Below are 72089 nucleotides of genomic sequence, written 5' to 3'. Positions count from 1 at the left end.
GGAAACCCCATCCCCAGTTACTTTACGAAGACGGAAAGTGACACCTTCTCACAGTGCTATGGCTGCCTGCACCTGGGTCTTTCCTACTGTCATGCTCAATGTCTCCCTCAACCCCACAGGGCGACGGTAGAGCTAACCAGTTATAAGTCTGGAATCTTGACCATGAACCCCACAGCGAACCCACAGCTCAGTGCCCCCAGCATGCAGTTCAACAGAGCTGGCTACAAGTTGTTCACCCCTCAGTGCTGACAGAACTCTGTCACACTGTTGATGTGTGCTGTACGAGATCACAGGCCAGGCCCTGCTCTGACTGGCAGTCTGGACATGAGCCATGGACAAGGCAGCCTGTCTGGGTCACAGCCCACATAGTCAATCATCCAGCCACCAGGTGGTAGGCCATGACCACACCACCTCTGCCTCTGTGTAGCAAGATAACAGACAGGGTTAGTTCTGGTCCAGCTATTGAGGCTGGGATTCATGGGGAAAGGTCACGGTACGAGGGGTCCTGCAGTTCTCTATTAAAAAGTCCCTACTGCCAGACATCCAGGATGCTGTGCAACATCCCAGCATCTGACATCCAGGATGCTAAACAGTTCGCAAAGTATCTTGGGCGAGTGGAATGCTATGTGGTACCCCAGCATCAATCCCAACTCCTCATGTTAGTTTTAGTGTTGAGTAAAACTCCAGCATTTGAGGTGTCTACAGTGATAAGTGGTACCCCAGCATCTCAGATGTCTCTAGTGCTGAGTGACACCCCCATACCTGAAGCATCCATAATTCTAAGTGGTACCCCAACATCACAGGTATCTACAGCATTCGGTGGCAGCCCAGCCTCTCATGTGTCTCTAATTCTGAGTGGTACCCTAGCACCTCAGGTTTCTGTGATGATGTGTGGTACCTAAGCATCCAGTGCATGTGCATCAGTACTTTCTAATCCCAGATTTGTGTCACTGAACTGTAAGCTCACTGATAAGAGAAACCATAAAGGTTCACCTTTGTCATTAGTGCCCAGGGTCTGCCTGTGCATAGGAGATGCTCAGGGAAGGTGCACAAGGGAAGGGCAATGCTTGACCAGTTCTCACCGGTGAGATAATTTGTATAACATGCACCATCAATCTCAACATTTATGTCAAGCTGTTCCCATTGCTGCTTGAAAGCTTGGGGGGTTGGAGACAGAGTTCCAAGTACTGATTCCATATTTGAACTAAATTGAAAGTTTTAAAAAAGAAAACAATTTTCCAGGGCTGGAGAGATGGCTCAGAGGTTAAAAGCACTGGCTGCTCTCCCAGAGGTCCTGAGTTCAATTCCCAGCAACCACATGGTGGCTCACAACCATCTGTAATGAGATCTGGTGCCCTCTTCTGGCCTGCAGGCAGACAAGCAGCCAGAACACTATATACAAAAATAGATGCATCTTTAAAAAAAAAAAGTAATATTGCTGTTAGGTATAGACCCAAAGGATGCTCAGTCGTACCACGAGGACACGTGTTCAACTATGTTCATAGCAGCTCATTATTATTCATAATAGCCAGAACCTAGAAACAACCTAGATGTCCCTCAACTGAAGAATGGATAAAGAAGATGTGGTATATTTACAAAATAGAGTACCACACAGAGATAAAAAATAATGACATCTTGAAATTTGCCAGCAAATGGATGGATCTAGAAAAAAACCATATTAAGTGAAGTAGCCAAGACCCAGGAAGATAAACATAACATGTACTCACTCATAAGTGGCTTTTAGACAGAAAGCAAAGAAAAATCAGCCTAGAATTCACAACCCTAGGGAACCTAGACAACAAAAAGGACAACAAAAAGAGACATGCATAAGTGTACATAGGAAAAAAACAAGATCTTCTGAGTAAGCTGGGAGCATGGGGGTCACAGGAGAGGGTAGAAGAGAAGAGGAGAGGGAAACAATTTTCCTTGAAAGGTCCCAGAATGTCTCATTCTCCATCTGGGAATGTTGACTTCAACTGACCTGCAACACTTAGACACTCCAAGGCCTGCCTTTGCTCTCCCTCTTAGCAGGCCAACACTTGTGAAAGTCGGTCATGTTTCTTCGCAGAGGTAGATTATAAGTAGGCCTGCAAAGCAGGACAATAATCTTCCTTTGATAGAGACTTGACCATTGGTATTGGAACACACAGTAGCTGAGGGTCAGGAGTTTGGAGTCAAGATACCCTGAGTTCAAAGCTACCCTCTGCCATCTACCCTTGTGTGGGAGAGTTTTATGTCATTTCAAAACAAGCTGGGGTCATCTGAAAGGATGGAACCTAAATTGAGAAAATGCTTCCGTAGGATCTGGCTGTAAGTATTTTCTTAACTAGTGGTTGATGAGTGAGGACCCCGCCCATTGTAGGTGCCCCCCACAAGCTGGTGGTCCTGAGTTCTGTAAGAAAGCAAGCTGAGCAAGCCATTTGGAGCAAGACAGTAAGCAGCACTCCTCTATGGCCTCTACATCAGCGCCTGCCTCCAGGTTCCTGCCCTTTGAGTTGCTGCCCTGACTTGGGTCAGTGATGCACTACAATGCAGAAGTGTGAGCCAAATAAACCCTTCCCTAACCAATTTTCAGGGTGTTTCCTCATAGCAATAGAAGCCCTAAGGACATTAGGAAGGTTATGTGCTCTCTCCTCACCTGATCGCTTTCTCTATGAGACACAGCTGGCACTTGAGTCAGTGCCACGGGCTGCTGAGTGAGATGTGGCAGTGCCAATGTATACTTACCACAGTTCCTGAGTCCATTCCAGTTATCTGAGATCCACACACCTGGAGGAACACACGTACTGTGTGCAAGGTGTGCTTGTGCATGCTTGGGCCCATGAGTGTATCTGTACTACAGTCATGACCCCAGGAGCCGTCACAGACTCAGGGAGCTGCCTCTGACTCACAGCCACCCCAAGAGGAAGACAGTCCATTTTCTCTCAACTGAGCCAGCATGGTCTGGGCCCCACCGGTGCTGTCTGGGTGGCGGCCTTGCTTTTGCTCTTTCTGTTTGACCCAAGGTCCTCCTTTTCCTCCTCTGTCTCCTGCAGTTGGTTTTCCTAGTATTCTCATCCTCAGTGGGAAAGAGCAGAGCTTGCACTCTCCCCCCACCCCCCTTGTTCGGCCAGTCTGACCTCCAACACCACCATCTACTCTCCATTCCTTCCCAGCCTCCAGCACAGCCACCCCTTAATGATCTCACCTCCACAGACTGAGATTGAACTGTGCAGGAAGCGACCATGGGGAACGTCAGAACGCCAAGGCTGGATGAGCACTCCCAAGGCTCAGTGAGCTGTCTCAGGCAGCTTTGAAGCTTGATTCATTTATGGTGACCTGGGCATCAGCTGTGGTCATGTGTGAGCCCTAGCCACAGGCCCTCTGATGTTGGCCATTCCCACAGGCTTACACAATCCTGCACAGTAAGTATGCACAAATTGCATTAGAAAGATTGTTGACGGGCTATGCAATGAGCCAGGATGTTCAAGAGACAACTTTTACTGTCCTTTGAACACAAAATGTCCCCTACTGGCTCATCTTTCAAATGTTTGGTCACCAGTTGTTTGTGTTATTTTGGGAGGTTTTAGAAACTTTAGGGGGTAAGAGATAGCTGTTTCCAGGAAGTGAGTCACTGATGGGTCTTGGGAGTATCGCATCCGTGGCTCCTTCCTCTCCTTTTCTTTGCCGCTAAGCTATAAGCTCCTCTACTCTCCCACACCGTATTTCAGATGGACTGAGGCCACTAAAACCATGAGCAAGGTTAGTCTTTCTTCCCTTAAGCTGCCCCCTTAGGTATTGTGATCACAGAGACGAGGAAACTGATGGATACAGCCTTGCTTCCGATAGCTGGGTGTGAGGAGCCTGGCCCTGAGTCTCCTCAAAGCTCCAGCCAGAGCACAACACCCGGTACCACCCTGATCCCCAAGATCCAGTGTTCTTCCTTCCTACTTCTAAACCAGTCACGAATCCTTTCATCTCCACCCCAGGGAAGAGCCTGGGCCAAGGAACGGCAACTTCACCAGGAGCCTGCACCTCCTTCCACCCCATTCTGATGATAACCTGACCTCCGTAGTCAGCGTCCAGACCTATTCAGAAGCTGACCCAGCACCTGGGAAATGGTTCATATGGGTGTTGTAGATTTGCTTTCTGTAGGGACATCAGAAGCCAGAGCACCCTCCGCAAGTCTCCTGTGCCTATCCATCATCTGTCCCAAACTTGTTTCATACCCATAATGCTCATAAGCAGATACTTTTGATTCTCTATTTTATCACTGAGGCTCAGAGGTCAAATAAAATCAAACCATGGCTCCAGAGCTCAACTTGGTCTGGACCCAGTGGTCTCAGGGTTCCACTGACAATGGCCCAATAGTCACAAAGACCAGGTCCCTCTCCTTTCCATCCTTCCTTTAGTCCTCCAGAGTAGAGCTCAAGGGACTGGTCGAACCCTTCCATTCCCCTTGAGGACACTGTGGCTCAGATGTCTGAAGTAGTATATGAAGATCTTGACTCTGTACCCAACCTAACCTCTTAATGACATCCCTGGATCTATGGTCCTGCGCCTGGTGATGGCATCTTCATTGGCCAATAGCTTTCCCTGATTGCTTTTCGTGCTCAGGTGTGGTCTCTGCCTTCCCAGACTACATGGGGATCCAGGTTCAGATGAGGTCAACTGAGGATCTTGGCATGAGGGTAAGAGATTCCGAACTGTATGAGACTAACATGAAAGAGAGGGAGGAGGCAGCATTCTTGTGTGTCAATCAGGACCAGGACCCAGGGCAGTTAGAGAGAAAGCCCCTAACACACAGTAGTCTGGATACAAAGACTCATGGGCACTGGCATCTTTGTGGAAGGCAGATGTAATACTTCTGAGAGTTCATCAACTGCACCACAAGAATGCTATGGATGACCAGCTAGATGCACCGCTGCCTATATTTATGCCTTGACCCCTTCTCCCCCACTGCCTGTGGCTTCCATTCCCTTTTCCAGCTAACTCAAGAAGGAGCAAGGGGCCTCCCAGTCTCTGTGCCCTCTGCCCCCTGATCTCTCAGCCTGTGTTGCGGCCATCCATCCTGGCCAGAGTTCCAGCTGCGTCTGTACCACATGCTCTATGTACCACCTTCCACACACGGCTGCTGTCTCTTCTGCTGCCACCTGGCCTCTGTGGTGAGGACTCCCCGGGAGCTGCCTAGCTCCCTCTGTTCCCTTCCTTTGTACCAATGACTATTGCATGGCGATGATGCGGCAGAAAAGGGGCCCTCGCATGGCTTCCTCTTGCTCACACTCCACCCTCATGCGCACAACCTGTGTGTGCCCTTTGAAGGAACAACATGCGTACCCAAGATGGTGCTGCCGGTCACGTGTCTGCCAATATGTCACATTCTCCAAGTTTAGCTTCTGAATCTAAAAGGGATACCCCTTTGGAGTCTTAGTTCTGGAGAACTGTTTAAACTAAAACCCATGAGAGAAGTCTTTGTCCAAACCAGAAAAAAAGTGAAGCAGACAGACCCTGCTGTTTTTCTTGTGCATTTGAAAACCCACTGTCATGTCTAGCTCTCCCTGCAGGTGATGCTGCCCAGGGTCATATCTTCCTGTGGCTTTCTCACCCCATGGGCCTCTGCACCATCTCTCTGGGGAAGAACAAAGTGGGGGAAACCTGCAGCCAGCCTGCAAAGCCCTGCACAGAAAGAGACAGACATTCCTCTTCTGGGTGAGAGAGAAGGAACTAGCTCCACAGCTTCAGGAAGGAGAAAGACCTGGGTGTAGGCCGAGACTTCTCATTCGTTTCCCAGCTTCACAGACCCAAAATAATCACACAGAAACTTTAGTTACAATACTGTTTGGCCAATTGCTTAGGCATATTTCTAGCCAACTCTTACATCTTAAATTAACCCATTTCTATTAATCTGTATATCACTACGCGACTGTGGCCTGCCGGCAAGGTTCTGGTGGTGGTTGGTATTCTCCTTTGGCAGTCACATGGCATCTCCTTGACTCTGCCTACTTTTCTCCTCTATCTCTGCTTGGAATTCCCACCTGGCTTTACTCTGTTAAGCCATTGGCCAAAGGCAGCCTCTTTATTAGACAATATCAATAAAGGATTCACAGTATACAAAGGGAAATCCCACATCGCCTGGGGCCCATGTCTTCAGACAAGGCAACATGCCTTGGGGACCAATTTAACTAGGATCAAGGGAGATGGCACAGGTTCTCGGAGGTCACCTCCATGGAGAACTACCCACGATTCTTGCTTATGATCCTAAGACTGTGACCAGGATTTCCTGGTGCCTCTGGCTCTCCTGTGGTCAGGAGCCCCATACAGCCCACTGCCTAGGGAACTGTCTGGACCAGATCCCCCGCCTGAAGGAGAGATCCCCAGTCTGTGTTGAGAGTCTGTCTGCCATCTTCGGTTTCCTGGCCCTGGGCTAGTCCACGGCCAAGGCCAGCATGCTGGACCTGCACACTTCTGGTCTGTAACCTCAAGCACCAGACAGAGCCTCCAAGTCCCAGTCCTTGATTGCCAAGCAGTAGGAAGTTCACGACATGATAGAGGCCCAGCAACTGCCCGATGACCCAGACTGGCTTCTCCACCCGTATGTCCCCATCCCTTTGTCAGTTTCTGTCCTGTTTGCTTTCTATGGCTGAGATAAATAGCACAGCCAGAGGCAACTCGGGGAAGAAAGGTTTTAGTTCACCTTACAGCGCAGAGTCCATCATGAAGGGAGTCAGGAATGGAAGTCGAAGCAGAAACCTGGGACGAGAACTGAAACGGAGGCCATAGAAGAATTCTACTCATCAGATGGCTCTCAGGTTCACTCAGCTTGCTTTTTTATGCAATCTAGAATCATTTGTACAAGGCTGGCATGGCCCGCCGAGGGCTGGACTGTCGCTTATCAATTGTTGATCAAGAAAATGCACCAACGGCTTGCATACAGATCAGTCTGGAGGAAGCACTTTCATAACAGAGGTCCTTTTCTTCCCAGATGATCCAGGCTTGCATCAAGTTGACAGAAGAACTAGACAGCTGGACTCTCTGGTCACTCTAGTCTCTCTGTCTGGCATTTAAAATGTTTTAAGAGCTTAAGACTTATCATGACAATGAGGCACATCTGCTCCTGACAGCACCAATTACTTCAAGAGGAAGATGGGCGTCGAAGAGGCTCCTTATGGAGTTTGCTAGTCATTTGGACAAGAAACTGCTCTTCTTACCTGGGCTGCATGATGTTATGCTGTATGAACTGGACATGCAGGACCCACAGAGAAATGACTGCTGAACTAGCCTAAAGGTGAGACAGTCCTTTGGAGTTCCTGCTTCATGAAAGAGTCTCTCAGACATTCTGAAGGACACAGAAAAAAGTGACTGACAAACTGCCAATGTAGGTTGAACTGTCTTTGAAATTTCTTGTTTCGTGGAAAAGTTTGCTGGATACTATGGGCCTGTGGGCTGAACATTGGATGCCCCAACTTTGGGTTGGGTGACTGTCCAGGCAGTAAGATGTCTCTGTCAAATATAGTGTTTTGGAAGTTGCTTACAAAACACTTCCTGTTTACTTAGGTAATATTATATCCTTCTGGAGTCTTTGATGGAGTTGAAGAATAGATATAGTTTTCCTTAGTCATGATAAAAGATAAAATATATTTAAATACTGTAACTATAATTCTTGATACCTGTTTTGTTATATGTAATTTTACTATGCTAAAGTTAAAGCCTTCCTTTTTATTTAAACAGAAAAGGTAAAATTATATAGGAAGTCCTTCTGTATATGTGTTGCTTCTATTGGGTAATGAATAAAGAAGGTGTTTTGGACCTGTGATAGGGTAGAGTAGAGCTAAGCAGGGAAAACTAAACTGAATGCTGGGAGAAAGGAGGCAGAGTCAAGGAGAAGCCAAGGAGTCTCAGGAGAGAGACACGCTGGAACCTTGCCGGCAGGCCATGAGCCTCGTAGTAAAATATAAAATAATGGAAATGGGTTAAATTAAGATATAAAAGCTAGCCAATATGAAGTTAGAGCTAATAGGCCAGTCAAGTAGTGATTTAATTAATACAGCTTTTGTGTGGTTATTTCAGGAGTCTGGGCTGCCGGGAAATGAACAAGCCTCCTCCTACAACATCTTTGTCTGTCTGTCTGTCTTTCTGTCTGTCTCTCTTTCTCTCTGTTTGTGTAAGGGGGAGTGTGCACACATGCAGAAGGCAGAAGAGGGTGTCCTCTTTCACTGCCTATTCCTCTGAGGCAGTGTCTCTCCCTGAATCTGGGGCTCACATTGTCTTGACGATGCTGGAGGAGCCCCGCTGGTCCTCCTGTCTTGGCCTCAGTCAGAGCTGGGGTTACAGCATGTGCTGAATGCCCAGGGTGTTATATGGATGCCATTATCCAAGCTCCTCGTGACTGCAGCAAATTCTCTTAACCAGCTGCCTCTCTATACCCGCCTCTCCAGCCTTCCCTGTATATCTCCTCAAATGTCAAGCATCATAAAGAAACACAGAAGAGGCACCCCTACCAGCATCACCCCTGTTTCTGTTGTTTCCTCAGCAGAGGGAGCTTAGTGTGTTCACAGTCCCGGTTATGGTTTTTCTTGCCCACAAATCCTTACAGCAGAAACTGCTGGCTGGATTCGGAGTGAGGAACCCATGACTAACATGGGATTATTGGCTGAAGACTTGGCACACAAGCCCTACTTTGATTTAACAAGTTATTTTTCAATGATTTAAACAATATGTACCTATCAAATGTATTCTTAAAATGCAGATAAGAAAAATGAGAAATGGAAAACCAATATTCACCACAGCCCCATCTGGAACATTGTTATCATATTAATATCAACACTTTCTACTGCACTTTTATCTCTTACTCCATGTAACCCTTTTAGACACCACAAAAATCAAAATCATAATATTAGGATTCATGGCACACTTCCCATAATCCTTTGCTGGGGTGATGTGGCATGCTGTCTTTACAAATATGTCATAATGTCCCATGCAGGGACTAGAACAGTTAGACCCAGATTTGGTCAGGAAAACGGAAGCCATTCCAGGTGCTTTGAGAAGCAAGTTCGGGTCCAGGGGGGTTGGGGGTAAGATAGCTGTTGGAAGAACTGGGGGGGGCAAAGCTCAGCATGATCAATGCCCCCCTGGACTGTGAGAGACTCACACAATAAACTCTAGTCCACCTTCAATGGTTGTTATTGAGGGTAGGGCCTTCTGCTCCTTGTGTGGCCATAACGTGGAGATGGGACTGTGTACACACAACCCAATGGCCTCTGAAGACAACAGAAGCCACCACAGCCAGAGTGAGACAGGAGGCAGATGCTGCGCAGGCGTCCGAAGGAACCGACTCTGCCAGTGTTCAATCTTTCTGGCCTCCAGAGCTGTAAGCAATGAACTATCAGTCTGGCCACCCTGTTCATGTGCTTTGGTAGATAACCCCCCAAATTAGCAGCATACTGTTGTCCTCTAAGGTAAGGACCATGTCAGTGTCAACCTCCAGCAGAGACGGTGGCCTCTGTCCACTCAGCCAAGATCAGGACTGGACCCCCTCTCCAATCTGAGGCCCCATGATCCATTTCCCAGCCTGATGACCAGGCAGACTCACTGAGGAAGCAGCTGCAGCCCCTTCGTCGGCTCCCACACCCCACAGCTGAGCCCTCTGTGCAGTTCTCCAGCCATACAGAGAGTGGGGTGTCTGGAGGAAAGCAAGTTCAGTTACGGGGCTCAGGGAAGAACTCCGCAACAGAGGGCAGAGCGCAGAAGTCATGCTAGGGCCTCAGCACAGCCCATCCATCTGCCCTGTGTCTGGCATGGAGGGAGGCAGGCTGCTTCCCAGACGTCTGGCATGGAGGGAGGCAGGCTGCTTCCCAGACCTGAGACGGAAGCTGCCGACTCCTGTAAGCCTGCCCACTACCCACGCAAACTGCTCAGCCAGCTCTTTATAGCAATTAGCCCTGACATGTGCGGAAACTGGCGGCCTCTCCAGGGCAGCTTTCATCCCTGTTGTCAGGAATTGCCCGGCTTGAGTGGAGCTTTGCTATGGGCCACAAACCACAACACTGCACATGTCATGGGCACCTCTAAAATGGTCTGGTGGTTCAAGAAGCAGGTGAGGAGAAATGAGGGGGGTAGTAATGGATGTGTTTGAAGAAGGCTCTCTCCAGCTGGGGGCAGAGACCGACAGCGGCCATAAGTCCTCTGCAGAGGCCGGCTTAGGTTAGGTCAGGACGAAGGATGAAATGACACCCATGAGAGCAGAGATCCCGATTGTTAATCCTCCTGCTTTTATAGACAACCAGATGCCTATTGAGTGCAGGGAGGTGAGGAGACAGGAATGCATTTAATGTGGAAACCCTAAAGTCACACCAAGCATGTAACAAGCACTTGTAAACACGGCCCTGTACAACACCGAGCCTTACCCTCCAGCTTGAGCGCATCCCACATGAGCCCCTCCCTTATACCTGCCAGCTGCACCCACCCACTGCTGTGCTCCTTGCTCTCATTCTGTCTGACCTGTGACCCTCTTCCAATCCACCAATGAGGCCATAGGCAACAGATGATGTCAAGGTGGTAATAGCTATGCTCAAACCATCAACACCACGGCTCTGGGCTCTAATAAGCATCAGGGATGGGTAGGACCGGCACACTTCCTGGTCTCTCAAAGCTGGCAATCTGCCAGCAGAAATCACGATGTGATGCTATGAATATGTTTTATTACCATTGGTTAATAAAGAAGCTGTTTCGACCAATGGCTTAGCAGAGTAAAGCCAGGCAGGAAATCAGAACAGAGATAGAGAGAAAGAATAGGTGGAGTCAGAGAGACGCTATGTAGCTGCTGAAGGAGACAGACGCCCCAGAACCTTACCAGCAGGCCACAGCCTCATGGTGATCCACAGATTAACAGCAACAGGTTAATTTAAGATGTGTTAGTAAATAAGAAGCCTTAGCTAATAGGCCAAAGCAGTGTTGAAATTAATATAGTTTGTGTGATTATTAGGGTCTGAGCAGCTGGTAAATGAACAAGCTGTCTCTGCCTACAATGGTGCACACACTTGGCTTAGTGGAGCACCTGCTGTGTGCTGGGCCTCACGTTTATAGGCGCCTTGTGTGTATGGCTCTGCTTCATCCTCAAATTCATCATGTAAGTGAGGATGTTCACAGACTGAAATGTATAGGAGTTGGGTCAGCTGGGAGGGTTAGGCGGGGACCTTAACTAATTCAGTTCCCATGCCTCCCATCTGGTACCATCTATACTCTTTAGAGCCTGTACTGGTATGAGAGTTAGCTGTCTGTCACTGCCACAGTCTGAGGCAAACCAGCTCGCAGGTCTATTCTAGCTCGTGGTTGTATTGCTTGGGCTGTGGTCCTTTGGGCCTGGGGCAGCTTGGTGCATCTTTGGGGGAGAACATGGTAGAGGAGCCAAGTTTGTGTCATGGAAGCAAAAACATCCCAGGAAGCAAAAGCAAAGAGAAGAGCCAGGGGTTCCAATATCCCTTTAAAGGGCACGTCTCCTCCCAAAGACCCGACTTCCCCGCACTAGGCTTTACTTCCTAAAGGTTCCACAAGCTCCCCAGAGTGCCGTGGTCTGAGCACAACCTACCACCTTCATCTTTGGGGTGCTCCAGATTGAGGCCTCCAAAGAGATGCGCAGGGCATTCTCCAGCAGTGAGCGAGTGGCCGCCTCTCGCTTGCTCCAATGGCAGGGTCAGTGCCCAGAGTGGATGGCAGCTGGGTCTTCACTTCCCAGGGTCAGGACGAAGGCTCAGGCTGGCTGGGACACAAAGGAAGCCTGTGTCTAGTGAAACCTGAGATTTGCGCTCCATAAGCGTTTTCCTTGTCCCCTCCGAGAGCTTGTGCAGACATTTTGGTTGATAAACCTGAGAAATCTCTAGAAAGCATTTAATTAATGCGTTCTTCCTTGGTAGAGTGTCTCAGTAATTGCTGTTCAAGCAGCAGAGCGGTTGAGAAAGCTTTTCTTGCAAAGGCTGCAGGGACAGATAGCGATCCACATGGCTGCTTCTCTCGGGCACTGGCTCTCTCTCCTGCAACCTATTGACACCCATTAACATTCTCCCAGCCATAAAAAAGCATGCATCTTATTCTGGCATTCTCCATAGGCAGGGGCCCGGCACTGAATCCCCACGCCTGCGTAACTGCCCAAAGTCACTGCGTTGGAAAACAGCAGAAACTGCCATGAGCCACGGGGTGCTGGACGGGCAAGTGTTTAGTGATGATAATTCCGCAAGGGTAATTGCATTATTGGAAAGTGGGAGACGACGTGGGGCCAGCGAATACTGTGCATGTGTGTGTAAATATCTGCAGACACGCGCCTGGTGTTTAAAGACAGTCGTGTGCAAATGGCTCTTGTACGTGTGCACCTTCATAACCAATTGCCCAGGCCCTGGATGGTAAAGCGCCATTCAAAAGTGACTTGTGATAACCAGGGAGAAATCCTTTAGTGAAAGGAAACAGGAACAAGGGCGTTTCAAGCCTGGCTGTAAAGAGCTCTGTTTGATTTGGGGGCACAAAGGATTGAAAAGACATCAAAGCATCTCCAGGCTGAATAGCTCTCTCCAAAAGAAGACCTTCCACTCTGGATTTCAGCACACAAAACAAACCAGCAGGAACCCTCACATGACTGGAGGCCAGGAGGTGATGGAGGGGTACATTAGGGCTGCAGGAGAGTCCCCAGGGCTCCAGCTTCCCCTTGGTCAACTCCTGGGGCTGTGGGACCCAAATGGGCTTCTGCTCTGTGAAAAGGGCCACACTGAAGCCTCCGTGCTAGAACTGTGAGGAGATGTGGTATGCAACGAGCCCTTGCCTACCTGGTCAGTCGGGCATTTTTCCTTCTCTGCAGTGGGTTTCTCCATCCCCAGGCTCAACCTTCTCCCAAACAGAGCACAGACAATGGCCATGCCCTTTGCAGCTAAGAATTCCAGGATTAGACTCTGTCCAGTTTTCTTCTACACCGCTCTAAAGCAGTCTGTGCTTGCCTGGCAGCTGGGCCCAGAGCCAGCCCCTCTTACAGGCTCTTTCCCTGTTTAGTTGCACGGATTCTTTCCATTTGGTCTTTACACTGAGGCTTCAAGTTAACATGGAACCATCTTTAAATGTACAATTGAGCAGCATTTAGCGGTTTCACGGAGCTTTGGACACATCGCTCTGTAATATTCTGGTGTAGCTGCATTATCTCAGGAGGGAGCATGCCCGTTCAGCCATCAAGCGTGCAGGCAGCTCTTGGTCTTATGGCTTTTCCTTTTCCGGCTCAGCACAGATGGGAAATCAGTATGTGGTTTTCTGTCTGACTTCGTTCGCTCAGCACAATGTGGTCAAGCGTCATCCACATTGGAGTGCAGATCGGCCCGCGTTCTTTTTATGGTTGGGTAATATTCAATCGTATGGGTTGACTACGGTTTTAGTATGCATTCATGCATTTACGGGCCCTGGATTGCTTCCACCTTTTGGCTGCTGTGAATAGCACTACTTAGAATACATGCGTTTGTGAACGCTAGTCTCGCTTTTCGGTTCTTTGAGATAAATGTCCGGAAGTGGGTTGACAGTCACATGCAAGGCTAACTTCTGGAGAGTTCTACGCAGGTTTGGGGTTCTTGCTCTACCCGGACATTTGCTGACACCTTCTCTGTCCTCTTCTCCCGTCTTGGTTCTAGCGCGTACTCTGAATGCTTTTCTCATAGCAGGAGAGTAGGGCATGGAGAAAGAGGCACCAAGGTTCGCGTAGAAAAGAAAACATTGGTAGAAAGATCGGGAACCCCTCTGGCTGTGAACTCCACGTGAAAACGGTAGCCAAGCATCTCTGCCTCGGAAGCCCATCCTCCCACAGCCTCTGCAGGCCCGAGGGTCCCATCTCTGTATTTCCTCTGAGGACCACATCCACCTGACTCCTGGGTAGAGCAGGCCTCAGCCTCTTTGTTTAGAAGTTTTTTCAACTCTAACAGGAAATAGACAGGTGAAGGTGGTTGCCCTGTCTGCAGGAGGGAGGGAGGAGAGCCCTCCACCTACCCAACCCAACACCCTGAATAAGGATGCTTGTGCTGTGTGAGCCCAGCAGCTGCCTGTGCCTGTGGGTGTGTGACCGTCAGCCCTGCTCATCTCTCCCTCTCCCACAGCTAAGGTTCTGCCTCTGCCTACCGGATGTCTGGCTCTGCCTAGTGACAAGCAGAAAAACAACGTTTTCCAGGAGGAAAAAAATGAGATATTAAAAAAAACATATTAACAATTTGCAAATTATCATGAGAAAAAATATCCTATTAAGAAAAATATGACAAGCATACACTCGTGGAAGAAAAAAAAAACAACACCCAGGAGAAGAATGAACTGTATCTTGTTGAAATTACAGTATTGTCCTGTCCACACTAATAGGCTCTGGTGTCCCCAACCATCTGCTGGAGGTATCATTTATTAAGTCCATTATCCCGCAGACTACAGCTAGTCACTTCTCAAACACTGCCACATTTATGAAAGACAGTTAGAGTCATTTGTAAGATAATGGCCATTCTAATCTCAAGGCTGCATGAGGAACCTGTTTCTCAGTGCGTCACAATGGAGCTCTGCACAGGGGCAGCGCCAGGCAGGCTGCAGGTGTCCGCTGAGAGGGGTGGGCAGTATATGGTGGACACTATTACCTCCTGCCTTTCCTCCCTCAGCCCTGGAGAACTGGGGTCCATCTGAGTGCCCGATTCTCAATGCAAGAGTGGGGGTGAGCAAGAGAAGAAAGGAGAGCGTGAGGGGGAGGAATGGAAAAGAGGGAGATAGAGAGGGATAAAGGCGGGGTGAGGGAGAAGGGAAAAAGGGAAGGTCTTACGGTTTTATTCCGTTGCTGCGTTCAACACCATGAATAAAACAACTGGGGAGGAAAGTCACGTCCCATCCCTGAGGGAAGTCAGGGCAGGAACTCAGGCAGAAACTTGAAACAGAAACCTAGAAGGACTGCATCCAGCTTACGCGCTCCCTAGGCTGGGGCTCACTAGTCTTCTTAAACACCCCCTCCTCCTTGCCACTTGCAGTGGGAGGGCTCTCTCACATCAGGCATCACAGACATGGCCACAGGTCAATCTAACCATGGCGGTCCCTCAGTTCAGACTCGTTCAGATGAGTGTAGGCTGCATGAAATCAACAGCTGAAGCTAACCAGGGCAGAAGGACAGAAGAAGCTTGGAGGAAGCACAGGAGGAGAGGGGAGGGGGGAGGGGAGGGAAGGGGAGGGGGAGGGGGGAGGGGAGGGGGAGGAGAGGGGAGGGGGAGGAGAGGGAAGAACAGAAGAGAAACTTAAGCCCTCACTGAGAGGAAGGCACAGGAGACAAGGAAAGGAAGCTGAACCATGGTGCTCTACTGGGCAGGCAGCTCCCCCGACACCCCCCTGCAAAGCGATAAGACCCTGAGAGAGACCGACCCAGCCATGTTGCCAAGGCTTGCTCTGCTATGGCATGTCTGTAGCCCCAAACATCCAGACAGGAGCCACCAGGGCACAGGGTGAGGGAGGAAAAGCAGATCTTGGGCCTAGGAGGAGCAAAGGTGTGACGGGGCAAGACAATGCAAAGGTTCCTCCATCTTGTTCTCTTGCCAGGGCCAGGCTTAACTAGAATTTGGTCTTCTTGTAAGGAAGCCCTGTGGAAAACTACCAAACTCGCTTCTAGGAGCCCAAGGTCAAGATGCCCCAGCTAACTTAGCTTCTGCTAAACTGCCTGTGTGTGCAAGCCTCCCCTCCAGTTAACCGCTTATCTTAGTCTCTTGCTTGTGTTAACTTCCCCCTGCAGCTGCAGAGCAAGACCAGGATGTAGCTCTTGCTTTAAAATCGCCTTGTTCTAAATATTCAGAACACCCTCGAGGGGATATGTGGCAAACTGCTCACTTCATGGCCAGGAAGGGAAAGAGGAGAAGACAGGTCCACGATTCTCTTTGAGGCTTTTAGTCTTCACCATGGGCTCCACTGTGAGAATTAGCATCAGGTTTTAGGTTTTAATTACTATGCCCATCCAGGAAACAAAAATGCCTCTGCTCCGCAAGCCCCTTGCCCAAGGACAGAGCATTCCTGAAATGCTGGAGGCTGTGTTTATGGGAGATAACAAGCTTTTCCTTCTCGTAAACAACTGTGTTTGACCCGTCCACACCAGATGTGCTTGATCACATGTGGGTGGGAGGTGCAGGAAGCCAGTGGGTCAGGTTGTATGCTTGCCCCTGATTGGATGCAGGCCAGAGGTGCACAGGCAAGAAGTACGCCAGGGCGTATGATAGCCCCTGTTTGGAGCTGGTGGGAAATACGTAGCCTGATGGGTTTGCCTTTCTAAGCCTCTGCGAAATGGGACTTGTTGCCATTTTCTAGGAACCCCGGAATGGGCTCGGCCAGAGTCCACCATTCTGGCCAGTATTAAATTAAAGCTTGCTTCAAATTTGGCTCAGAAATTGTGGTAGCAGTCTTGTTCTCAAATGATGGGATTAACACCACCTCTTTAAAGGTCTGCCGTCTTTAATGGTACCACCCTAGGTACCATGCCTTTAGCACACGAGCCTTTCGGGCCTGTGGTACAACCAAACTCCAGCACCGTAGTTCAGGGGCTAGGATTCTGTGAGAGCAACAGAAGGTGAGGTTCCCAGGTACCACTGACGGATGATTTCAAAGATGCTGGGTGATTCCTGTCCCTTCTGCTGAACACACACACACACACACACACACACACACACACACACACACACACGCCGGTCAAGTGCCCAGAAAGCAGCTTTCAGACACTGTTTACAACTCAAGGTCGTGTATTGTGCTCTCCTTTGAGCCACAATTACCCAACACAAAGAGAGCCGCACAAAGACAATGCCTGTGGCGTGCACCCTTTTACAGAGCTGCCAAGGGAGACAAAAGCCACCCTGGCCTCCAAGAACCCATCCCCTCTCCTCTGTAAACAGCCCCCATATTCATCCTCACACTAACTGCTGCTCCCCTCTCTGCCACAACCTCGTCACAGGCTGCCTACTTAATACAAGCCCCAAAGGGAATCAGTGTAACAAGACAATGCATTTCCCATCAGACAGTAACGGAGCAATTTTTTTTATTCAGATCTTTACAATTCAAAACAAAAATCAGAGGCTGTTTTCCAGTCTGAAAATCCTAAAACTGGTCCTCTGCGTCAGTAATGGAACTCCCAGAGCCACTGACCGAGGGGGGACTCACCGAGCATGCATCCCGACATTCAAATAGAAACATAAATAAATGCTGAGCTGTATGACCCCTGGATCCACACTGATCACCTCCCAGAATGGAGGCCCTTCTGCTGAGGTTGCCTACAATTGACAATGACCTTTCCCATATCCTCAGAGATCATTGATAAGGAGCCAGAACCAGATGTGTTGGGGAAACAGCAAGAAGCGGCTCTGGGGAAAGGCAGGCTTTCCTGGGGGCAGCCCACACCTGACCGCACAGGCATGTGTAAACATGCATGCATGTGAACTCCCAGGCCCTTCCCACTCTGCCCTTTGCCCTCATCTGTGACAGGGTCCCCATCTGCCTAAGGCTCTGGCACACCAGACACCAAAGCAAGCCATACTGTGCCGCCTGGCTAAGCAAGGATGTAGTAGGTCCGGGCTCCGTCATGCATTTAAAAACTTGTGTGGGGTGTGTGCTTCGTTTTGTTCTTTTTTAATTTCTCTGTGTGGAGGGGACACATGCAGACTAAAGTATATATGTGGAGATCAGAAGATGATTTGTGGGAGTCAGTTCTCTCCTTCTGCCGCGGTGGTCCTCGGGACTGACCTCAGGTCGTCAGACTTGTCAGTGATATTTTGGCTGGATCTTGCACAGAGAGACTGGTCTCCCATGCTGCCATACAGAGCCCTTCAGCAACACTCCCGTAATAACTCCATCAACTCACTGGTTCACTGAGCAAGATTGGACGCTACCTGTCCCTTTGGCCCATCATTTATCCCTTATCCAGAGTGAATATGTCTGCTCATGTTTCCCCAGGAAAGGCCGCGCAATCAGAATGCTGTGTGAAAACACCTAGAACAATGTCCCTCCCAGACGGCAATGCTCTGAAGATAGCACACTGGCTGTTGACACCCAGACCCCTGGCTTCTTGACTCAATTCTGTCAGGGGGAAGGGAAGAAAGAGGCCCCAGTTCCCACTGCTGAGCTGCAAATACTCCCAGGCCCCATCCCCACACATTCCTGTCCCCATAAACTCTATTTATTGCTCGTCTGCTCACTTTTATATGGAGTTTATTGAGTACCTCCATGTTGGAAAAACGGAGCTGTTTAATAGCTGCAGTGATAAAAAGAAGAAAAAGATGACTTCCGATTGCCCAGCTGTTGGGAGGAAATTAGGATAGTTACGTTTCTCCCCCACTAAACCCTCAGCCTCTGGCACCTGCAGGCCTGCTCCTCCAGTACAGAGCTGTTCAGCCTCCAATCCATCCCAGGGTTGCTGATTGACTAGGACAGAGGTGGCTTTAAAGGTGGAAGAGGTGACTCTGCAGTTAAAAGCACTGGCTGTTCTTTCAGGGAACCCAAATTTGATTCCCAGTATCCAAGTTCCCAGCATGGAAGCTTGCAGCCATCTCTACCCCAGTTCTAAGGGATTGAACACCATCTACTGGTTTCTAAGTGTTCTCTCTTCTCTCTCTCTCTCTCTCTCTCTCTCTCTCTCTCTCTCTCTCTCTCTCTCTCCACACACACACACACACACACACACACAGAGAGAGAGAGAGAGAGAGATTCTTATCTGTGAGATAAGAATCTCACCACTTTGTGAGAACATTTGACCAGAAACAAGGGGAAGAAGCTCCATGCAAAAATTAAGAGTCATCGCCAGAGAGCAAATTCCTGGAAGACTCAGTGTCCCTTCTCCTAGCTCACCTCAGGCTGAGCACAATCCTGCATCTTTGGCTGGACCTTCAAGTATGCTGGAGGAGGATGGAGATGCCGGGCAGTGACCTCTGGGCAAGGGTGGCAGACAGTCATATAACCACTCATCAATTTCAAAGTTGATTAGGACTTGGTTTCTCTCTACTGCTGCCTCAAAGCCCCCTTCCCCTTTCCAGAAAGTTCTAACAGTTCCCCAGTCCCTCCTAGCAACCACTCACCATCTCCTGCTCTCTGGAAGCAAGAAGCCTCTTAAATCTACAGATGCTCAAGCATCAATCACCAAGGCAGGAAGTGAGAATGCTCTCAAATGCTCCCAGAACCTGCCTGATTTTCCTCCGTACTCCGAAGCTCCACCCGCACCCAGCTGCATCACAGTGCCCTTCACTAAACAGCTACTGCCCCTACATGAGCTTCTAGAGGGCACAGGCCTCTAGTGCCAAAACCCACTGTTTGCCTCAACGGGGTCTCCCCCACGTCTACACGGTCACGCCTCCCCCAAGGAGTTATACAATCACGACGAAACTTGGGTGACCAGATTCTCAGAATCTGAATCCATTCTAAACATGTCCTTTCCTTTGTCCTACCTGAGCTCTGAGTGCCCACTGCCCGCTGGACTCTGCCCTCGCGGAGGCTGTCGGGAGTGGTGCTTGCTGGCTGGGAACCGCGCAGGCTTTACAGAGGCATTGAAGCTAAATTTGAGCACAGAGCAGGTGACAGGGCAACCCGGGTAGAGGGCATTTTGACCCCTAAAGACATAATGGCACTGAAGAAAAGAGTCTCCTGTGGAGATCCCAAATCAGGCTTATTACATAACGGGGGAGGAAAGCTGTGTGTTCCGTGCTCGGCAGGGTGGGCATTGTGCTGAGCCTTGAAGGAGCTCCGGTGTGAAGGAACACAGAGATCATAAGCCGGTGCCGCTCACGGAGCCGGGGCTGCGCACGGAGCTGGTGCTGCGCACGGAGGAGAACCGAAGCCCTGAGAGCAGCTGCAGCTAGCCCCTGTCTCGTATCTGCCGGTAGCAGGGAAGACCCAGACCCAAGCCAGACCCTGCCCCAGGTTCTTCTTTCTTCCTAATTGCTGGACTCAGGTTTCCCTGAGAGAGCTGCCAGTCACGGGAGACGCTGGTAAACAGCTCTGGTGTGTGCCAGCCCTAGAGAGATTCACTGACTTGTAAACAAAATGCACACTGGAGAGTGTTTTGTGGTAGACAGTGGCCAGCCAAGGAGGAAAGGGAGAAAAGGGAGGAAGAGAAGAAGAACACCTAGAGAGGAAAAAGAGGAAGAAGGAAAGGAGGAAGAAAGAGGGGGAAGATGAAGAAAGAAAGTAAAGTGGAAGCAAGGGCGGATGTGAGCCTCACACACAGGGATGCAGCTTCTAAATACCAGAAGCTTAGACTCGATTTCTTGGTCTTGGCTTTGAGAAAAATAACCCAGCAAAATCCTTCTGATGAGGGGACTGGAAACATATGTCCATCCGACTGAGGACAAAATTCTTGCCAGCGAGAGGTCTGGATTAGGCAGTCACTCTCTTTCCAAAGCAGAGGAGGCTCTGAGCAGAAATTGCTGGAAGGCTTAGCCTCCAGCTGCAAAGAAAATGGTTCTCTTCCTCCCGCCGTACCTTGCTCAAAATCAACATTAAATCCTGAAAATGAAATACAAAATGGAACCAAGACCTACACGGGCACATCCAGTTGGAAGCCAGCCGGCTCTCCAAGCCATGGCACATCCTGTTAAAAACCTCACTCCATCCCAGAGCCCACCAAGAGGCGGCCTGCTTCCTAAACCCCTCAGGCGGCAGCGGAGATACCAGACACGTTTGTCAGCTACTCAGGAAGAAGAAACAGCCGGAGCAGGCTGGACACAGGCGCAGTTTGCAGAGACGGTGAGTTCCTACATAATTCACCAGCTCACCATCCTGCTAGTGAGACCCTGGGTCCCTGCACTCCGGCTGTGCCCACTGCAGTCAGATCAGCTCCATCTGTTAGCCCCGGCTGTCCCCCAGCCAACTATCTGCCCTCCCACCTCCAAGTACCCCACGCAGTAAGGTAATCAATCCCAGGGCTATCAATCCAGGGTCAACAACTGCAGAGCCTTTGAGCCACTGACGGGTGCTGAGTGTATACTGAGCACACTCTCTGAGTGTTCCAGCCTCGGTGTGCCCTCTGACTAAACTCTCTGAGTGTTGCTCAGCAGCTATTGGCTCAGGGTGAAGAGCACCACCAACAGGAAGAGCAAGGTCATGACCTTCAGGAAGTAGAAGATTGTAGCCTTCCAGAGGAAGAAAGGCATGACCTTCAGGACTGGTACGTGTCCAGAAGTCATCTGCCTGCGAAAGACAAAGCTGCAGGCAGCCCCAGCCGCAACCGGAAGAGTCCCACACACTCCGAGGTACACTGAACGCCAGCTCCTCTTTAACCAAGTCACGGACCTTGATGGTCCTCCGGATTATCCAGGTGGACCCCACGACCCAGGCCCAGCATCCTTATACAAGGACCACTTGAGACACCCAGGCGAAGGCGAGAGAACAGGCCAGGTAAAGACAGATGGAATGACGGAGCAAGGAGCCGAAGATTGCCTGCAGCCACCAGGACCTGGCAGGAGTAGGAAGAGCCTCCCCCAGAGCCCACAGAAGGAGCAGTCCCGCTGTGTTTTAGCTGCCTCTGGAGTGTTAGAACAGTGGCTTCCCACAGTTGTCGGCCTTGCCTGCAGCCTCAGGCTGCAACTGCAGGGACCCTGCTCCACAGCATTCCAGGGAAGGAGTCTTCTGTGGTCTCTGCTCTTACTCCTCAGCCTGCTCCAGTGGCTTGGGCCAGGTGGCCAGGTGACCAGGTGGCCAGGCTTGGTCCCAATACCTAATACTTCCCTCTCCAGGTGGTTACACCTGAACCTGCACTTGGTTCATGGAATCGCATGAGCTGGCTACAGTCACACCAAGCAAGAGTCATTGGGGGCAGCAGGACAGGGGAGGTAGGAGCAGGAAGGCCACTCTGTGGACCCCAAATCTCCCAACATGGACTCAGCTATGAGGAGCAAGAATGGAGTCACCAATCCCTACATAGGGCGCCTGTCACTGCTAACTGGATGGCCTGTGACCAGGTGTGGACCCAACTCTCAGCCCTTGGTGAGATGGCACCAAGCTCCTGGCACATATGCCTGGAGTGTGATAGGAAAACACCCTTCTTCTCCCTTGCTTTGCTTAAATATAGTGCTACGAAAGTCGCATGTCATATGGTCCCTGCCTGTGATCCAGCTCTTGGAAGTAGAAGCACAAGCCCAGCAGAGTTAAGCCCTGTCCGGCTAGAGAGAAACCTGACTTGGCTAAACAGTGTAGCTGGGTGGTGGAATCCTTACTCACCATGCAAAGGGCCCTAGGCTTGTTCCCTAAGCACTGCATAAGGGGGGGGGGGGTGCACACGATGTGTACATCCTGAGGATTCTACAGACAGGTGTGCACTCCGTGACATGGGCCACCTGTCGTCAGAGACATTTCCAGACAGTGCTTGGGTGCTGAAGAACCTTAGGGTGGAAGGCTGCAAAGAAAACTAGGTGGATTAAGGCACTTTACGGGGGTGAGCAGTGAAACAGGAATCCTGGGCCAGAGGCCCTCACTCTTTACCACAGCAAACTAGATCGGGCTTTGTTTCCCTGTGCAAGACTCCCTACACAAGAGCTGTGGGTCCCTCTCAGCAAGGAAGGAGAGCGAGGAGGTTTGGTCATCTGTGAGATGGCAGCCAGGACTCAGAGACTCCAATCTGCATAACAGAAACTGGGTTCTTCCAGGTGGCTCATGTCTCAGAGGCCTGCAGTGTAGTCAGAAATTTCTGTTTGGGACTGAATGGCTGTGGCACCGGGTGGGACAGAAACCTCCGTCTTTGCTGCAGAGGCTCTGGATGCGTTCTCTGAACACATGAAGGAGAACCCTCCATCAAGAGGGCTGCTCGACGGGGCTAGAGACCTCTAACAGCAGAGGTCTCTTTCAGGGAGCCTCCAATATCAGATTATCCTAACACAAGACTATGTCTGCAGATGCATGCCCCTTCCCCAATAATATGCTGATGTCTTCCATCTTTGCAGAGGATATGGAAGCTCATGGGGACCTCATGAGCACATTAGAGGGGCCTTGTGGAGGCCTCATGGAGACTCATGGCAGGTGTCCTGCAGACCATCCAGGGGACGTTTCCGTTATTGTTATCACAGCTTTCCTGAGCATGCCACCTCTCCAGCCGAGCCACAAATGGCCATCCAGGAGCCCTGGATGACCCTGACACAATAAGAATCCAGGATGCCGCCGGGCAGTGGTGGCACGTGCTTTTAATTCCAGCACTGGGAAGGCAGAGGTAGGCGGATCTCTGTGTGTTCAAGGCCAGCCTGGTCTACAGAGCAAGTTCCAGGGCAGGCTCCAAAGCTACACAAAGAAACCCTGTCTCGAAAAATGAATAAATAAATAAAAATATTTTTATTTTATAGCTGGCCACACCACACCCTTTCTGAGTTCTGTATCCTTCCTCCCCTAGGCCTGAGATGTGCCCCAGATCGTCACAGCACCCTGGACCCCCTTCTTTTCAGTTCTTCCCCCTGAAGCTCCCTGTGTGGTTTTCTTTCTTGACCTCACTTTAGCTAGTCTGGCACAGTCCCTTGACAGCCGCCCAGGGCCCAGGCATCTCTGCATCTTCTGACACCAACCCAGCACACCCTGGCTTACCCAGGCTGCCTGAGTCCTCCTCATGGTCCTCATCAAACACGTGATGCCCCATTCTGGGCCGAGCTTGGTTCTCCTGCTCAAGGCTGCACCATATCTTTCTCTATACAATAATATTTAGATTTCATAATTATAAATAATTTGTGAGGACGGCTCCAATTTTCTATCAACATTCTGATTGAAGTCAAGCTCTGCCCCCGACTACAGGGTTCTGATGATTTCCTGCCTGTGAGAGCGGGGTTCCGATTCTGAGTGGGTACCGACTAACCTTGCTCGGCCCTATAGCATACCTGTGATGAGCCCACCCTTTGGAACCATGCTTGCTGGTTTTCATGCGGCTAAGGCAAGGGTGACTCTAATGGCTCCACATTCCTGCTTTAGAATCAGGAAGATGTTGAAAATGGTCCATGGGCCAGGAAGCCCTCCCTAGGCTCAGGGCTCTGTGAAAATGTTCAGAGCTCAGAAAAATAGGGTGTTATGAAAATCAATGCCTCCCACAGTGTGCACTGCCTTTGCTTTTGGCACCCAATTGTCCACTGCTAATGGCCTGACAGGACCAGAAAGCCAAAAGGCCTGGCAGCTAGAGCGGATCTCGGCTTCCTCTCTGTCTCCAAGACAAAGGACTAGTTATGAGCCTCCAAAGGTGGGCATAGGGGGTAGGGCAAAATAGCGCACGCTTGACTCTTTCTCCCCGTCTCCTCATCACCATCTACCAGCTGAGGGTCTCAGCACAATCCCAGGCAGTTCGGAACTGGGAACAGTGAGTTACATAACGCAATATTAAGGCTGTAAATCTTCCTGGTAGCAGAACCCATAAACCCTGGCTTTTATTATCCACTTACCGCACAGACCCTGGCTGTTCCTTCATCGCAGCACAATTATCCCACAATTACTGTTAGATTGTTAAGTAAATAGTGTGCCAGAAGCGGCAATTCCCGGGCTCATAAATATATAAACAAACACCAGAGCGAGGCCCCGGAGCAATGGGAAGGAGGCAGGATAGGGTGCTGCAATGTCTGACATTCGCCTTCTGCAGATGGGTCCTTGGCAGTTACCCTCACAACCCCGCAGGGCCCCGGAAACTATGGGCACAGGGCAGGACAGAGAATCCAATACAGGCCAGCTGCATAGTCACAGCACGTGGGCGCTCCCCTAGGGCAAGGTAGCTGGAGAGGCAGGCACAGCGTCCCTGGGCCTCATCACACCTCCCTTTAGTGTCTGGGGCCCCTGTATGAACACGTAGCACAGGTGTAGCATGAGGAGAAAGAAACATACTCTCCTGCTTTGTTTTGTTTTGTCTTTTAATGAAAATGTTCTCATTGTCTTTCCCCCTAACAAATTCTAAACCAGGAGTTTCAAGTCCCTTCTCAGGAGAGGGGTGAAGGCACCACAACCCAGCCACACTGTGGGAACCGTTCTTGGCTGCACCTGAAGATGCAGAAACGGGAAGCAGGGACCAGGGTGGGCGTGTAGGCCAGATGATTCTGGGTCTGACGGGAGATGGGAACAGATAGAAGCACTTTCGTACTCTACTAGAAAAGCACATCTGTCTTGTAGAGAGGAACCCGAGCGTATGCGTCATTAATAGCAGCTCAGCAGTGCACACTGCTTACACCTTTGCTTGTTCTGAGTTAGCGCTTCAACCCAGGTAGCAGCTGGGGACCACAGTGCTAGTCTCCACATTCCAAGACCTGCCTGAGCCCAGACACCTGGAGGATAAAGGGAGAGGAAGAGGGATGCTCATATGGGTGGCAGCAGCATCACAGGAACTGCGGTTGACTAGTTCAGACCACCTGACCAGAGAGGCGGGGCCCAGCTCCCCAGTGACTGACTGCCTTTGTTCCCCTCCCTGGAGCAGGCTGGATAGAGGTATGCAGAGGAAGGCCGTTTTTCTGCTGCCTTCTCAGGCCTGTGTCCCTCTGTGTAAAGTGTAGCTTAAAGATTCCGTGGCTCTCTCTGCACTGACGTCTGTGGTTACAAACAGGGTGATCCTCTGATGTTTTAGTTGATGTTCTGTGGAATTCTAGGACACGTGAAACAAAACTCTGAGTTAAATGTTTGGGCAACCTTGTCCCCGGGATCAGAAAAGAGAGAGAATCTGGGGTTGCTGTCCACAACCACATTTCGTATCTTTCCTTTTTCTCTTTCTAATGTTTTTATTTTTGAGAATTCCACACAGCAGTGATTCATCTTCATTGCTTTCACCTCCTCCCCCAACACCTCTTGCCCCCCACTCCCTCTCAAGTTCAAGACTTCAGTTTCTTTAACTAGTATTATTATACACACACACACAAACGCACATGCACATATGTTGCTACATATTGTTACATACATATATAGATATATGTGTGAAACAATAATAGTTATTGTTACATATTGTTACAAATGTTATTATATATGCATATAACATATATAAAACCTTCTGAATCCATTAAGTGTTGCTCATGTGTACCTGTGCTTAGAGCTGACAACTGGGATCGGACAATCCATCTGGAGTTTGTCCCTGAAGAAAACTGATTAGGCACAGGACGTGAAGGGTGTTGCACAGACCTGGAGGGTGCTCCAGAAAAATGCCATTTGGAATCCAGGCTTCAAAGAGATGTACTGGAATGATCCCAGGTGCGATGCAGGTGGTCATGGCTCACTGGATGTTTACGCTTTCTGAGCAAATATTGAGGGTGCAAACATGACAAGAGTCTCATTCTTGCTGAAAGGTCCTCACCAGCAGCTCTAAAGGGCCAAGCCACACAGGCTGGGGTTGGGCAGCAAATAAGTAGCCTGTTCAAAGGAAAACCTCAGGGTCCTAGTGACCACTGGGACAAAGCTGCAGTATCCCGTGGTCCTTAGCTCCTTCTCTCCCCATTCTCTTAAAAAATAAAAAGGTTGATACAGAAGAAAGCAACCAATATAAAACACACATTACATGTTCTGAGGATAGCAATCCCAAATTGTCCACTTCCTGATCCCCAGAACAAATTAGTTGCCACAACAAAAGGGACTCGGGTTACAGATCACTTGGCTGACCTTGAAGCTAGAGAAGTTGTGAGATGCCCAAGGAAAGCAGATGAGTTAGAACTGGACACGGATGTGGGGTTCTCAATATGGAAGAGGATGCCCTGGGCAGGGTGGTGGCCAGAGAGGCAAGGAAATGATCCTCCCAGGGGTCCCTCCAGAAGAAGCAAGTCCCAACCACAGCCCACTTTAGCCCCAAGGAGGCCCATATGGACTTGTGAGCCTCAGAACCAAGGTAACCAAACTACCTTGTCTGAAGTTTTGGCACTAGCCACAGTGCTTGTGAAAGCTAAACACAATTCTGAACCATTGTGGGGAGTGTGCTCCCTGCACTCATCATAAAACAGTGATCATAGTTGGACTTTTCCAGGAGACATACCAGCCCCTAGTGTCCTTGACTCAAATCCAGAGCCCCACCCACTGTCTGACAGCAGGCAGAGGGCTTCAGTGGCATCCTGGGCTCTCTTGGCATGGCTCCCTCTGACCCTGTGTTCAGAAGAGGTGGGACTGAGCTCCCATTCCAGCCTGTTTACAATGAGCCCAACAACCAGGAGGGCACCTAGAGCAGGGGAGGGAGGGCACTTATTGCAACAGCATCTTCCAGCCACCGCTTCGCCTGTTTGTGCCAGTGTTTAAATTGAATGTGCGCTTCTTAAAAATTCTATTTGCATTATCTTATCGAGCGATCATTCCCTGGAACATCATAAAACAAACATTAATTAGGTCTCCAATTGTTGCAGCCTCCTCCAAGCTCTCAGCCACACAACAGACCCTTCCATCCTTGGGCTCTGGTCTGAAGACAGCTGGGCCAGAATCAAGCAGTTCTGGCATAAGCAAGGTCTGTATCCCCCATGAAGGGCACCTCTATGCAGCAGGGAAGGAGATGGTCCTGGATGGTGGGGACAGCTCCTGGTACAGATACACCTGTCAACTAGCAAGATCCAAACCCATCATGACCAGAGTGTAGGTCACAGCGAGTGACCACTCTACTTCCATGTCCATCACAGTCTTACACCCAGATGCTGCCCAGCTCCAAATCCCCACCTGCTCTGCCAAGCCACAGGATAGCTAGTACTCAGTACCAAAATCAAAATTCACTACAAGAAACTAAAGCACAATCAACAGAATCTCAGGGATAGAAATTGGGTTTCAACCCGAAGGTCAGAAAAGCAAAACAGTCAGCCACTGGCTCTTACCTCCACCTCAGTCCAAAGTGGTGATCCTGCCTCCAAGAATCTCAGATTGAGACTGTGACTGAGAGCTGTCTCCTCCTGCTTTATAATCCTCTCTAGGGCTGGGATTAAAGTGTGTACCACTGGGTTAAAAGCATGCACTGCCAGGTTTCTATGGCAACTTGTGTGGCTACTGGGATTAAAGGTGTGAGTCACCACTGCCTGGTCAGTAAGGCTGACCAGCAGGGCTGTTTTACTCTGATCTTCAGGCAAACTTTATTTATTAAAATACAAATGAAATACCACTACAGAAAACGGACGGAGGACTGAGAAGGCTGGGGGTTTGTTTGCCTGCCCATCTGCTTCCCTGCTTCCTCATCTTTTTGTTTGGTTTTTCGGGACAGGTTTTCTCTATGTAGTTTTGCAGCCTGTCCTGGAACTTGCTCGTAGATCAGGCTGGTCTTGAACTCACAGAGATCCGCCTGCCTCTGCCTCCTGAGTGCTGGAATTAAAGGCGTGTGCCACCACTGCCTGGCCTGCTTCCTTATCTTTAAAAGCACAACTCTAAACAAACAGCTCAGCCTAATTTTTCCAGTAGTTCAAAGTCACCTGTCGGGTTCTCCCTGACAGGTCCTAACCCCACTAGTGAGAGCCCCAATCTGGGGACTGGAGCCAGATCCCCAACATCCCCAGAGCCCTTGAGTCATCACACTTTGAGTGAATAATCCAAGTGACCAACTTAGGTCACATCTGTGTGGGCCCCAGGCCCATCCTACAAGGTGCTCACACACTCACAGTGCTGAGAGGTGACGGCATGTACAGGGCATTCAGGAAGGGAAGGAGAACCCGACCCTAGCCAGCGCTGAGGTCACATGGTACCGGCCTGGAGGCAACACCCACACCCCATCCCGAAGAAAGGATGCAGGGTCCCAGGAGGTACCAAGGTCAGCCACAAGGGCTGGCTTCCAGGCTCTGCAGCTCCTACCCCTCACGTGTGTGCAGCTGGTGTGGCACCAACTAGCACCTCTGGATGAGTTTCTGAGGCTCCACACAAGACACTGAACCACAGTCACCATGCACACTTGCCTAGGTCTCTATCCTGGAATCATCTCCAATGCCGGGATAAAATACCACGAAAGGAAGCAGCTTAGGGGAGAAACAAATTCATTCTGGATTATGGCCCATCGTTGTGTGGAAATCATGGCAGAAGCTAGAAGCAGCTAATCCCAGAGAAGAACAGAGAGAAAGGACTCCAGGCAGGCCACTTGCTTGCACTTAGGTCCATTTCTCCGCTCTTTACAGTTTAGGACTCCCTGCCTAGGGAATGGTGTCACTAGCAGAGGGCTGGGACTTCCCACATCAGTTACCTTAATTAAAACAACCCCCTGTAGAGGGGCCCATATACCAGCTTACTGTAGATGGTAGAGACTCTCTTCCCAGGGGACTCCAGGCTGTGTCAAGCTGATACTTCAAACTAACTGGCACCTTCTCTTTACTTTGAACTGCAAAGCTTGAGTTCTTTAATAATTCTATTTACAAGTTGTTTGGGTGGTTTGTGGGGTGTAAGGGGGATCAGAAAGGAGGCTGCTACTATGCCATCTCTGTCTTAACATCAGAGTCTCCTCTCTTGTGTGATGACAGCAGTGACCTACTCTCCCAAGTCACCTGGTATTGAAGATTCTCGTGGGATGAGGGTGTCTTTGTCCTGGAACCCAGATAACTCCTAGCAAACAGGGCAGTGGGTCTCAGGAAGAGCTGGCACCGGGTTTAGGGACCAACTTCAAATAGGCTTTCATAAAATACATCCAAGGGACAGTTTCCCATCTAGTACAAAATAGGAGGGTTCAGAACACTGGTTCTCTGGTTATTTCTAGAAATAGAATGGCTCTACTAATATTTATTTTAGTTGCGAGCAAGAAGGGGGTGGGTCTCCTCAAACATGGGAGTGGAGGGAGGGTGTGTCCCTATGACCTCAGAAGCCCAGGATGGGAGAGGCTGTTCAGAAAGCTGTTTCCTGACCTCCAGCAAGTCACACCAATCTGGAGACTGGGGGAAAGTTCCTGGTGGGTTCTTGGGCAGGAAATAAGCATTCTCCTCAGCTCCTGTGGTTTTAGGGATTTCTCCCTGGCCTGAAAAACAACAGACATAAAAATTCCCTCCTTTCAGCAAACCACCCTCTCCCCTCTCTTACACCATCCCCGCGCAACTCCTGCAGCCAACACCTGCTGGCCACCACAGTCACCCCGTATCTCAGCCCCAGCGGCTGAGTTATTTTCATTTCTTTATATATATTTTTAAGAGAGAGAAGCTGTCGCCGGCAGGGTAATTGTCCTTTCATGCAATCCCATCTCAGACGGAGCCCGGCAGCCCTCACTTCATTAACAGCAAAGACTCTCCCTGAGAAATCAATTGCAACCTAAATTATAAAGACAAAAATCAATCCCATGACACATCCTTTCTTTCTGCACGGGAACATCCAGGAATACCAGGGCAGGCTCCAGAGGCTCCTGCCTGTGCCCAGGAGCTAGGAGTATGGGCAAACCCAGGGGCCAGAGAGACGCAGGGCTTTTGAATATCTATTTAATCAGGCAAGCCAGCCATGCAAGAGGATAGCCATCCACGCATTTCAAAGCAATGGCCGTTCTCTTGAACATTTTTCAAGCAACTACTGTATGCCAAACCCTAAAATTTGAATTTAATTAAAAATTAAAATAAATGTTAAGTTAGTCAAAACAAGCAATCTGGTCTCTTCCCTACTGTCACGGCCACCCTCCACCCGCAAGGATGAGGCGACCACCGGAGCTCTTCTCACTGCAGTTTATTCCAGGACCTTTATTCACTCTCTCTCTTCCTCTCTTCCCCTCTCTCTCCGTTGACCTCTCTCCTTTTTTCCTCTCTCTTTCCGTTTTTCTTGACCTCTCTCTCTTTTTTCCTCTCTCCCCGGCAAACCTCTCCCAGCCCTTAAGTAGGCACGGGCTGCCTGCCAATCCCGGATTGCCAGGTGGGCACTGCCCATAGGCCCACGCATATGCAAGCCGCTGATAAACATTGCGTGATCATAGCATAGGTCAGCCTTTAGCCATAGGAGTTGATTATACATCTCCATCAGTTGTGATTCCACGCAGCTCGCTACACCCTATGTCTGTAGAGGCTCTTGGAAGGGGGAGGAATACACATGTATGAGCAATGAACTTGGACTGCATGCGGGTATGAGGCGGAGGGTGCATCACACATGGGGATAGTAGAGGGGGGTAACTTGAGTTGGGTCTCAAGGTTAAATAAGGAGGTTGCAAGGAAATGGTCCTTCTTGATCTTACTGGAAGAGGGTGGCACAGAGGAATGACTGAGTTGCTCTTTCAGTGACAATTGTCGTGGTTTTTGTAGGACAGATTCTGGCCGAATGGGAAAAGATCAATTATTTGCAGACAATTTCCTGAGCTCTGCTTTGGGGAAATAAGTGTGTAAAACCAGAAGGAACCACAGAGGTCCCATAGCACACCTCTAAAGTTGAGACTGAGTCGAAGGGAGACTCCTCAGTGGTGTTCCTGCTGAGCTCCAAGGCTTCTGCAGGAACCCTCCCACAACAGGTGCAGGGAGTGAACCCCACTCCAGGACTGCAGGCAGCTCTGTGTGGCCACAGATGGGACTCATGGAGAATAGCAAGGTCAGACTGCGTCCCCTAACATGATAGCACCAAAACCCCACATCTGACAAACCAGGAGTGGCAGCCATCGACAGGAAAAAAACTAGGCCCGGGAAACCAAGTGACTTTTTCAGACCTGGTCACCACAGAGGCAGATGGACATCTTAATAACCAAGAGAGCAGTGGAAGCCACTGGGAGAGGTGGGGCAAGAAAGAGGATAGTCACCCATTGCTGAGCCTCTATGGCCTCGAGGGACAACTTCCCCATCCCGTTCTCAAGCAAGGAACTCCCCCCATCCTCACACAAGGCCAGGAAGAACCGCCCCATGTTCATCCTGCGTTCAGCTGCTCCCCACCCTATTCTTGAGGTGGGCACCTGCCAAGGCTGGCTGTGCTCCAGGCCCACAGTCACGGCGAAAAAGCACAGGCGGCTGCGATAGCCCCTCTCTGCTCACCCCGCTGTGAGGGACTTCAGCCCAGCACGTCGCCAAGCAGCTCAGCTAAGCCGTTCCGCTGTCTAGATGCACCATGCAGCATCCTGCTGTCCCCAAAGACACTTACACAGAGGACTTTTACTTTTCAAGCCCCATGTTAAAAAAAAATATGGTGACAGGAGGGGAGCTGGCACCTATCAGTGCTTTGCTGCCAAGCCTGATGTCCTGAGTTCAATTCCCAGGACCCATGAGGTGGAGGAAGAGACCCCCAACTCCCAAAAGTCACCCTCTGACCTTCCCATACAAACATTTATGTTTGCTCCTATTCTGCTTCTTCCCGGGGGGGGGGGGGTCACTGCTCTGTGGCTTCAGGGACCATACTTTGTTTCCTGCTGTATCCCCAAGCCCACTTGGGGACTCATCAAATGTTTGTCACGTCACAAATGGACAAAATGGCAGTGCCACATCCTCTCCTGCATGAGCCTCACCTAAAGAACCTGGTCTCAGGCAGGGCGGCCTGAAGCTGATCACTGCAGGGAGGCAGGGCGGCCCGCAGCTGGTCACTGCAGGGAGGCAGGGCGGCCTGCAGCAGCTGGTCACTGCAGGGAATCAGGGCGGCCTGCAGCTGGTCACTGCAGGGAGGCAGGGCGGCCTGCAGCAGCTGGTCACTGCAGGGAATCAGGGCGGCCCGCAGCTGGTCACTGCAGGGAGGCAGGGCGGCCCGCAGCTGGTCACTGCAGGGAATCAGGGCGGCCCGCAGCTGGTCACTGCAGGGAGGCAGGGCGGCCCGCAGCTGGTCACTGCAGGGAGTCAGGGCGGCCCGCAGCTGGTCACTGCAGGGAATCAGGGCGGCCTGCAGCTGGTCACTGCAGGGAGGCAGGGCGGCCCGCAGCTGGTCACTGCAGAGAGTCAGGGCGGCCCGCAGCTGGTCACTGCAGGGAGGCAGGGCGGCCCGCAGCTGGTCACTGCAGGGAGGCAGGGCAGCCCGCAGCTGGTCACTGCAGGGAGGCAGGGCGGCCTGCAGCAGCTGGTCACTGCAGGGAATCAGGGCGGCCTGCAGCTGGTCACTGCAGGGAGGCAGGGCGGCCTGCAGCAGCTGGTCACTGCAGGGAATCAGGGCGGCCCGCAGCTGGTCACTGCAGGGAGGCAGGGCGGCCCGCAGCTGGTCACTGCAGGGAATCAGGGCGGCCCGCAGCTGGTCACTGCAGGGAGGCAGGGCGGCCCGCAGCTGGTCACTGCAGGGAGTCAGGGCGGCCCGCAGCTGGTCACTGCAGGGAATCAGGGCGGCCCGCAGCTGGTCACTGCAGGGAGGCAGGGCGGCCCGCAGCTGGTCACTGCAGAGAGTCAGGGCGGCCCGCAGCTGGTCACTGCAGGGAGGCAGGGCGGCCCGCAGCTGGTCACTGCAGGGAGGCAGGGCGGCCCGCAGCTGGTCACTGCAGGGAGGCAGGGCGGCCCGCAGCTGGTCACTGCAGGGAGGCAGGGCGGCCCGCAGCTGGTCACTGCAGGGAGGCAGGGCGGCCCGCAGCTGGTCACTGCAGGGAGGCAGGGCGGCCCGCAGCTGGTCACTGCAGGGAGGCAGGGCGGCCCGCAGCTGGTCACTGCAGGGAGGCAGGGCGGCCCGCAGCTGGTCACTGCAGGGAGTCAGGGCGGCCCGCAGCTGGTCACTGCAGGGAGGCAGGGCGGCCCGCAGCTGGTCACTGCAGGGAGTCAGGGCGGCCCGCAGCTGGTCACTGCAGGGAGTCAGGGCGGCCCGCAGCTGGTCACTGCAGGGAGGCAGGGCGGCCCGCAGCTGGTCACTGCAGGGAGGCAGGGCGGCCCGCAGCTGGTCACTGCAGGGAGGCAGGGCGGCCCGCAGCTGGTCACTGCAGGGAGGCAGGGCGGCCCGCAGCTGGTCACTGCAGGGAGGCAGGGCGGCCCGCAGCTGGTCACTGCAGGGAGGCAGGGCGGCCCGCAGCTGGTCACTGCAGGGAGGCAGGGTGGACTGCAGGGTCAGGAGTGACAAGGCTGTGGGATTCACTCTCTGGCTGTATCTCTCTGCCAACTGGAAAGCCAGGCTCTCTGCTCGCTTGGCAGGAAAAGTCCTTATGGTGAGAATTGACTCACGCCGCCACAAGGCAGAAATAGGTTAGGATGAGTAATGAGCGGTCAATAGCTGGCCGCAGTGTGCAGAGAACATTGTCACGTCCACGTGACCTTGTCTCAAGGACAGGCCTGTCTCTATCTGCAAGCTCCACTCCCAGGAGCCCAGTCCAGGGACCTCATAGCACCCTCGGAGTAGAGGCGCAATCACAAAGAAGAGCAGGGTGGATTCTCGGTGGAGACAATGTTCCAGCTTGCTTGCCTAGTGTGTGTCCTTAGACTGGCAGTCACACACTCTGGGCCTCAACTTCCCTCCCAGTGCCTCCCCCTTCCTCCACCACTCGCCAGCCTCCATGAGGACCTGAATCTTTGTGGCTTCTCCCCCAACTATACATATCTCCCTCCAGCCCAGAGGGGAGGAGTGGCTTAGCCTAATGGCAGATGTCACCCTTAACTTCTCTCTGTTGCCTCAATCAGTGACAGTGATAGATGGGGATCCTTAAAACAGAGTCCTTCTTCTTCATTTCTGGAAGGACCTAGCACAAAAGAAGGTCGGCAGAACTGGAGTCCAGGGCTGGAGTCTCAAGATAACAAAGGAGCGCTGTGTCTTCTGCTGTTTCTAGAGGCCTCTGCATCCCTTGGTCCATCTACTGCTCCAACCTCAGCTTCTGTCCTCACAGACACTTGTGGGTGCTTGGGCCCCAGCTGGGCTGCTCAGGTGGTCACCCATCAGAGTGTGAAGATTTGGGACAAGAAGCTGAATCATGAGGGTTACTCCCATGAGGGGCTGGCGAGATGGTTCGGGGCAAGCTGCTTGTTGCCAAGCTCAGTGACTTGAGCCAGATCCCTGAGACCCACAGGGTGGGAGGAGAGAAAGCACACATACATGATGGTTTACAGTCACCCATAACTCTCGTTCCAGGGAATCTGATGCCCTCTTCTGGGCTCCATGGACAGCAGGCACACACAGGGTGCACAGATACACGTGCAGGCAAAACATTCCTATACTAAAATAAAAATAAACCTTTTTTAAATGACATATTAAAGCAGCCAGTTGGCAGAGGAAGCCCAGAAGTTGGAAGTACTTCCTCATCCAGGCTTCATCTGAGGAACAGAGCATGCTCAAGAAAAGCCAGAAGCACAGCGAAGAGAGGCAGGCCCTACGCAAATGGCCAGGGGTAAAGGTTACAGGCAGTTAACAGGCAGGATTGGCTGTCCCCTCTGCAGGACCCCGTCAGGAAGGAGGACAGCCTCCTCAGGTCTCTGCCACTTGTCTCCATGCTTGCTTCCCAAGTTTGGTCTAGAGTTTGGGCGCAAGCAGCTCTGAGTTCCACCACATGTATTCTGGTGCCTGTTCTGACTGTAAGAACCTGGGCCATGCACTAAGCATGCAGCCTGCACGTACTGCATAGCTGTCCTGACAGCCGCAGCTCTCACCACTACTGATTTAGCAGTCTCCTCGCCATGGTGCTCCAGCGGACCTGGGGGAGCAGCGGAAGCTTGGCCTGAGGAGGCTGGAGCCAGCTGGGTCTTGACCTTGGCAGGTCACTGTGGCTTTGCGGGCTTTCTGCACAGGCTGGGGGCTATTCTTCTTTAGCAAGCACAGCCCTTGGAGCACAGAAGCTGCGTGCCACTTTTAGCAAATGCGGCTTTGATACAAGAGTGTGTTGGGGGTGCGGGCTTTAAGGTATTAGGGATAGAACGTCCTTTTCCTGCTTTTAACTGTTTCTCTGCTGGGCTGGTGGGTGAGGGAACAGAATTTAAAACTTAAAAAGTCACTGGGCTCCATCTATGCAGAGGGCAGGCAGGAGGTTAGCCTGAGGGTTAAGGTCTACCAGGAATCAGACTTAGAATGGAGAGGTTGAGGGAGGTGAAGAAGAGGCCAGCAAGCCAGTGTGGTCTTCATCTTCCCTCCCTCCTTCTTCCCTCTTCCCTCCCTTCCTCCTTCCTCCTCACCCCTTTTTGTGTCTTCCCTCTCCATTTGTGAGGTGATTATTTTTTATTTGTTTATTTATTTTTGCTGTTGCTGTCGTCTTATTTTTGTTTTTGTTCTTGAGGCAGGATTTCTCTGTGTAGCTCTGGCTGTCCTGGAACTCACTCTGTAGACCAGGCTGGCCATGAAATCACAGAGATCTACCTGCCTCTGCCTCCTGAGTGCTGGGGTTAAAGACCTGTGCCACCACCACCCTGCTTTTTTAATAGCGAGTTTTAAAGCCTGGGTATAAACCATACATCACTGCTGGCTTAAAATACCTGAGGCCCAAGTGACCTCACCTGCAAACAGCGGGGACATGTTAGAGACCAGAAGACATAACTGAGCCCTCTGTTTGGAAAGAGTTTGGATGTCCCCTGCTAACCCAGACACCACGAAGACCAGAGCTAAAATGACCACACTGTAGAGGAACTGAGGATGGCACAGGGTGGACACTGTGCCTTAGTCCCTCTCAAATGGAAGCTGTGCAGGAGGAAGGTAAAGCAAGGAGACACAGAGTCACAATACAGATGAGAAAGGCTACCATCCAGTCAGACTCAAGAGGAGACGCCTGGGGCTCAAATGGCTCTGGAGGGACTTGAAAACACCTGGCTCTGCATAGATAACCCTGTCAACACACACATGAGGGGCATGATAGAATCGAGAGAAGAGTCATCATGTCCCTGGGAGTGGACAGCCCCAGGAGGTGATCCCATTCACATGCAGATGCTCCCAGGGAGGTGATCCCACTCACATGCAGGTGCTCCCTGGAAGGTGATCCCATTCACATGCAGGTGCTCCCTGGAAGGTGATCCCATTCTCACTCGGGTGCTCCTTGAGAGGTGATCCCGTTCATATGCAGGTACTCCTTGGGAGGTGATCCCATTCACACTCAGGTGCTCCTTAACTTACACTGGGTTTGCGCTAGACAAAGCCAGCACAAGGTGACGATGCGCTCCATCAGCCTGACCTGCTGATCAACACAGCACACAGCCCATCTTAAACACTCTCAAGCCTTCTCCCATAAGCCTGAACCAAGAGAAGGGTCCGGAATGGATGGGACGCTGTGTCTAATAGGGATGTCCACTAATATCCAGCTAAGATGCTGCTGCTGCACCGCTGCAGAGCCCCAGGAGGTGCTGCTGCTTCCACTCACTTCTAAGGCAGGGGCTATTGACAGAGCAGAACCCCAGCTAGGAAAGCAGAAGCCCCACGGTTCTGCCACCGTGGTCACTGCACGACCATCCTCACAGATCGTGTTCTCAGCTAATGGAAGAGGCTCGTGCCCTGGTGACTCAATTTCACCAAAGCATCCTGATGGGGCTCTTTTTCTCCCTCCTCTTCCCCTGTGAAGCTGTCAGCCAGTCACGCCAGAGCACACTCGGTGGAGGTTAGAGATGGGCCTGTCTCCCAAATTATCGAAGCCCATCCGTTTCTTACCGTGGCCACGCTGCACTCAGAGACCTTTCATAATTCAACATTTGATTACGTTTTGGACCAGTGAAGCTGGGTGTTTAAATATTTCAGAGTCCTCCCTCGCACTCTCCTCATTCCCTCCCTCTCCCCCTCCTCCCTCCCCTCCTCCATCTTTGTCAGTGAAGCTTCAGCCTTGCTCATCACAGTGAAGGAGGAAGGCCAGGGTTAAGTGATGGGGAGGCTTTCGACCGCTGACAGGGCTCTCTGACTGAGGGATGGAAGGGCATTTATCTGCATCCCTTGGAGGTGATGAGCCTCAGTGGAGGACCTGAACTGTTCCTATGAAAGGGGCACACACCCTCTGGATGTCTCTAAACATCGCTCAGCCACCCCTCCATGGGAAGAGCACCCAGTTCTCAAAACCAGCCCTTTGCTAAGAGTATTAAGAACTTTCTCATCTCCTTAGGAATGCTAGGTTGACAACATGTCCCAGGAACATGGCAGTGAGCCGGTGTGGGACCAGACATCCTGTGTGGCCTCCCCAAGACTGCTTCGCTGCCAGCACCACTTCATTCCCCTGCCTCCACTCTCTGCTAGCCCCGTCTCAGGAGCTCTTTGAATGGGCCGAAGGGTTCTTATCCAGATCCCTCAAGATCTATACTTTACATCGGCACCAAATGAAACCAATTGGTGCTTTACGGTGTAAACATTTGTTTAGCTGCCCAGGGACTCTCCATGGTGTCTGGAGCAAGATCTCTGCGGTAGAGTATGAGGCTGCAGAGAACAAGGTGTGTGGAAGTGGGGGGTCACTCTGCATCACCCTCAAGCATCTCTGTGGGATTTGCAACCTCAAGACCTCAGAGCATGAGTGTGTGAGAGACATTATCCAGAGGACTCCATCCAGTGAGAAGAGATCTCCAGGGCAGGCTCTAATCCAGCGTGCCTGCTGGACTTGTGGAAAGAGAACAGGGGGACACAGGCTCAGAGGGCAGGTGACATGGGGACACTGGTGAAAGGTGGCCATCTACAGGACAAAAAGAGAGGCCTCAGGAGAAGTCAAGGTCTCCAGGAGACTTCCCTCACTGCGGCAAATACCCGGGACAGTCAACTTCGCAGGGGAGCAACACATAGGAAGAGGCTGTAGCCAGGGGTGGGGCGGCAGCATCGTGGCAGGGCAAAGCTGCTCTCTTAGTACCAGCCAAGAAGCAGAGAGGGAGATGGTACGACTGTCCCGCCCCACCACCCCCTTCCGCTGTGACCTCACTTCCTCACACCAGGCGCCACTCCCTCCCCATGGCACCTCAGGCTAGGAACCAAAGCTTCAACATGGATTGGAGATGCCATAGACCCCAGTTAAATGTCTTTATCATGGCCCCACCTCAGCCTCCAGAACCCCACAGGAAGCAAAGCCAAGCCATGCTCCTAGGTGATCACAGCCTCGAAAGTGAGACAGGCAGATAACAAGGCAGTGAAAGCGGTTGGGGGACCATGGAGATGCAGGCCGGTATAGCAACAGAGCCGAGCCGAGGCTGTGCAAACCTAGAGAGTGGGCGGCTGTGGCTGATGGACTCAGGGCAGCAAGGACACGCGTGAGGGTCAGAGGAGTTCAAACTGGGTGCCGTTAGAGGCCTGCCAAGGTTGAGCCTGGGGTGGCAGGGAGTCAGGTGCGTGGTCACCTCCACACCAGTGCATCCATGCATGCCTGTTGCAGATGCTGCCAGTGGCACACTTAGTCAGACATAAAGTACAAGGGGAACTGCGCTTTGCCTGCTATCCAAAGAATTGTTGTAAGATATCAGTCACCGCCTGTGCCCACCCATGAGCACATGTGGAGACAGGAAACAAACACACTGACATAGTTGCATTTTCTTTGAATTAACCATCTTCCCTGCTCATCTGTCCATGCCATCACATGGGGCTGGTGGGGTGGCTCAGTGGTCAAGAATTCTCTTTGTTCTTGCTTCTACAATCAACCTCTCCATTTGAGTTTTTAATTTTGCATTTCACGTGTGCACATATCTGTGCTTGTACCAGAGACCGGTTTGCCAGAATTGAGCTCTCCTTCTACCACATGGGTCCCAGGGATCGAACTCAGGTCATTGGGTTTGGTGGCAATCACTCCTGCTGCTGAGCCACCCTGCCAGCCCCATTTAGCTGTATTTCACTTGTTTTTGATTCCGCTAACTTCCATGGGTCCAGCTTACTCTCCATCAGCTCTAACTATATATTTTTTCCTTCCTAATGCCATGTTCTCACTTTATGGTGTCTCTTTTATCCCTTATCTCCCAAAATACTTTAAACACGCTTATTTTAACATTCCTTTGAAGTTGTCCTATTTTCTGTGCTTGTCGGTGTGAGTATAACCCTTTTATTGCTTCTGCTGTTTCTCCACAGGGTCTGAGCTTAGCTCTTGCCTCAGAGAGGACACCAGGCAGCCCCAGCCTTAACCTGGTCCAGGATCTCAGGGCCAGCTCCTACTGCCCTGGAGACCCAGTGTCCTGGCGGTTGCTTAGAGATTTCTTATTCTTGGTTTTAGTCTTAACACAAACACTGCATCCATGTGTGTGCATGTGACTGTCCAAGCATGTGTACATACCCATATCCAAGTCAATGTCCATGTATGTGCGTGGACATATGTATGTGCCAATAAATAGATAGATAGATAGATAGATAGATAGATAGATAGATAGATAGATAGAAGATAGATAGATATATAGATAGATGATAGATGATAGATAGATAGATGATAGATGATAGATAGTAGATAGATAGATAGTAGATAGATAGATGATAGATAGATAGTAGATAGATGATAGATAGATAGTAGATAGATGATAGATAGATAGTAGATAGATAGATGATAGATAGATGATAGATGGATGGATAGATAGATAGTAGATAGATGATAGATAGATGATAGATGGATGGATAGATAGATGATAGATAGATGATAGATAGATGATGGATAGATAGATAGATGATAGATAGATGATAGATAGATGATAGATGGATAGATAGATAGATAGATGATAGATAGATAGATAGATAGATAGATAGATAGATAGATAGATACATTTATATGTATGTATGCATGGCATGTGTATATCTGTGTGTGTATGTGTCTGTCTGTCTGTCTGTGTGCTGGGAGTCTGCTTGTACATTTCAGTAGTCACTAAGATATCAGGTCAGACACAGAGGTGGGCGATGAATGTTGTTTAGGGAGACTAAGATAGACAAGACAACTTGGCTATGGATCTGCAACTTTCCAACTCTTCCCCAATCACAGAAGTTCTTCCAGCCATCAGCATCGCGGCTGCCACTTCTTTAGCTCTTGCAGCCTGCAGAGAGGAGACAGGTAGATGTCTGTTGTTTACAAGCTCCACCTGTCATGGCTGGAGCTCACTAAGCCGCATGCCTGGTGTTCTGATTGGTCTCTTTTTAACTTGACACAAACCCAGATGTATGTGGGAGGAGGGAATCTTCACTGAGAAAATGCTTCCATCAGATTGGTCTGTAGAAAAGTCTGCAGGATGTTGTCCTGATTGATGGGGAGGGGAGCGGGCAGGGGACAAGCTTGGCGGGACTGTCCGTTCAGTGCTCCTCCAAAGTGACCATTCAGCCTTGCCTCCGTTTTGAACATCCAGCCTTCTACACCAGAATGGGACATACTCCTGTTGTTTAAGTCACCCAGTTTGTGACATTTTGTGACCAGTGTGATACTTCGATACCTGCTTGATCCAGAAGCCCCTGTGGCTGCATTTAGGGGGCACATTGAATGCTACAGGAGCAACCCGGGTCTGGGGAGAGAGAAATGCTGTCTGGAGGACAGCCCTGTGAAAGAACAGAGACGGTGGATTCTTAAAGACCTGGTGGTTGGACTAGGCAGGTTCCACAAATCAACCACGAGAGACTAGGGGGTAAATCACCTGAATCTAGAGGATTGTCTTCTATATGACTTTAAATTCCCCATCCATCTTACAGAAAGCTAGCAATCAAAGACTAGCCTATAAACCTGTGGGTTATGAGAGAGAACAGAAAAGAGAGTGAGAGAGAGAATGAGAGAGACTAGGACCTGAGTTGAGGACGGGCGGGAAGGTTTACAGCAAGCACCAACTGATTAACAACATGATTCCAAATTTCCATATTTTTATCTTAAAATGCAAGCATAGCGCTTTTATGCTGGCCCACATTTCCCAACTTTGATTCAAAGAAACCACCCAGTTGTAGCCACTATGAAGTACCCAAACCTCTTTCCACTCCCTCAGCCCCTGAAGGCCACCCACAGAGACATAGAAAGCCACCTTGACAGTGGAAGGTGTGGGGGAGAGGACTATTTTAAATGTTTTTGTTTTGTTTTTCCATACTGAGGATTGAACTCAGGACCTTGAGCATACTAGACAAACGCTCTACCAACTGACCTACATGCCAGTGCCCCCCCCCCACTATGGTTTTTTTATTCTTGTTTATTCTGACACAATATCTCACTCAGTTATTCAAGCCTCCCACGGCAGGCACTAGGCCTGGCTGAGTGTGGAATCTATGTCTTTGGCCAGTCTTACAAGCTCCATCTAAGGAAGGGGCTTTCAATATCTACTCCATACAAGGCGGTTCGAGTGCGGGCTTTCCCACCATTAGCTGGTGATGAATAGCTCTAGTATGCACGCGTGTCCTTGAGGGCAGAGTCCTATTGCTCACCTGGTTCACGGCAGGGTACCGAGGGCACAGGCATTGGGTTCTCTGACTCCGTCTCATGACCCCTTGTGTCATTTGTCTTGGTCACTAACCCTAGGATACCGATTGACTCTCCAAAGCCAGTCTGGAAGAATGTCACCATGCAGGCAGGAGGTAGGGGTCTGGCTTCCTGGGCAGTCATGGGGCGGTGACTGACACAATTCAGAAGTGTAAGGACGCTCACCCCAAAGAGAAAAGCAGGAAGAAAAGAGGGCCCCCTCTGCTCCCTGTTCACAGATATTCCTAGCTGCTACCTGTCTTCTGAAGACTTCTAGAAAAGCTGCTCACAGATCTGCTGTTTCAGGGACCGCTAAGAACAGCGGAAAGAAAGGCAGAGTGTCACACTGGTGAGGCAGGATGTCACACACCTCAGGGCTGTGGGGCTTCACCTCTCCGTACACTCACCACACTGGGCTCACACCTGCTAAATGAGTTCCAGCATAGTGACTCGACGGTCTCCTGTCTTAGGAATGAAGACAAGGTGTCCAGCCCATCTTGACATGATACCTCACCGAGGTCTTGGAACAGAAAGGAGGAGCTAGGCCCTCCTTCAAGAAACCCAAGCATTGGTTATTGTTATGCCCCAAAATTAACTAGGAGACGGAGTCCTGCATGTCAAAGCCTAGAGCCTTTATTCAAGCTTAAATTTGAACTCTTGTCTGTCCAATGCAGCAGCTGAGAGAAAAGAACCAAGCCCAGTCAGGGTGGGGTTTGTTTGTTTTGTTTTGTTTTAATCATAGTAGAGGCTGAGGGGAGGGGATTTCCAGGGCTCAGGACCCTGATTGGCTGACATCTGTCTAGAGGTCTTGGCAAAAGGAGAATAGGTGAGTCCTGGATTCAGGGTCTTCTGGTGGTCTTGTCTAATCTTATCTAATGGTTGGAATATCAGGTACTTCTTTAGCATTGGCCCTCCCTAGGTGGTGTCAGTTTATGGCTTTTCCTGGAATCCAGCGCTGCCTGCCATGGCAGCTGTGCAGTCTGGGCCCCATGTGTGGCCAGGCTGCCCTGGGTCCCACAAAGTCTGAGCCCCATGTGTGGCCAGGCTGCCCTGGGTCCCACAAAGTCTGGGCCCCATTATGTATGGCCAGGCTGCCCTGGGTCCCACAAAGTCTGGGCCCCATTATGTATGGCCGGGCTGCCCTGGGTCCCACATGGCCTGGGCCTCATTATGTTTGGCCAGGCTACCCTGGGTCCCACATGGCCTGGGCCCCACAGTTATCATAATGCAGAATGCTCAACACTGTGAGGCAGAATTGCTGATCACCCCTGGAAGGGTTGCAGGAGTTCACAGAACCCCAGTCATTAGAAAAAGTAGGATTTCAAAAAAAAAGAAAGAAAAGAAAAAAGAAAAAGTAGGATCTCATGTGGGGTCCTGGTCCCCAGTTCTCACCGGACAAAAAAAGAAAAGAAAGGAAGGAAGGAACGAACGAACGAACGAAGGAACGAACGAAGGAACGGAGGAACAAAGGAACGAAGGAATGAAGAAAGGAGAAAGGGAAGAGAAGAGAACTAATAATCCCCAAGGCCCAGTAGTGCTCCCATTGAAACTGCACTGGAGTCCAGGGGTCCATACTGCAGACCCCCTTCCTGCATACTTCAAGTCATCTGCCATCTGACTCAGCACCTCCTGTCTGCAGGCAGCTGCCTGCCTCGGCGCTCTTTCCTGGGTACACCGTAGTAGAAATACCCGTCCCTAGCCACAAGGAAGGCCAGCATAGGTCCTGGGTACACCGTAGTAGAACTGTCTGTCCCTAGCCACAAGGAAGGCCAGCATGGGTCCTGGGTACACCGTAGTAGAAATACCTGTCCCTAGCCACAAGGAAGGCCAGCATAGGTCCTGGGTACACCGTAGTAGAACTGTCTGTCCCTAGCCACAAGAAAGGCCAGCATGGGTCCTGGGACAGTCTACTCTTTGCCCTGTGTGCTGCACTTATCTGTCCCTGCAGCCTCCACCCTCACTATCTCCACTAACTGAGGCGTCCTTAACCAGGCAGTGACCCACCTAGCACTAGCCAGAACTCACCTCTGTGTCCACGTTCCAAGTAAATAAGCCATTTGTCCCTAGGCCGATTTTGATCAAAGCCAGTCTGTCTCCCAAACTGGCCTGAGTCATTTATAAAGTGAGCAAGTGTTTGGATTTTAACAGCAAACATCCATCCATTTTAGAATAAATGATTAAAAAGCACTAATTAAATTCCTCCGGCGATCGGTGCCAAGGCCCAGAGAAGGATGGCTCTGTTGGCTCCCAGCTTCCCCACAGGTAGACTCAAAGAGAGCAGCAGTGGAAATGCATGGGGCATTGGGCACAGAACAGTGGGTACTGGGTAGCGGGCATGGGACAGTGGGCATAGGGCAATTGACACAGGGCAGTGAGCATGGGACAGTATGCACAGGCAGTGGGCATGGGACGCTGGACATGAGACAGTTGACACAGGGCAGCAGACACAGGCAGTGGGCATAGAATGGTGGACATGGGACAGTTTGACACAGGACAGTGGGCATGGGGCAGTGGCATGGGGAAGTGAGCATGGGACAGTGGGCACGGGACAGTGGGCACAAGGAAGTGCGCATAGGTCAATGGTCATGGGACAGCAGGCATGGGACAGCGGGCATGAGGCAGTGGGCATGGAGTAGTGGGCACAGAACAGTGGGCATGGGGTAATGGGCACAGAACAGTGAGCACAGGGCAGTGGGCATGGGGCTCTCCAGTTCTCCAGAGCCTGCAGTGCAGTGACACCTTCTAATGGCCTCAGCTGGAAACCCTCAGTGGTGAGAAAGGAAGGCCCCTATTTCCTGGCTCCTAAAACCTTTTTAGAAACTGCTGTAGGGAGCCTCCTTCTTAGCCGTGGCCCACTCTTCCCTCAGTACCTGAAGTCTGCTGGCTCCCATAGCTCAGACCCCCTGCTGCTACCTTCCCTTGCTCCATAAGACTGGCTGCCAGCAGGGTCCCAACCCCAGAGTATCACCACAGTATCTCTTGATCCTTACGTCCTCTGTCACTCCCCAAAACATGCCCCAGTGTGGAGGATGGTACCAATGAACAACCAATCCAGAGAAGACAGACTCCAGAAACCCAGCCAGCTCCATGCTCTTGGCCTCACAATGGCCAGGAAAGGACTATGGATAAAGAAGAGACCTGGGGATGTCCTGGAGGCTGTCCCTGGGCATTGCCACTGGTTTGCAGCCTTGGGACAGACACAGGACTCTGCAGTGTCATTTTGAGCTAAGTAAGAATAGGGCTGATAGGGGTGGTCTGGTGGTCTGGCCCTGTGGACAACCACTGGAAATTGTGGTCACTTTCCAAAAACTGCCTGGTCCCCACAACCCATCAGATTATTCCAAGCAAAGCCACTCAGGTGATGTCCATGTTGTTCTGGTCAATGTTGTGTCTTGGGGATGTTTTGCCATATCAGCCCTGCAGAACCAGCTGCATGTGTATGGACAGGGCCATGTTTTAAGATGGCCAGTGGTCATGCTAATAACATGACTGGCCATCCCCTACCTTTCACGGGTTACTTAATGAATGCCCATGGACCACTTAACTCTCGAAGGATCCTGTAAGGGGACTTTAGCCATCTTGTAAGGGGACAAGGACTTCCATATGGTTTCCTGGATCCAAAGCCGACTTTACAATCAGTCCCATGAGGCTTCTCACACGTGTCCTGGGTGGTAGAACCAGTCACTGCGATTCCAGCCACAGGCCATGAGTCCTGGAGGCAGCTTATCCAGTTTGCTGTAGAGCTGGGCTCAAATTCAGGGTGCCTGGGCTCCGGTGAGCACTGCAGGTTTGACCCAGTGGCATTCAGTAGACACGTCCATCAATATAAGGGATGTCATTAGACACACGACATCCACAGGCCTGCTCCTCCTGTACTTTGTGCTTGGGAACTCGGTATGAATTTGTGCTTCCTGCCTCCACTTCCTCAGTGCTAAGATTACAGGCATATACAACAACACTCAGTTTATACAGTACTGGGATCAACCCCAGGAATTCATGCATGGGAAGCAAGCTCTCTACTGACCAAGCTATATTCCTAACCCTCTTCACTTGTTTGTTGTAAGGACCACAGCCATATTGGATTGGGGCTACTCTCATGCACAGTGGCCTCCCCTTGGCAACCTCTGCAGCCAATCTGGTCCTAACTCAGGTCACATCTCCAGTTCCCGGTAGATATGAATTGCTGAAGTCATGATTCAATCCTATGCAATGAGCAGCAGACCCAGCAGAGGCTCCAGATATCTGTGCCTCGAAATGAATCTAAGGAGTGCCTCATTCAGCCATGAACCACCTAGCACAAGAGGTCATAGGTCAATAACCAGGGCACCTGGTCAGTCATTGCCCTGAATTCCTCCTCCTTTGTGCCATCGGGGACCTCTGAGGTCTGGGCACCGTAGTCCCTGGAGAGCAAGGCTTACATCTGCCTTGGAGGTGGAGACATGGGTGCAGGTATTTTTAGCAGTCATGGGAGCTTGCTCAGAGCCTTGGGCTCTGGACAGACTGGCTATGGCATGTCTGTCCTGCACAGACTGAGTGCATAAGTGACTGCCTAGGAAGGTCTTCCTGCAGGAGGAAGCTCAGGTCACAAGGAGCAGATGTTCCTCCTTGCTGGACAGAAAGTCGTGTGCTCGTGCTGGGAGCCAGGCCCTACTTTGCAAGAGGCTATGACTGTCTGGGGCTCAGAGCCACTTAGTCTCAGGTAGGAAGAAATCATTAAAAACATGTAAATTAAGTTACCCCAGGAGCTTAATAGATTAGTCATCGACTTTTCCCTCCCGTTGCATCTTAACCTTCTACGGAAATTAATCACCAAATGGCTCAAAACAGCCACTGAGGATTAGCACTTTCTATTCCCAGTGGCAGGTGGTGAGGCGGAGGTGCCAGGCCCTGGAGGGAAGAAGGCATGGTCAGCAGGACTCTCTGTCCATCCTGAGAGCACCTGTTGGACTGGGTTCAGCTTCTCTGCCCCTTCCTCCTCAGCCACTGCACGGGAACAGGGGTCTCTCTGTCCTTTACCACCTTGGCAGCCCCACCCCACTGAGGGGACAGGTCAGTCACACACACTCTAAAGAGCAGCTCCTCATCCTCAGCTGGCAAAGGAGGCCAGCGCTGGTCAGGAAGCAGAGAGTGAACAAGGAGAGGGGTGTAGTGTTTGGAATGTGAATGCCCTGCCCCCATAGGTGTAGGCCTTTGGATACTTGTTCCTGGTGATGGTAGTGTCTGGAGAGGTTTAGGTGGCGCGGCTAGAAGTACATCACTAGAGTTGGGCTTTGAGAGTGAAGTGCTCTTGCCAATCCGTAATAAACTCTTCCGTCCATAAGCTGTGTTGGGTCCTTTATCACAGCAGCAGAAAAGTATTAATATACGAGGATGAACAATAAAACTTCAAGGCCCACCCCCAGGGATTCACTTCCTGCAGTCAAAGTTCACCCACCCTCTAGACAGCAGCAATCGTGGCATACCAACGGTTCAAACACATACACCTATGGGTACATTTCATTTTCAAACTGCAGCAGGACCTTCTTTAGGGGACAAGACCCATGCTCAGCAGGGTCAGTAAGGACCCTAGGCCCATGGGACCTGCTACCAAAGCTGGGCACAGCCTCTGACTAGCTGCCTAATGACATGGCCACTAGGCAAACTACCTACCAACCCCTACCAGCACGCTTCTCCCCGGCCACCAACTTAATCTGCAAGAAGCAGTTCCGATCGAGAACAGTTACCATCAGGGCTGTAGCCGCTACAGACTGCACAGAGTTGCTGGAGGTGGACGTGAGGGGTGGGGCTGATGGTACGTACCCCCAGTTTCTGTTGCTTCAACCCATCACCAAAGAGAAAATGCTCAGAAGAAAAAGTAGGGTCTGAGGTAGAGATTCATTCCCTTGTGTTCTTCATTAAATATGGAGGGGTAGTTGCCTACAGATCGGGCCGCAGTGTTCGGCTCAGCAGATATGTGGAGATGAGCTGAAGGCAGCAGGATGCCTACACAGGTGCCCCACTGTGCCACCTCAGAGCAGCTCAAGCGCCCATGGACTTTAGTGCCCGTGAGGGGTCGTGCACTTGCAAACCATCCCCGTATATACCGATGGGTGCGTGCGTGCTGTGTGTATGCGGGTGGTGAAGGATAGATGAAGGGATGGATCAGGGAATGAGAGGGTAAGAGAAGCTGTGGTGCCATATAGAGAAACTCTGCCCAGGAACGGGTTAGGATCTGCTGCCTTGGAACTGCGTGTGGCCCACAGCAGCCAGGGGATGAAGGAACGCAGCAGCATGTGCAGGTCCCCATGCCTGCTAGGGGTTGAGGTTTCTGAACACTACTCAAGGTAGACTGTCCCTTGGGTCTGAAACCCAAGTATTTTCCTACAGGCACTGCCATCCCTCCAGAAGCCACTCCCTGATGGTACTGTAAGCTGTTGGCACTGACACAGACAGCACAGGGCACCATCATCCTCTCTCCTGAAAGGATGAGGCTAACCTGGGGTTCATAGGCACAGCTCGAACGCCCCTTCCCCTGGGTCAGGGTCTCGTGCCTGGGCAGCAGTGCATCAGCAGCAGGAGCTGATCATGGAGCTACTGCCGCTGGCAAGCTCACTGGGAGTCTGGGTGATGCCAATTTGCAGCAGGAGTCTGAAGAAGCTATTTCTAAAACAGCAATTACCAGAAAGGAGAACAAATTACTACTTACTTCAGAGAGTTTCACACGCAGAGAATCGGGGCCCTAGGAAGTAATCAGGGCAATGTGTTTGCAAAGCTGCATTATTTATATTGAAATATTTCACAGAGAAAGGTCAGGAGCAGAAATTGAAGGTTAGCAGCGAATGAAACACCAGGGTCAGTATCTCGCCGAAGCAGCGAGGGCTGCGGTTGCCACTGTATCGGGCGTGTTTGGAAATGACTGCATGGAACCAGCTGCTGCCAAGAACAGATTTCTAGGGAAAAAATGAGCTCGCTTATTGGCCAAGTCCAATGGCAGGTGTCAGAGGAGTAGAAGATGGCCACCTACTCCACTAGCCAGTGAGGGCCAGGCCAAGCAAAGAAGCCCCTCTGGGTGGCTTCCCATGGGGACCAGCATGTAACTTGCTAAGCAGCCATCTAGCTACTCTGGCCCCTGAACCTGTCCATCCATCCATCCATCCACCCATCCATCCATCCATCCATCCATCCACCCATCCATCCATCCATCCACCCATCCATCCATCCATCCACCCATCCATCATCCACCCATCCATCATCCATCCATCCATCTGTGCATCGACCCACCCATGCACCATGCATCTACCCACCCAGTCGTGCATACAATAATCCAGCCATGCATGGACCCATCTATACATATCTCCAAAACCAGGGAAGGAGATGGGGCAGAACTTATATTTTCCAACAAGATGTCATTACATGGCTCATAAGGGAGGGACAGAGAAGCAGGGTATCCTCCTCCTGCGCTCCCAAAGCCCTAACCACCCTTTAAGGTCTCAACAACTCAAATCCTCCACATTCTCCCTGTCCCCACAGAGGGGAGGGAGTAGGTTCCACTCAGCGGAGATGCTTTCCAGCTGCCTTGGTCTTCACCCTTTAGTGACTGAAGGATATCCTCCTTCCTACCCTCCCTCCAGGAGCAATTCCCAGGTCTCTGCAAAAGAGCCCAGTGCTCATGAGTCTAACTGGGGCTTCCAGGAATAAGACACAAAGGAGGCCATTATGGGGGTCACTCAACAGTTTGGTCCCACCTCTGTGGGTCCCATTCTGCCTTTTCACCAACTCTGAGTACAGCCAGGGTGTGGTGTGAGGACAGGTAATAGCCACTGCCAGGGCCCTGCTCAATGGTTCTCCTTGGTTCTTCCTCATCTTCATGGCATCTACCTGGCCTCTGTATTCTGACTACAGCGTAAGGAAAGACTTTATCCTGGACCAGGACAGGCCCCTTTCTTGTCTAACAAATAGTAGCTTACCCACCCAAGCTTACTGTATTCGCCTCCTACCCAAGCTGACATGTCCCCTGCCATTCTTCATATCCTGTATCGCGCCTGACCAGGTATCTCACCAGCCCCCCCCATCACTTCACAGGCTCCTCCACCTTGTTCCTCTTCTCCGATGCTCACAGCTCTTAGCATTCATTCCACACCATTCCCAGGGACACACAAACTCATTGTGAGGGTCTGTTCACTCCTCCTGTGGGAGCCACACATGGAGCTGTCACTTGCTGTCACTCATCCATTCCCTAGGTGCACTTGTGCTCCGTGGAGGCCAGGGTGTGGACCGCTCTGCTCTCTGATGTCTCCTCTACACCTAAATCAATAACTCACAAGGCAGGCTCTCCGTAAATATCTGACTATCTACTAAACTACGATCTGTCTGGAAAACTCTCATTCATCCATCACCTGTTCTCACTTCTACCAGCTAGCATCCATCCACCCACCCACCGTCCATCCATAAAGTCACCATCCATCCGCACGGCAACCCGTCTTCTGCCATTCCTTATTCCATACATCTCTTCACTGTTCGTTTTTTTAATCCACCATGGAGCCATCCATTCATACACACATACCACCTGGTCATCTACTGAGTGTCCTCCCGTCCACTCACCATCAAACAACTTCCTTTTGCCCTCCCGCCATCCATCCACCATCCTCCCACCTACTCACCATCCACCATCCCCCCACCCACCATCCATCAATCATCCATCATTCTTCCATCCACCATCCTCCCACCCACCATCCATCCATTTATTTACTAAGCATCCACTACCTGTCTGCTCATACATCTGTCTACTCATCCATGACCATTTATCCACAAAGCTACTTCTTACCTATCGATCTACTTACCATTCACCTACCATTCCCCATTCATCCATTCACCAATCCATCCACCTTTGTTGACTGAAATTATATGTAATTTTACTACATTAAAGTTAAAATCTTCTTTTTTTACCTAATCAGAAAAGGGAAAATGGTGTGGGAGATCCTTCTGTCTATGTGTTGTTTTTATTGGTTAATGAATAAAGAAATGGGCTTGGCCTGATAGGGTAGAATAGAGGCAGGCAGAGAAAACTGAACTGAATGCTGGGAGAAAGGAAGCAGAGCCAGAGAGAAGCCATGTAGCCCCGCCGGGAGACAGACACTGGAACTTTACCCAGTAAGCCACAGCCACGTGGTGATATATAGATTAATAGAAATGGGTTAAATTAAGATGTAAGAGTTAGCCAATAAGGAGCTAGAGCTGATGAGCCAAGCAGTGATTGAAATAATACAGTTTCTGTGTGATTATTTTGGAGCTGAGCAGCCAGGAATGGAACAGTGGCCTCCCTACAACATCCACCATATATCCAAACACACATTCATACATCATCATATTTTCATCAACCAACTGTCCTTCAGTCTAAACCATCCATGTACCCTCCACCCAACATCCACAGTCCACTAAGTCATCTGTCCATCCACCCATCATCCATTAATCTATCACCCACTTACTCTCTATCTGCTCATTTGTTGTCTATTCATTCATACCATTCACCCAAAGAGTTGTTATCCATCCATACACCCATTCACCCATCCATCCATCTACAGATCCATCGATCTATTCACTATCTATCCATTTATCCCATTAGTCTACAAAGCTACTATCCATCCATCTATCCACCTATTCATCCATACATCTATTTATGGTCTATCCATTCATCTACAGAGTTATTATCCACTATTCATCCACCCACACACCCATCCACCCATCCATCCATCTATTCACTATCTATCCATTCACCCCATTCATCCGCAGAGTTACTATCCATCTATCCACCTATCCACCCATCTACCCATCCATCCACCCACCCATCCATCCACCCACCCATCCATCCACCCACCCATCCACCCATCCATCCATCTACCCACCCATCAATCATCCATTCATCCATCATCCATCCATCCATCCACCCATCTATCTACCCATCCATTATCCACCCATCCATCCATACATACATATATCCACCCATCCACCCACCTATCCATCCATTCACCATCCATCTACCCTTCCTTTCACCCATCTACATGCATACATACATACATACACACACACACGTCACCATCTAAATGGAGACACTGGAAGATCATGGCTTGTGTTTCTAACTCTGAAAGAAACGCAATTCCTTATGCATACAAGAGTGGGAGACATTGATGACCAAAAAAGACTTCCTTTGGTCCTTGAGGACCAAATAAAAAGTCCTGAAAAGCCCTACGGTAGTTAAATTGTCTGTGTCTAGTGATTCACAAACATATTTGATCACAGATCCCTTTTATGTGTTGAGGTAAACAGCACAGAACATGGCAGAAGAAGGCTGAGTCCTCTGGCACCGTAAAAGCCATTTTGCCTTTTAAAAGACCCCCACAATAAATATATATTTTGTATGTCTTTTCCATCATTGCTGATTCCAGGAGCTGGGAGGGAATAATACATTCACTCAACAAGCTTGTGGTCTGCCTTACCACACACCAGGTTTTTCTCCTTCTACATCAAGTCCAAAGGAAATGTCCCTTACTTGTCCCACACAGTGGCAAAGAACTGGTGTCTACTTGTAGATCACCCCTGCTCTCTTCCTGAGTGCCTGGCTGCTGTGGTTGGTTGGTTGGTTGGTTGGTTGGTTGGTTGGTTGGTTGGTTGGTTGGTTGGTTGGTTTGTTGGTTGGTTGGTTGGTTGGATGGATGGATGGTCTCCTCATAAGTGCCTGGCTGCTGTTGCTGGTTGGTTGGTCGGTCGGTCGGTCGGTCGGTCGGTCGGTTGGTTGGTTGGATGGATGGTTTTAACTTCCCTCTGTGAGACCACCACATGTCAGTTTAGAGACAATGCTGGGAATAGAGAAAAGAACATGGAGCCTCCACCCCCAAAGATCAGAATTCAAAGGGCAGTTCCATCCTGACAGGGAAGTCAGCCCAGCACACTGAGCAAGGCTGATCTGAAGCAGAGGAGACAGACACTCCAGTGCACCTTTTGAGGGGCGAGAAGGCACCAAGGGACAGGCTAAGGAGGAAGCAACACCTTTTAACCTCCAGCAGGCCACCAAGGACTCAGAGACAGACAGAGTGGTATCCCTTCTCCTCCCAATCACTCATAGCCCTTTAAGAGTATTCAGATGAAATGACTGGCACCTCTTTAACATGCCTAATAAAGCAGTTGGCCCACAGGCTGATCTGGCCCCAGAACAGTGTCCGGAGTGCAAAGCCTTTTCCGCCTCCCCAGCCTTGCCACCCTTCTTAATGCGAAACTGGTAATGTCATTTACAGGCAGGCTCATGAATAAAAGAACAACATTCACACACAAGTGCCCGGTTTCTATGCATCACAAGCAGCTCTGAGCACATCCTGCTCATGCCCAGAACAGCCTTCAGCTGGCCCAGGGCTCTCCGACAAGATAGCTCTCCCCCAACAACCTGGAGCAACCAAGGCTGCCAAGAGCCAGAGGATTGGAAGGTTGACCTCCCAAGCATGTCAATCCCCACAGCCATGACTCTCCAGGAGGCCTTTGATGCCAGCTCTAGGATGAAGGTACCCCCAGACACCCCTGTCGAGCACCTGGCCATGCTGTCAACTTTCCTACAGCGAGCACTGCCTCCACTGCCCACACCAAACCAGCTTTCCACAGAAGGTCTCCAGCCATGCAGACCAGGCCGGGCATGGGGTGTCCCTGCATCTCCAGTGTTCTTTGTGGAGTGCCTGCTCCAGGGCAGCTTTCCAACACAGACCTTGACCAGATAAGAGCGATGAAGGCAGAGACAGACTCTGTCAGACCACTCTCAAGAGAGAGACTGTTGGAGGGACCTGTAACCATACATTTGTTTTGTAAGACTTTTAACCAGCCAAGGTCTGTGCCCACAGGACCAACCGCTGCTCAGTCAGTGCACATCGTGAAGAAGAGAGAAGGTTCTGGGCCATGTGTTCCCAAAGAGTGGAGGCATAAATATACAAAGAGACATGTTGGGAGGTCTGTGGCCATACTTCATCAGCTGTCACTGATGTCAGTATTCTGTCCCCTCCCCTTTGCTGCCCCAGGCCTCTTGCATGGCAGCCCGTCCCGGACACTGGCCTAAGAGACAAGCAAACTTAGTCATCCTTCTTACATCGTCGGCTGGTATTAATCTGTCACGGGTAGCCGGGGGCAGCATCTGTGTCCTGACTGTAATAACTTCATATTGAGCAGCCCGAGATGTGATTTATTATCAGTGAGATCTTACAAGTTAGCCACTATTGACAAATGGCAGTAATTTTGGGCACCCCAGATCAATACCCTCTAATCGAGTCAAATCTCAACAAATTAAATTAGAGCAAGATACCGAAATCGCCCCAAACTAAACAAATGAGCTTGTGTAAAGTCCCCCTCCCCCACTGGCTGGATGACATGGAATTACTGACACGAGTTGGTACTGATATTTATATTTATTTGACAATAAATGATTTGTGTTGGGCACCATTACATTGTTGTGTCTGAGCACTGGGCTTGGACCCCAGTGGTGTAGGAGAACAGCCAGCATAGTACAGCCTGCCCCGTTCAGGGCCTCCTTTGACATAAATCCCTTCCAGGTCTGTCACTTCTCCCAGCACATCTCAAGAAAACAGCCACGCCCTATAAATCATGGCAAAGAACAGAACTAGGTCTCAAATGTGTCTGTCCCAGGGAAGTGAGATGACCCAAGACCTTTCTCATCTCCTAAATGGGAATGACCGTGGTGGCTCCTCCAGAGTAGCCATGACATTAACAAAACAGCTATGTGAGACCAAGCTTCATGGTGTTTGGCACAGACGTCGCAATGAGGTACTACGTGAAGTGGAGTGCAGCTTGACCACAGATAAGTAGGCCCTCTCCTCACAGTGCTCACACCCATGGTGAGTGTGCTCCAGGGGACACACTCTTCTTTAGGATTCAAGCTTTCCACCAAGCTGAACGGTGACCGCAAGTTCTGCAGAGACTTCCTGCAAAGCTCCTCTCGGGGAACAGATTTGGAGATAACCCCACCCTGGCGGCTCATGGAGCTCTGTCTAATGGATTTCTAGCAGGGCTCACAGTCCCGTCTATTAGTTACTTCTGTCATGTGGTGACCTTGGGGAAGCAACTTAGCGGGGAAAGTTCGAGATCACGGTTTCAGACAATCTCAGTCCAGGAAAGCATGGAGGCTGAGGAAGCGTTCCTGGTGCCCCTTCGTGAAGATCAGGAATCCAGAACTAAGCTAAACGTCAAAGGTCTACCCCGACTGGCCTATTTTGTAAGGCGGACCTCACCTTCTGAAGGTTCCATGGCCTCATCTTCCAACAGCACCGGCTGAGGACCAAGCTGTCAAACACAGGCCTGCTTATAGGAGCCGTGGAAGTTTTCGCCTCTAAGACTCCCTGTCAGGATTCAATTAAAGACGCCATAAAGAGCTAAAGGGGGACAAAGATCTGAGGGTAGAGAAGTCTACCCACAACAGGTTCCATCTATACCATAATTCTCTATTCTTCTCTCTTCAATCCATTGTTCCTCATTGTTCCTTTTCTTCTCTCTTGTTCTTAGTTCTGCATTGTTCCTTAGTTCTATCCGTTAGAAATGTTCTAAGTCATATACTGCCTTAGAACCAACAATTCCCCAGCCCCAGCAGGTTCCGGAGTTCTTGTGCCACACACACACACACACACACACACACACACACACACACACACACGTCTGTCCGGTAAACTCCTCAATGGAAAAAGTTAGTTAAGAAAGAAAATAAGTCATCAGGAAATTCTAGAGGGGAAGGTTAATGTGCTATAGTACATTTTTAGGTGGTAGATAAAAGGTCAAAAGGTGTATTTTCAGTAAAATTATGAAGAGGGCTCAGATTGTTTAAATCAGCACGCCACTTCTCTTCTCCAGTATACATAGAGGATACCAGGTAACCAGGCAACAGTCAAGGAGAAGCTGATGGCTCCTGATCAGACAGTTCATACACCAGATGCTGCAGTTTCTACAGCCTAGGTCTAGAGTTAGACTTATTGCTCTAAGCAAAGAAGAGACAGACCCAGGCCTCTAAATTATCAGTTCCAGGCTATGCTGTTATCAGCCGTTCTGATCGTGGGTGTTGAGGGCCTTTCTCTGGGCTGCAAACAGTTAATTTCCCTTCTGTTGTCTTTGAGCGTCCTGAACTAAAATCATCAGTAAACTGAGGTGGAAGTGAGCGGAAGGAGTTAAGAATCTTTTGAGTGAGGGAAAACCAGAGCAGCAGTGTGGGCAGGTGGTAATTCTATGTCCTTGGAGATCTGTGAGTATCTTAGACGGGATGCTCTTGCCTAAACACTGACAAATGCCTGCTGATAAAGATAATTGCAGGAAGGCAGATCTCTGCGCTTACCTAAGAAGGCCTGGTCAGTGGGAAACTGTTCTCACTAAACAGTTCTGAACGGCGGGAATTAATCCCCAAATATGTAACAGAAAGGGAGTCAGCCACAGCAAAAATCTACAGCAACCGACAGCCACGCTATTCATAAAGCAGTGACACCAAAAAGCCTTGCCTTTTGATTTGGCCGTTACCAGATCCCTCAGTTCTGATAAGTCGCTCGTGTAAAGATGGCTGAGCAGTTATTGTATAATGTTGTGGCTTGTAGCACCTGCTGGGATCTGTGTGTTTCATCGCGTCTCTTTGTCTCTCTGTCTTTCCGTGTAACTGTCTGTGTCTCTCCTTTCTGCCTCTATGTATCTCTCTCTCCTTTTCCCTGTTTCTGTCTCTTTGTCTCTCTGTCCTCCTCTGGTCTTCTCTCTCTGACACACGTTGATGCCTACGTAAGGACTTGGGCTGACGCAGGCACGGACGTCAGGTTCTTGACCTTCTAAGGATGGGTCCAAGGCTATCCTAACCACAGGCTATAAGGATGCTGGGCAGGTAGTGCCGGTGCGGGTCCCTGGATAGATGATGAGTCACTTCCCAGCAGGACGGAAGGATGAAGCAGCACAGTCTGACATTTCATGGTGCTACTCGAAATGTCATGCCACTCAGAACTTAGAAATCATCTAGTTCTGGAATTTTCCATTTCAAATCTTTTGGAGTACGTTTGGCTTTGGGTAACTTGAACCGTCAAAGGAGAAAGCACAGGCACAAAGGGTTTACTGGGCAGTTACGTGGGTAAAGGAGATGGGGCTGAGGTAACTCGGGGTGAAGGAGATGAGGGCTGGGGTGACATGAGGTGAAGGAGATGAAGCTGAGATAACTCGGGGTGAAGGAGATGGGGCTGAGGTAACTCGGGGTGAAGGAGACGGGGCTGAGGTGACTGGGGTGAAGGAGATGGGGCTGAGGTAACTCGGGGTGAAGGAGACGGGGCTGAGGTGACTGGGGTGAAGGAGATGGGGGCTGAGGTGACTCGGGGTGAAGGAGATGGGGCTGAGGTAACTCGGGGTGAAGGAGATGAGGGCTGGGGTGACATGGGGTGAAGGAGATGAAGCTGAGGTAACTCGGGGTGAAGGAGATGGGGCTGAGGTAACTCGGGGTGAAGGAGACGGGGCTGAGGTGACTGGGGTGAAGGAGATGGGGGCTGAGGTGACTCGGGGTGAAGGAGATGGGGCTGAGGTAACTCGGGGTGAAGGAGATGAGGGCTGGGGTGACATGGGGTGAAGGAGATGAAGCTGAGGTAACTCGGGGTGAAGGAGATGGGGCTGAGGTAACTCGGGGTGAAGGAGATGAGGGCTGGGGTGACATGAGGTAAAGGAGATGAAGCTGAGGTAACTCGAGGTGAAGGAGACAGAGCTAAGGTAACTCGGGGTGAAGGAGATAGGGGCTGAGGTAACTCGGGGTGAAGGAGATGGGGCTGAGGTAACTTGGGGTGAAGGAGATGGGGCTGAGGTAACTCGGGGTGAAGGATATGGGGGCTGGGGTGACATGGGGTGAAGAGACAGAAACTGAGGTGACCACAGCAGAACTGCTATCCAGGTGGAACCCGGCGCCTTTCAGATGCTGTGAACACAACAGGGACAAGAGCAGTCCAAGTACCAAGTCACAGCAACACACAGGGAGGGAGCTAGACTGTGCGGCCCTGAGCAATCACGGGAACACAGAACTGTGTTGCTCTCTGGGTTGGGCCGGGCTGGAGGAGCAGCCACAGCCCCCAGGGAGCAGAGGTTCTATTTTGTTCAGAAGAATTTTTCTCTTCCTCTTGATCTTTCTTCTGTTCTTCTGCTTTTCTTCTCTACACATCTGTCCGTCCGTCAGTCCGTCCGTCTGTCCATGTGTGCGCACGCGTGCATGAGTGCAATATATATGTGCATGCATATCTGTGCATCTACTCCTCCCTCTGCCTAGCTGTCATCTCTCTACCCATTGCCTGCCTGTCTGTGTATTTGTCTACCATCTCTCCATGCACCCATGCATCTCCATGTCCATGCATCTCTCTGCCATGCAACTTTGCATCCATCTATCTGTCAAGTGCAATACACATACACATGTACTCATGTGTGCAGAAAGACATGTATCATATAGAAACATTAAAATACAACATGGGGAAAGATGCCTTGTTAGACTTTCTGGCCCATTTGTTGGGTCCATGCATATATTTTTTCCGAAGTAGAAACTATTTTGCCTAGTGTAGTTTTACTGAAACATCTATTAAAAGAATTTGGCCAAACCTTCTTCTAGAATGAATGTATCTTCCCCTAACAGGGCCCGGCCTCTCCTGATTAATTGATGAGGTTGCTTTTGGAAGTGACACGATATTTCATTTCAGGTTTTTCTGACTATTGGCACCTGAAGGTACTATCAGTGCTTCCCCAACTAGGGCACAGGGGTGCTCGGGGGAGCTGCCCAGCCTCTGGCTGGCCTCTCCAGTCCCTCTCCCTGCACGGGGAGCAGACATCAAGCCTCATTACTGAGCTTCTCTAGCTCGAGTGGATTTAACTGGAATTTACTATGAAAGGCTGAGTCGGCGAGCTGGGAAGATGGATGCTTGGAGGCTTAATTTCTCCTCTCTTAAGTAACATCTTTTATGAAGAATTTATCCATGCCCTGTCCCTCAGCCCTCTGCTTCAATCTATTTACAGTGACAGTCCTGCCGGCCTCGCACTTTTGCTGCCCCTGTTAATATCCAAGTCCTTCATTATTCATGGGGCCCCCAGTCAGACACAGCCACAGAGCATCACACCCTAACTTCCCAACACGGGCACGGGCACGTTATGTCTCCGTCCCCCAGTTGATCTCTTTATCCCGTCTCTTAAATCAGTCAGAACAAGCTGAATGAGATAGACTCTTCCAGAAGCTGCCTGTTCTGGAGAAGGTTGGTTAAGGCGGCAGTTGCTGACGTGGCAGAGACATGCAGGTATATCTCTGAGATCCATCAGGATTTCACACTTGATATTCCAAATCAGAATTGAGTCTTGCACCTCAGGGCCCACTTCAGGAAGTGCCAGGAGGCAGCCAACCTCAACTGCGGCTCCATTCTGTGTACCGGAGGCTGCTGGTTTTTACTTTAGACACCAGATATGAGGTTTGTTAGTTTAGCGGCTGCACTTGGGGTCACCAAGCCTGAGGCTGGACTCCCAGTGTCTCTTGCACAGGATGTCTTTGGATTCACAACCTTTTCTAAACCTCATTGACTTCGCCCACTGCTAAGGGTTCAGGCAAGGATGATAAGTGTCTTCCAGGCCTCCCTATCTGAGGCAGAGCTATCACCCAGCCATTGGGCAGAGCGGAGGAACACGTGGCATCGCAGCAAAGGACAACATCGCAATTCTGGGCCTCAGCACCACGCAGCCCTGTGCATGCATCTCAGGGCCTCAATCTATCTCCTTCCGTTCAGCCACGGGTGAAATATGAAAGCCTCCATTGCCAGCCAGCCCACATGCCCGCACTGCTGCGCCCAGTATTTATGGAGACACCCCACCAGTCAAGGGAGATGTATGAGCTACATAAATACAAAGGATAAACCGGCAAATTCCAAGATATACTAACGGGCTCTAAACCAGGGCCCCGCCTGGGTCTGGATCCAGCGAACGTATGATTGAGTATGACTTGGGAAAGTTTTATTTGGATTTATTCCTAAAAGCTCCTTCACCTAGAGATGTGGATTTCTTGTTGACCCAGATTGGTGCCTTGTCATGAATCAGAGGAGGAGAACTTGAGCAGTGGCCAAAGGAGCCTGGGAAATGGAGATACCCAAAGCAAAAAGACTCCTGACAAATGAAGAGTTATCATCACCTATCGGTGAGCTCTGCTGTAGCGGCATGTAGTAATTAGGGCGCGGCTGGGCTGTGTCCCCAAAACCCCAGCCGCCTGCCCGGCTCAGCTAGCTTATGCCCCGAAATAATTACACAGACACTGTATTCTTTTAAACACTGCTTGACCCATCTCTATCTAGCCTCTTCTAGGCTAACTCTCGCACCTGGACTAGCCCATTTCTTATCATCTGTGTAGCACCGGTCTTACCGGGAGGATTCTAGCCTAAGTCCATCTTGGGTCGGAGCTTCAGAGCTTCATCGCGTGTGTCTGCCCAGGAGCCGGGAGCATGGCGGACGTCTGCTCCCGAGAAGAGCGCTGTGGAGTCTGAGCTCACTTCCTCTTCCTCCCAGCGTTCTGTTCTGTTTACTCCACCCACCTAAGGGTGGGCCTATCAAATGGGCCTAGCAGTTTCTTTATTGCTTAAACAATGAAATCAACAGATTGATATATGACACTCCCACATCACTTCCCCTTTTTCTGTTTAAACAAAAAAAGGAAGGCTTTAACCTTAACATAGCAAAATTACATATAACAAAACAGTTATCAAGTAAAAGTTACATCAGAAACATTTATACATATAACAAAATTGACCGTAAATCTCTATCAATAAAGCAAAATCTATACTAATGCAAATTATTCATGTCTATATCATATCCCCCTTTAAATGTAAAAGAACATTTATAAACTATATTTGGGAACATGGGCGCAGTTTTTTCTCTCCAAACTGCTTCCTGCTGAATGGGGGCGTCGTTAATTAGGTCTTTCTTGGTATAACCTGTGTGCTAGTTTCATCTCAGTTGGCAGTTGAGCGAAGCAATTTTCTGAAGATGTTCACAGCAAACCTTCAGGAGGACGTGGTCCATCATACCAAATCGGAATAGAAGAAATCCATAGAGTCTCATCCTCTGTGAAAACAAAAGAAGACTCTCTCCAAAGCATCATATCCTTAGACCCAAATTCTGAAATCGTAATACCCTTATATCCATTCTGGTTTAGCTTGGCAGCCCAGGTAATGAAATGTCTCTCTGTACTTAGCTCCTTCACAGTCAAAAATTTTAAAGAAAACACAATGTACATAATCCAGACTCTCTGTGAATTTTCCATCTTTACGCGGCTTATTTTTATTTATATCTATAACTATCTGTACTCTGTCTCTTTAAAGACTTTACTTTTACTTTTTTCTTTTTAAACCATTAACTTTATTCTCTATATTCTTTTTCTTCTCTCTCCCAAGCCTACGTACATTCATCCAACAGTGTTACTCATTTAGTGGTCTGAATCTGTCCTATTGTGAATCTGCAATTTTTTACTATCCAGGAGCACTTTTGATTTGCGCCTTTAAATCATTAGGCGCTTAAGAATCTAAGCTGCGACATTTCTAGATTAACTTTTTGCTTTTTGAGTGTATATCTTTGGACCAGGCTGTCTTTGAACTCTCAGAGATCCGCCTGTCTCTGCCTCCCAGGCATTGGGATTAAAGGTGTTTGCTACTACACCTTGAACTCACAGAGATCTGTTTGTCTCTGCCTTCTAGGCACTGGGATTAAAGGCGTGTGCTACCACACCTTGAAGTCACAGAGGTCTATCTCCCTCTGCCTCCCAAGTGTTGGGATTAAAGGTGTGTACTAAGACACACAACAACTCTCTTCCTTTTTTTGTTTTTTGCTTTAAGAACTTTAACTTTCAGCTTGCATATATTTTTAACACACAGTAAACCATTTAGAAATTTTCTTTGTCTTTGAATCTCTCTTTACTGTATATCTCTCTTTTTCTGACCACATGAGTCCTTAATTTACCAAGCAATCTCGGTAGGACTAAAGGCGTGGCTTTGCCGGCTAGATGTAGCCCATTCCTTAGCTTTTCAGCCTCGTGGCTGAGGTACTGGCTGTAGCCATGTTTACTGTCATTTGTAGTAATTAGGGCGCGGCTGGGCTGTGTCCCCAAAACCCCAGCCGCCTGCCCGGCTCAGCTAGCTTATGCCCCGAAATAATTACACAGACACTGTATTCTTTTAAACACTGCTTGACCCATCTCTATCTAGCCTCTTCTAGGCTAACTCTCGCACCTGGACTAGCCCATTTCTTATCATCTGTGTAGCACCGGTCTTACCGGGAGGATTCTAGCCTAAGTCCATCTTGGGTCGGAGCTTCAGAGCTTCATCGCGTGTGTCTGCCCAGGAGCCGGGAGCATGGCGGACGTCTGCTCCCGAGAAGAACGCTGTGGAGTCTGAGCTCACTTCCTCTTCCTCCCAGCGTTCTGTTCTGTTTACTCCACCCACCTAAGGGTGGGCCTATCAAATGGGCCTAGCAGTTTCTTTATTGCTTAAACAATGAAATCAACAGATTGATATATGACACTCCCACATCAGCGGCACTCCTCACAGCAGCCCTTGTCGGGATGTCTCCCGTAGCAGCTGTCTCTACCCAGGCTCTAACTGGATAGGGGCCACACTGGACATCCTCGGCCTGAGGCTATGTGTGTGGACATGGGCATTCCTGGGCATGCAAGGGGCACTTCCCATCTGCCAGCAAGGTGGAAACAGATGGAACAGATGAGAGGACCCAGTGACAAGGGCACATCAGAGTCACGGGACCAGGGGCTCCAATACCCAGCCATGCACCACCGGGCAGAGGTTTGTCTAAAAGAAGGACTCTGCCTACCACAACATCCTCCCTCCCTACCCTGCCTGGGGTGAGCAGAAGTGTTGCAGAGGGCTCTTGAACAACTCTATCCCCATTCCTCACAGGGTACTCTAAGCTGACCCAGAGCCAGCTGTGCCCTAAGTTCCACTTCCTGATGTTCGGAATAACACCTTCCCGACAGACTAAACAGGGCTGGAGTGTCTTCAGCTACATCCAACCAGCTCTAATTTGAGATGGTTGTCTCCACAGCTCTGCAGTGTGTCTGGAGCATCCTTGCAGGTTCACATGGTAAAGGTTTCCATCCTCAGGTTGATACTGCCAGGAAGACGTGGGACCTGCCTAGTGGGAAATCTCCAGGTAGTAGGAATTGACAAGGTTTGGGTCTGGACTGCCCCCGGGGCCTCATGGGTAAAGGGCTGGCTGTCATCTCACAGAGCTTGGGATAATGAGTCCTCTGAACCGATCAATTAATTGATCTATTGATGTGCTCAGTGAGATGGACTATGGAGAGGAAGCGGCAGTTGTGGGAGGTAGAGGGTGGGGCTTCCTGGGCTGTCTTTGCAGGAAAAGACAGCCTGGCTGCTGCTCCGACAGCTCTCCTGTTCCCCGACCACCACAAGGTAAGCAGCTTGGTCCCACCGCACACTCCCTGTCATGAAGTTCTACCTAATAGGAAGGGAGCCAGCTGACAAAGGACAGGAACCTCTGAAACTGTGAGCCAAGAAGAACCTCCTTCCTTTAAACAGATGTACATCACAGGAAAAATAAGTGACCAAAACAGGTCATGCCCTCCAAGGGGATTGTGGGATCCAAGCCTCCTCTTTCTTTTTGGTGTCTTAACTGTGAGGTAAATGTTTAATTTTATGCAGCAATCATGATGTCCTGCCTCATCACAGGCCCAAAGCATCTGTGGTCAACCAACCATAGACAAACATAGGAAACCATGAACCAAACTAAACCTTTTTGACTTGTAAGCTAATTACTTTGGATATTTGTCACAGTAGTAAATACTGAAACACTCAAGCACTCTTGGGCACATGCGTACATGCACACACACATGCACAATCACATTCACACATGCACACACACATGCACAATCACATGCACACATGCACAATCACATGCACACACACATGCACAATCACATGCACACACACGCACAATCACATGCACACATGCACACACACATGCACAATCACATGCACACATGCACACATACACACACACATGCACAATCACATGCACACATGCATGCATGCACACACACACTCTTCCTGACACCAGCAGCAGAAGAGGTTCAAATCTCTGCTCAATCCAGGCTGATGCATAGTCTCCACTAGATGAAGGAAACATTGTTGCTCTCAGGATCAACCACTTCCAGTCGAGGACTCCTGCCAGGGAGCCTGCCTTACATGCCAGCCCAAGGTCCATATCCCATCACCTCCTTCATGAGGTTTTACACCACGGACACCCCCATCTTCCCTGATCATCCAGGGCCAGTTACAGACAAACAAGGTCAGTCCTCTGCCTCTGTTTAAGCCAATCTCAGCTTGCCCACACTAGAGAATCCACAGTGAGAAAGCCCTTGCCTGCCCCTTCCCTCCCTCTGCCTCTAACTGACCCCCATGTTCCTCTACAGCCCATGCCTATGCTGCCCAAATTCCTCTCTAGAGCAGATAAACCATCTTCTCAAAGAACGGTCTGTTGGGTTCCCTTAGCTGAGTCATGAATGACCTGACCTGTACTTGCAGACAGGTCTCCCCTGCCCTGCTCAGCATGGCCCTGCCTCTTTATCCTAGAGACCAGGATGGGGTGGGGGTCTCGTGTTGAGTGATTTCTCTGGACTGATGAGATCTGGAAATGGGGCAGGTCTGGTGGTTCGGGGGCTGGGGGGCACACTGGAGCCACACCCCAACAGGCCCTGAACATGAAGGTGCCCTGAAGCTCCCTTGCCATCTCTGATTCAATCCATGCAGAACATGAGCAGAGGGAGAAGGGCTTTCCATCAGACAATCAGGGCTACCTCCCCTCAATGTGAACCCTTCCTCCCATCCTGGGATTCTCATCTGGCCCCTGAGTTCCTCAATGGTAGAGAGAAGCTTCCAGCAACATCTCAGAGAGTCTGCAGCTTGAATCTTAGTGGTGGCAGACCCATCCTAACCTCCAGGCAGCGAGAGCTGACACCCAGGTCCTGCCCTCAGCTCCAGGGCTGTCAAGAGCTGGCGTCAGAGTCAGGGGAGCATCCTGAGCTCTCTGTACCTGAGACGGACAGCCACAGCTCCAGAGCCAGGATGGCTCAGGAAGTCCCACCTTGTGCTTCCAAAAGGAGCATGTGGCTTCCTCTGAAGGTCCCGGTCCCAGATCCAGGCCCTACCTCTGCAGAAAGCAGATCGGAAGCACCCAACCTGGGCCTGCTGGTCAGAGGGATCTCTAGTTCAGCCATTGCCAGGTCCTCTGAACACATGCAATTAGCAAGGACACTGGGGCGCAGACCAGTGTGTCTCCAAATACACATCATTTCTCAGGGATGAGGGAGAGGCGTTCAGCTCTTGAGGTAAGTCATGACCATGTGACCTTCCTCCGCCAGTGGACCAAGGCTAACTCCAGAAAGAGAAAAGTGGTCCAGGTTCTGGAAGTTCACTATGATGTTAAAAGACGCACCTGTCAGCAAAGCAATATGACTGTGATTCTGAGCCACAAGGAAGGACCAAGGTGCCAAGGTCTGTATGACACCGTCCCTAACACACATGTTCCACCCCCAAAGATGGTGCTATTAGGAAGTGGGGTGCTGTGAGTTTGACCTTAGGTAGTCCCAGAGGCCCATCCATATGTTAAAGTCTTGCTCTGTAGCCCCTGGTTCTATTAGGAAGTTGTGGGACCTGTTTAAGAGACAGGGTCTAGGAACTGAGCAGGCTCTTCCTTTTGCCTGACCCCAGCCATGAGAACACCGCTTGTGTTCCTGCATCTCCATGATCACCGCCTCATCATTGTCCCCTAAAGCAAAGAAGCGGCTGGTCAAATGGCGAACTGGCGTGAACCTCTTCTGTTTCTAAATGGATAGAGTCAAGTTTCTGTCACAGCGAGGGCAGGGTGACTGCCAGCTCAGGGTCTGCTCGGTGAGTTTGCTTGCTAGTTTCTGTCAAACCTGGACACACCTGGGAAGAGGGAGCCTCTGTCGAGGCATTTCTCCGTCAGATTGGCTGGTGGTTGTGTCTGTGGGATGTTTTCCTAGTCATTGATGGATGTGAGTCTGGCATCCCTAGGCAGGTGGTCCTAGATTATACCAGAAAGCACAAAGAGCAGGCCATGGAGAGCAAGCCATCAGAACCCTTACCCTGTAGGCCCTGCCTCTGCTGCTGCATGAGCTCCTGCCCTCAGTTACAGACTGTGACCAGGGTGAGCAAGCCAAATGAACCCTCTCCTTCACAAGTTGCTTCGGGTCACGATGTTTATCAATGCAATAAAAAGCAAACTAAGACAGTTATCTACCGCCACCCAAACTCTGCTAGTCAGCCCGCCCCGCACGAACCAGAAGTTTAAAATGGAAAATTGCTACAACAGCCAAGCTGGCTTAAGGACTGGGACATTTGACAAGGTCGTGCCTCGAAGCTTTCAAGCAAACAGGGCATAAAACACAGAGAGGAACCCATGCGAGCAAGAGCTTTTGTTTCTAAAGAGAGAGATGTAAGCGGTCGACGGAAAGGTACACTCTAGATGGCTGTGTAAGCTTGTACCTTCCTGATTACTCAGCCGATGAGGAGAGGGAACTCAAATCTGGTTTATCAAAACCATTCTCTACGCTCAGCCACCAGGCCCACCATTCTGAGCTGATGCTCAACTTTTCAAAACCATGAAACGAATGACCCCACTTTCCCTATCCCAAGTCCTCAGGGCTCTCCATGCAGGATGGGGGTGCTAATCCTCAATCACTAGCACTAGCATGGGGACTGTTTCTTCACAAAAGCCCAGTCCCTCCTAACTGGAGATGCAAGGAGACAGAGGTACGGTTGCACATCCAGGCCTGGGGATGCTGAACCGCGTGAGGCCAGGACTGGACTGGTGAGCCTCTGTAGGCCAAGTTCAAGGCCTCCAGAACAGTCAATGAGGCAGCAATCATCTGCCAAGACCACATCTGAGAGAGAATGAGGTTCTAAGATCCGTCATCTAAACTGCCCGCGGGGAGAGCATTTATTAAAAGTTTTCCACCACCGTTGCCCAACTCTTTAATCACAAGGCACTTCCGTTTTTTTTTCCTTTCCCGTAACATCTTAAGCACATTTACGGCCTCCGCAGAAAGGACTTGTGCTTCTAATCATATCGATTTTACTATAATTAATTTTTAATGTATTTCCAGGGTGTTGTGTGTACACAGACCCAGATATTTTATCATCTATTAGCATAACCGTTTCTACTCTTAAAGTGGGTTATTAAATGAGGACCAATTTATTATTGCTTAAGATGTTACGACGGTAACCCAATTATAATTTGCGTTTTGTCGTGAACGATTCTCAATGTGATGGGATGTTGATAATAGGCCCAGGAAGATTAAATTTGCCAAATAGAGTGCTTCGTACTGTTGCTGAGTTCTAAGAATAGCTTGGTCACTTAAAAGGCAGCCTGTACTGTCCTCAAGGTGGGTCTCAGAGGACAGTGCGGTGTCCTCAGACACTAGGCTAGGGTCTTGGGTGAGAGCCCACATTCTTCCGAAGATCTAGGGCCACATTGAGCCCCCAGGTCCTGCATCACTGGACCCTGACTCTGGACTTTGTTCCTCTCTGCCAAGGATCTGGCAATGGCTCATCCACAGGCAGGCCACAGACACTGATCTGTCATGTTCTGCGGGAGATTCTCCTGGAAACTTAGGGTGCGGCAGGGTCGGTCAGAGGACCCCATGAATGAGCCCCTGCTCTCCACAGCTGGATCTTCACTATTTGTTCTTATCACTGCCCTGGAAGAAGGTTTGGGGCCAGGCTTCCTTCAGAGCCACTGGGCTGGCAAAGGGACTCACTGTAGGCACAAGCCAGGAAGAACAAAGTCAGACAAGACAGGGTGTCCCTTGCTTCCTTGGAAGCTGCAGGGTGTCAAAACCATGTTCAGGGACACTGTTTCTTCCAGAAGCCTTGCAAGTGCCCAAACTGGGACAGGCAGGATGAGACAGGGGAACAGCCTCATCCCTTCCAGAAGTCAGAGACTGCTAGTGTAAGGAATCATCACTGTCGTGTGCCCAACATCAGGGAGCTGTCTTCCTCTCCCTCGTCGCTAAGAGGACCACTCGAGATGCTGAGCCCCAGACCTGTGACTTAGTGGAGATGGCAGGTGAGGCACTCAGGTACCTAGAGAGCCCCTGCAATGTCACTCTTCTTTCCGGACACGTGCGGCACTCTGCTTCCTAATTCAAGGGGCCGGGAGAACAGCCCTGACAGTAACTCGGCTCTCTTCACAGAGACAGATTGCAACGAAGGAAGAAAAAGCCCTCATTAAGTCATCTCTTCCCTGCATTAGGATAATATCGCCTTAACCCCCTGGCTTCCGGCCTCTCTGCTACTTCTCTCTGGAAGCCCAGAGCTGGAGAGTGTGATGGGTGGCAAGAGGGGCTGCACCTCACATCCTGCATCCTACAGAGGTTGACTCACCAGAGCCAATGGCTAGAATGCAGCCGCTGTTCATTTATGATGTTTACACTTAGGGTGCAAAGAACCTTCTGGCATGGGGCCATTTATCTCATTCCTTTGGGAAGCATTCCTGTCGTTAACTAATGAGGCAAGGGCTCTGTAATAATGCATAGCCGTCCTGCCCGGTTGACACGCGGTACTCCATGGGGACTACTGGTACCCATCAGCAATGAAAGAACAAACTGGCCAGGCACGTGTCTTCATGTCCAGGGGGCTTGTTGTCAGGATCCCACTTTGGGGTCAATGTAGGAGGCGGATGGCCTTGGTCACTCTCTCAGTTGGGGAAGCAGAATGTGTGGGACTTTGTACCGTACCTGACGCTGGGCAACACACTTGCCCTCTCTTTTGGGGATCTACACATTCTAATGTCGTTGTAATAAAGGGGAAACTGAGGCAGTGGAGAGGGACCTGGACAAGGCAGAGGAGAAAGTCAGCATCAGCTCTTGAACAGGTGAATGCCGTTGGGTCTGCTTTCCCACCTGGGCTTCAAAGGGGTATTGACCTCTGCCTTGTGTGTCCCTAGGCAAGGGTGGGTCACAGATAGGAAGGCACAGAAGAACCCTTGAAAGGATTCCCTCTGCATCAGATCCCTGCTGCCCCTGAGCCCACTTGGGTTCTCTGCAGAGCTGTGTATACAGGCATGTTCAGCGAGCCACAGTAACCCATGACTGTCTCTGGCTGGCTCAGCCTGTCACCAGGGTTAAATGACCCTCCCTCTGTGGGACTCGGTGTCCCCAGGAGCTTCTAAAGTTCACAGTGCTCAGTCACTCCTCTTGCCAGTGGCACTGCCCGAGTGAGGGCCCGGGCACCTCCACTTTACAGCACCCAGGTGATGGTCACCTATAGCTGAAGCTGTAAGAACCAGGCTGTCTGCACCTTGAGCTACCTAGATGCAATCCTGCAGCCCAGCAGGGTGACAATCCTAAGGCCACGCCCCCAAAACCCTGGAGATGAGGCCCCACTGACTGTATCATTCCAAGCCTTCTGCAGGTCATCAGATCGCCTGGATCTCCTAACGTGCAGGTATCTGGGCAGCATTTGTACAGTGTGGTTGCTCTGAGCCTATAGACCCTGAGGCCTCCTGGGCTTCTGTGGTCCTGATGTCTCTTCCAAGCCCATTGTAAGGAAACAGGCAAAACTGAATGTCCCTGGCACTAATGCATTCTAAGCTCAGAATTAAACTTGCATCCTGCTGACTCTTAAGGCAGCCATCAGGCACCCGAAAGACAGCAGGATTGGGACTCTGCCCTGTGTGGCTGATGGAAAATGACAGGGAGATGCAAACAAGCATCAAAGGGGACCACGAAGAGAGGCCGGGTATGCTCAGCACAGACAACTCAATGGAGGAGGCCATGCCTCCCTTCTAGGAGGTCCAGCATGGTAGCCAGCCTGCTGACTACTGCTGCACCCTGGGCATAGAAACCTACTGTTCACGGAAGGATGCACATTCAGGAAGAGGCCATCTCAGATGGTCTACACCACCCTCGGAGCAAAGCTCAGCATGGTCTCCCTGGGTTTCAGGGCCTCAAAGTACTTGGGTGGCCCAGGTCATTTAGATGTTGCAGGGGGCAAAGCCCAATGCCAGGTAGTGGCAACATCTCCTGAACATCCAGCATGGAAGGACCTCCCCAAGAAAACAATGGGGCATGGAAGGACTCTTGGGAGCAGCTCTGCCAGATGAGCCAAGTTGGGGAACCAGAATCAAAAGCTTCCTACTAGAACCCCTTAAGTGTGTCCGAAGAGGCCTGTTTGACACCTCCACTGTCCCCCAATGTTCCCCATTGTAAACCAACTTCCAAACACCCCTGGCAAGCCTGTAAGGTTTTTAACTTATTTCCAAGTCTACATATCTTCCCAACCTGAAAAGCAAAATGTCTAGAGACCAAAGGTCAGAGAAAATCCTGCGCCTACCCCAAGCCTCCTCCCGTACATTATTAGCCCTTCCAATCAAGGGGTACGATAGTACAGTCTGAAGTCACTCCACCATGACCCCAGCATTCTCCTGTCTGGCACCTGTCAGAATGTTAGTAATCACTTTAGCTGATTAGCTAGGTGCCTTCTGTCCTCTGCCCACTGTGTGACCTTCTCCGTGGAGCCCTCAGACACTGCCTCACCCCAAAGACAGGCACATTATCATCACAGAAACTAGTGGGTGGCCTGGATCATCTCTGAGACTCAGTGGACTGACTCCCTCTGGGTCCAGGAACCCCACAGTAACCTTTGTTACATCTTCCGACCCAGAACTCAAGTTGAGGACAGGCTCCCTTTGAGAACGTATAGCTTACCTAACCATGACCCCAAATGAACTTTCTTCCTTAAGTTGCCTTGGTTATTGTGATGTGAACCAACTATTCTTGGTTGTCAGCCTGACTGCATCTGGAATGAACTACAAACCCAGAAATGTAGGGCACACCTGTGAGCAATTCTTTTTTGGTTTGAAGTGAGTGAATTTACTTCTAGCCCAGACTTTTAAAGTAGGAAAACACATAATTCGGTTCTTGAGGCAGGAAGACACACCTGTAATCAGGGCCACGCCTTCTGCTGGAATCCTGTATAAGGACATGGAAGAAGGAAGCTTTGGCCCTTTGCCTGCTTGCCTGCACCTTCCTAGCAATGTCCACTCCTTCACTGGCACTGGAGCCTGCTTCTTCAGGATCCCAGTGTATGCGGAAGACCAGCTGGGACATCAAGTCTGTGGACTGAGCAGATTCTTGGGCTGTCTGCTCTCAGCCTGCCACTGCTGGATTAGCTGGACTGTAGCCTGTAAGTCACTCCAGTAAGCCCCTTTCCGTGGGTAGAGAAAGATCCATTCTGTAAGTTCTGTTCCTCTAGAGAACCCTGACTAATACAGCCATGATGTTTTATTACAGGCACAGAAAGGCTAGGAATATACCCTCCCTCTCTCCAAATGCTCCCCACAGGGAGGTTCTGGGCTTATGGCTTCAGCAAAAGGGGACAGTTACCACCCACCCCTTAACAGTCTACCTAACTCAATGCCCTCCAGCAGGCTTCCTTCCAGAACAGTCCTAGCTCACAGCACTCATGGGTGGATCATACTCCCTTCTCAGTAACTTCTCAAGAGAACTTTTCTTTATCTTCCTCAAAGCCTCTTCATTCTGGGAGATTTAAGGAAGACAAAGAGAAAGGCATAGCGATTCAAGCTTCTGGGTTTGAATACAATAAACCTCATTAATTCAGGCTTACTTTAGGAAAATTTTCTAGGGTAGTAAAGACTTTCGATTGAAGATTCCTTCCAGAAGTTTGCCTTTAGTGGATTAATCAATCCTGTCGGCACTGAGAAGGCCCATTTTATTAAGCTGACAGAATCCCTCGCAATTACCCGAATTTTTGGTGTGCAGAGAGAACGTTTGACTCCTGACTCATTCTGTCCCATCAGTTAACCGAGGGGCTCCCCACCAGCCTGCCTCTCACTGTTGGATTTGGAGTCCAGAGGCACGAAGGAAAGATCCAGTTAGAGGGTGGCCAGGCAGGGCGGGAAGGGGGTGGGAGAAGGGAGGGAATGGGGGGCGGGGATGGGGGGCGGGGAGAGGGGGGCGGGGAGGGGGTGGGCGTGGCAAAGGTGGCAGCTGCTTTTT

General features: G+C 50.4%; 1 long non-coding RNA gene across 1 annotated transcript; it reads right to left on the bottom strand.

The window, feature by feature from the left end:
- Positions 1-24892: 24892 nt before the first annotated feature.
- Positions 24893-27221, bottom strand: LOC142834035 (uncharacterized). The gene is made up of 3 exons (XR_012907489.1): positions 26924-27221; positions 25985-26193; positions 24893-25555 (listed from the first exon to the last, which is right to left on the bottom strand). It is a non-coding gene; the product is annotated as an uncharacterized LOC142834035 (long non-coding RNA).
- Positions 27222-72089: the final 44868 nt, after the last annotated feature.

This window comes from Microtus pennsylvanicus, chromosome 13 (assembly GCF_037038515.1).
Source record: "Microtus pennsylvanicus isolate mMicPen1 chromosome 13, mMicPen1.hap1, whole genome shotgun sequence".
In the NCBI taxonomy this organism is placed as follows: domain Eukaryota; kingdom Metazoa; phylum Chordata; class Mammalia; order Rodentia; family Cricetidae; genus Microtus; species Microtus pennsylvanicus.
This window is presented reverse-complemented; position numbering and strand designations above follow the sequence as displayed.